This window comes from Urocampus carinirostris, chromosome 15, assembly GCF_059441175.1.
Source record: "Urocampus carinirostris isolate Australia breed hairy pipefish chromosome 15, RoL_Ucar_1.0, whole genome shotgun sequence".
Classification (NCBI taxonomy): domain Eukaryota; kingdom Metazoa; phylum Chordata; class Actinopteri; order Syngnathiformes; family Syngnathidae; genus Urocampus; species Urocampus carinirostris.
Genome location: NC_142363.1, coordinates 12,053,926 through 12,107,809, shown reverse-complemented (window position 1 = coordinate 12,107,809; position 53,884 = coordinate 12,053,926). Strand labels below are relative to the sequence as shown.

The following is a 53,884-nucleotide window of genomic DNA, read 5'->3' as shown; positions in this document are numbered from 1 at the left end:
TGCATAAAGGCAATTAAATATCAAAAAGTACATAGAACTCTGCTCTTACCTTTAAATATTCATATAAGGGGTCAGTGTTAAGTGTGCCGTCAAACCTAGTTGAGCCATGTAGTAAGAAGTTAATCAACTGAGAGTCAAGTAGTTCAACTCACCTTAGACCGCTCCCTGAGTAATGTAGCTTGTATGTGTTTTATTGGTTGATATTAAATTATATTAGGTATTCTAATATTTTCCCTCGTCCTAAATTTTTATTTTCTTTGCATATTCACATTTATGCACTTGTATTTATCTTGGGGTTTTCTCCCCAGTTACTTTAAATTCTGAATTATTATTTTACCTCCTTTTTAAAATCACTTTTGTTTCTTCATTAATGAATGTTTATTCTTAAAATTAGTATTTTGGTCCTCTACTCTCTGGAGTCCTTCCATATTTAATAGATTATTTGAGTTTTATGTCTATTTTCATGAAGCATTAAAGGAAAAAGGCAGGGCTGTAGTCCTTCATACACAAGTTGTTTGCAAAAAATATCATACTCTCTTTACCTACTCATGGAAAAGTAAGAAGGTCCCACCTTTGGGCACTCATTCAATTAAGGCCAATTCAGAGGTCGACTTTGTAAATCAGTTTATAGCCCCTAAAATTGACTGCTAATTGCATCACAAAGCTTAGTTGAGTTGCTGGAGTACAGACGGAAGCTAATTGTTTATGCCAGATTATGTGGCAGTGGCATGCAAAGGTGGGCTGACGGTTTTTAAGACTGCATTTCTCCCACACATGTTCCCACCCATCTGGTTCATAACAGACAGTCCTTATGCGCTCAAACTGTACCTTTCTCCCTGCAATGCCCACCATTTGTCTCTCTGCCATACACAAGTGTGGATTACACAGCATTGGTGTGTGTGTGTTCATACCAGGAAAAAATGGCTGCTACAAAGAGAGAAGGATCCAAATTGGCGAGGCGTTGAGTGTGGTTGAGAATGTGTGCCGTGCCTTAGAGTGAGCACAGGGTCAAACTGTTAATATTCCCACGGGCCAGTTCATAGACTGGAGGTGGTGAAGTAAACAAGCACGTCTTTCCTGTTTTACTTAATTGTGAGACGCTGATGGTAATTCAGAAAGGCAATCGGCAACCACCTGTATTCCATCATGCAAAAGAATTCAAAAGAAAAAATACAATGTTGATTACCCGCAGCAGGTTCTGAAACTGCATTCATGTTTTCACAGTATTCTCTGGAGTGCACAATCAATTGCGTTACACTGAGAGAAGCCATTGATTGTAATCATTATAGTATGGGAGGTGGAACAGAGCAATTGCTGACATGCTGCCATTCTGTTTATGAGAGATTACTGTCAAAGATTTGCAATTTAAACCGAGTACTGTATTTAACATTTCTGGAGCCCCAAGATGACTGATGATTAGTGACATGTAATGAAAACAACTGATGTAAAAATAAACAATTTGGCAAATTCCATGCTTTGTTTTTTTCTAATGGTCACATTCTTTGGGAGGATTATTTATGGCATTAACTCATTATATTTTTAAACATACAATTTGTTTTGTTTTTCAATTACTTACAGATGCAAATGGGTGCACTGATACCAATATGATAAATCTAATACTGAATAGTATTAAGATTCATCACTCATTACTCACAGTACTCGACCTTGACCAGCGTCTGACCTGCAGCATGTCAACCCCTGCATTTACCAGCTGGCAGTGACGGGAGGCAGCGTCGTGGCCGTCATAGACTTTATGGACTGGTTTGCAGGCTGGGGGCGTCGTTGATGTCATGCACTTTCCGGACATTTTCAACATCTTACCTAATGTTTACTATTATGTGTACAGTAATGCTAATTGTAATTCACCCTGGTCAATCCTGGAAGGGGGATTACCACATGTGAGGTCCTTTCTCAAGGTTTCTCTTTTCTCCTCACACTGAGGTTTTTGAGTTGTTCCTTGCCCGCATGCTGGTTTAAAATCAGGTAATTGTGTAATTTTGTAATTGTAATCCTGTGCAGTCCTTTGAGACATTTTGTGATTAAGGGCTATATAAATAAATGTGACTTGACTACTCAAAAAAAAAAAAAAACCTACACACAGAAGCTAATTGATCAGTCTAACGTGTACCCTATTTACAAACCCACATCGTATCTGCTAGTGAGTTACGGATATCTTTAAATGTTTTTTTTCCCCTTCCCGTGTAGAAACCCAATTAACCTCGAAATGCACCAGGGCATGTCCCACCTCTGTGTGGGATTACTTATACATTAGGGAACGGAGAGAATCTTGACAGCTTTCAAAAATGCCAAACCTCTCTTAGGGAAAATGTTTGGCCTTTGTATTGTACTTTTAACAATATGCTAATTCATACAAAAAAATAATAACACTTTGAAATACCGTTTTTGTACAATACTGAGATTAAATGTAAGTGTAAGTACAAAAGTGGTCAGCATCCACCAGGCCACAGACCAGCACTGGGCCATGGGTTGTTGGGTACTGGGCCGCAAAGAAAGAAAGAAAAGTTACCTCCCTTTTTTTACTTATACTGTCTATAGGATAGAGCACTTTTTTTGTACCCTAAAGCCTGGGTGTGCGTTTTACATGGGTTTTTATACTACCATATTTGAGAAATAATGGATCAGTTGAAAAATATTGTCGACCGCTTGTGCACATTAGATGCAACGGGAATTGCAGCCGTGAGAGCGACGAATTCTAACCACTTGGAATGGAGGTGATATAGGAAAATGCATTTGATTTTATCTCATTATTTTTTACGGTACCAGAAACAAATGTTGACTCCTAGCGATCTAGTAATTTCACTGTGGATTTAGGCTAATTAATCTTATAATTATTATGACTGTTATTGTTAAAATTACTAATGATATTATTGGCCCTGGCACAAGACTTTGTCAGACATTAAACTGGTCCGTGGTACAAAAAAGGTTGGGGACCACTGCCAGATTTGTGCTTGGTGAGGGGCCCCCGAGCAGTATGTTACTTTTGAAAACCCATAATTCCCAATTTACAAATGATATTAAGTTAAATATGTCCAGAAGACCGGGCAGCACGCTTTTTTTTAATATATAACATATTTAATGTAGGCAGCACGGTGACGCAGTGGTTAGCCCGTGTGCGACACAGTTTTGAGGTCATTAAATTGAACCTCCTGTGTGGAGTTTGCATGTTCTCCCCGTGCTTGCGTGGGTTTCCTCCGGGCACTTTGGCTTCCTCCCACATTCCAAAAACATGCATGTCGGGTTAATTGGCCGGTTTAAATTGTCCCTAGGTGTGAATGAGCGAGTAAGTTGTCTGTCCTTGTGTGCCCTGCGATTGGCTGGCAACCAGTTCCGGGTGTTACCTGCCCACAGCCCGAAGATAGCTGGGATGGGCTCCAGCACCCCTGCGACCCTACTGAGGATAAGCGGTGCAGATAATTGATGGATGTCCAGAACACCAGTTAGTGAAGTTATTAACAAAGTGCACTGGTGAGGCTGTTTGCATAGTTTGTTAAAGGTATACTATATATTTGAGACAATAAGGTATTTTTAGATAATTGTTTCTACTTTCTGTTGTGCAATAGCCTTTTTAGTTCAATGCTTTGATTCTATTTTAGTACAGAGTTGGAGTGTGAATACTTTAGCCACCTATGATTAATGGATGACCTTATAATGCGAATAATGTGTCATTCAGAGCGTTGCGCAAATATGTGTGACATGATTTTATTTTGTTGTTTGGTGTGCTCATTTTAATGTGCCAAAAGAAAATAAGATGACTAACAATTGTGGGTTTAGTTGCGTGTGATTTTTTTTAATTTTCTTATCTCGACAGCTGTTTTCCGCCCTCTAGCGGTCTTACACCGCGGAACGCCTCGCAATCACTTTTCGGATCCCGTCGTTATAGATGGTTGTCTCGTATTAGGAAGTCTTGTACTCGTGTTAGATTTTCAATACAAATCCTTTACGGGACTTAAAAATGTGTTTCAAGTGGATGTAGAAACTTTTAGAAGACTCGTCGAGGTGGTGCGACGTAGTGGAGACGCGCTGGAGCAAACAAGTGGAGAAGAGTTAACCTACAAACGGATTTGGGGATTAGTTTCTCCGCTTTCGAGGGTTTGTGTCCATTTCAGTTATGATTCATCTGTTTAATGATATTATGTTGTTATGTCAATATTTTTCATTACCTCGCACAGAATAGTTTTGTTTAATATGATAAAAATGTGTGTTTCTGCTCCGGTATTGGATCATTGCTTACAATTGAGTTTTGACATTCTTTAAATGAGGAGTATGTTCAAATTCTAGCTGGGGGGACTTTTGGGCGCCTTTACTCTTTTTGTTTCTCCTTATATGTTTGACGTAACAAATGAAATAATATGTAATTGTATTGATATTGTGTTTATAATTTTATTATATGCTTTATAGATAATTTACACAGTGACGTGTAAACTATTCGTCTCTGGTGAGGCACAGTCAAAAACTTCTCATTCATAACTTGATTGCCAGTATAAGAAATACATTAAATATCTCATCTCATTAGCTGCACCGCTTATCCTCAGTCGGGTTGCGGGGGTGCTGGAGCCCATCCCAGCAATCATCGGGCAGTGGGCAGGGGACACCCTAAACTGGTTGCCAGCCAATCGCAGGGCACACAGGGACAGACAACTCATTCACACCTGGGGACAATCTGGACCGGCCAATCCACCTGTAATGCATGTCTTTGGAATGTGGGAGGAAACCGGAGTGCCCGGAGGAAACCCACGCAAGCACGGGGAGAATATGCAAACTCCGCACAGGAAGTCCGGTAGCTGGATTTGAACCCACAACAAGAGGTTCCCAACACCTTAGAACTGTGCCTGCACACGCCCAGCACAATTCATACACAAGGCAACTCAAAATGCCTTAGAGAAATGGCAAAAAGAAAAACACACAATTACAGTTAAAACATAAATAAATAAATAAATAAATGGAACATATTTAAAATGCTAACAATTATCTGATATAGCAGATAAAAGCTGTTTTTGTCCATTCTAAGTATTATTTTCTAACTTTACTAAAATATTTTTCAAGGTGAGTAGAAAAATAGTAAAATATAGTGAACCCTTTTTTATCACAGGGTTATGTTCAATAAAACAACCCGTGATAGGCAGAATCAGTGAAGTAGATTTATTTTTATACAACTATTATACGACCAAAATACACATTATTCTCTACTGGTATAAGCATTCGTTTAACAAATATAAATATAAAATATAAACATGTATTTATTTTTTACCAAGAGATTAGGGACTCTTAATAGCCATACTAGCTTAGTATTTTTTTTTTTTTATATGTTTTTCAAGAGAGAGCCCGACCATATAGTTTAGGTCAAAATTCAGCAAAGTTGCCTAACCCGCTCTCCAGACAAAAGCCAAATTTTCAGTGCATTTTATTTCACTGTTTGACTTAGATGATTTGATCAAATATATGAAATGCGAATAATGTCAAAGCCTGTGTCTTGTATCAACAAATATACCACTTGTCTACCTCCTGCAGTTAATTGAGATCGTTGAGGCTCATTTCGACCTCCATTTTTTTCCCTTAAATAATGGTTTTAAAACAAGATGCAAGCAGAGTTCTTTTTTTTAATGCCACTAAAAAACTGCAAACGAAAAGTTCATGGATGTATTTATTTCCCTTCAGCGCTATGATATATGAAAGTTAAAAGGACAGTGTGTATTATTTGCCCACTAGATGTCGCTGTATTCTGTTGTGCCACCAAAAACAAGTGCTAAAAGTACAATGGAGGAAGACAAAATACGGGTACTCAAAGTGACCAAAACACCTTATTACTTTTGAAAAGAGGAGAAATGAGAAAAAAAAGAGAGAAATAAAAAGCCCCTCAAATGATAACAATTTAAATACAAGAAATAAGACAAAAGGTAAAACTCAAGGAAAACAAGAAAAGATAAAAAGGAAAAGAAAAAGGAGAGAAAATTTCCTTTTTTTTTCTTTTATTCCTTTCTTTCTCTTTTTTCTTTTTCTCCATTTTCATTATTTTTGATTTCTTTTATTTTTATTCCTGTTTTCCTTTTTTGTCTCTTTCCATTTTTACCCTATTTGTTGTTCCATTTAAAAACATTCTTCTTTTTGTCATTCGTTGTGAAAGGCTGAGTAAAAAAATAGAAGAAAAAAAGGTGCATTTTGTTCACTTTCAGTCTCCGTATATCATATTCTTGGGGCTCATTTTTGGTTGCTCTATGCATTACGGTGACATCTAGTGGGCAAATATAAACAAAAGAAGAAAAGTGGATTTATTTTTATCAGCACTGTTTTTTTGGAAAACCCATTTTTGGCCCAACCTCACCCGGACCCTAAATTCAGCGGCCCCTCGATCTACATTGTAAAAGGTGAACCACATTAAAGCAAGGGACTATTGTATTTAAAGGAGCTGTACAGAATTTGTTACTCTCTGCCGCCATCTCCTGGCATATGTCATCATTTCAGCCTCAGTAAGCTCCTCATGATGCGCGTGCAAGTACATGCATTTCTTAGATGCCCTTAAGTGAACTCTTAAAATGGTTTTAGTTTAGCATTTAGATTCTACTAGAAGCGGGCCTTAACTTATTTTCAGCATTTTCTTGCTAAACTAACTAAAAAAAACGGTGGGGGACAAGCATGGCATCGTTCTCCAGCACTCCCTCATCCCCCATTCACGGAACCTAATGTGTTTCCCTTTGAACAGCTCTGCTAAAAGTAAGATAAAAGCAGATAGGTACAGTGTAAATAAAGTTTGAGTGTTTTTCAAACTCAGTTTGGCATTGTTTACACATACTTAAAATATTCTACTTTCAACTTTAAATGACGCACCCCAACTTTGAAATGAGCAAAATTGTTTAGTTATTATAGGTTTTTATTTTTTTATTCAAATTAAAAAAAGGAAAATCTTTGAGCTGTTCAGAAGTATTTAGCTGAACACATATTTCACAAGGCGTACATTCCCCAAAAAGATTGACAGCCACCGCTCTAATCTCACTCTTGCCTTTATTACATTGCTGTCATATGTCAAGTTTAGAAAGTGAAATCGCTGTTCTACTTTTCCAGTTTACCCAGAGTGCCGAATAGGCAGGACCCCATACGTCATTTGCAGTTAATGCACCACATGTTCAGGTCGGCCCGACTGCCATCTTGATCTGGGCAGGCGTGCACCGGCGGGGCCCAGTCGCTGGCAAATTGACCTGAAGATGGGAAGCTTCTCTAGCAAGGACAGCCATGCACTCGCTGGTAAGCAGGGTTGGGGAGCTTACTTTATATATTCCAATACAGTTACTAGTTAACTGTTGAAAAATATAATAAGTACTTACTTTCAATTACTTTTGGATATCCTCCATTACTAAGTATGCTAATAAAAGAATGAATAAACCTATTATAAATACAATTAGAACATTATGTTTAAGATGAATTAACAATGTAACCTTGAAAAAGAATGGGAGGAATTTAAGTGCTCACATTTTACCCAAGTAGTATAGTTTACTAAGCAAAAACAAAACTTCAAATGGCAGATAAGATATCACCTGTTTTAGTTCATATTAAGAGCACATTAAGAACCCAATATTGTTTTAAACACACCAAGTGTTCACTTTTTAAATGTCCAACAAACTCAGGGATGTCTTGTGTTTTACTTGTTTGAATATTCATATTTTCTAGGCTGTCTATCATCTCAGATTGACTGATGTCCTCCTTAGTCAGATTCAAATGTTTTTGGCTAGACTTTTTTTTTTTTTTTTTTGGCATGGATGCAACCTTTATCCGACCTGTTAAAGTTCATTTGAACGGCACATCTCTGCATTTTTCACACCAGACCCAGGCCACTTTCATATGTGGTCCAATATCCAATACACATTTGAATTTTTGGAATGTGACTGCTGCGTGAACGGTCGAACGGTGAACCTCACCTTGATGCCTCCACCGCAACAACACAAATCAATGATTTAACAATTGTATTTAACATTTTATATACGTACGTATGCACACACACACACACACGCACACACATTATAATACCTATTATGACAAAGCTTTGTATTGTTGCTAACAATAGTAGTAGGTGTAAGGATTCCCATGGGAAAGAAGTACTACTTACATATGCCAAAGTGGTCTACTTGTCATTCATCTAAAAGTATATTAATTTAGTGATGATGGTAATAGGGCAACTATTGTACTCTTTTATTTTTCTGTCAACATATAATAGAGAATATTTCCATATAATGTGTAATTATTTCACATAGCATTTTCTCTCATCATTTTGATGCATAACAATTTTAAGGCATACCTAGACCTGAGACTGAACTGAGGCACAGATAATGACAATGTAAGTCACACTTATTTTTAATTAAAAAAATATCATAAATAGTGGTGCATGTGTGTAAGCCTCATGTTTAATTGTCTCACTTATGATTGAAATTAGAGAAATGCTAGCGCAAATTGTATGGCTGCCTGGAACGTAAGCCAAAATGGCCGACCCATGAGCCGGATGGTGTAAATGTAAATCTGTCGCTACATTTGTCTATGCTGCAATATGCGCTAACTCTTATTGAATTACAATAGACACAATTCATCTATCGGCACATTATGTATTTATCAATTATATATACTTGTACTTCAATAAAATGGTAATCCTACAAAATTGGTCTTCATTCATATCGGCTCGCTACAACGGGTCAGGTGTATCGACATTTCGTTCTGTGTACATTGTTACAAAGAATGACAATACAAAGGAAATTATTATTATTATTATTATTATTATTATAGCGCTTTTCAAGTCACTGAAGACCTCCCAAAGCGCTTTACAATGTGCTTCACACTTATGCGTTCACACACACACTCATACACAGATAGCGGCGTCAACCATGCAAGGCCTTTAATCACCTCCTTATTTTTAACAATAGTCTCGATAGAGACTGTTGTTAAAAATAGGGAGGCCATGCAACTTAGCAACTGCAGTGATGTATGTGCCATTTTATGTTTTACTAATAATGACACGTTCATAGAGTCATCTTTATTGTTACTGATTATACCTGTAGTTTGATTAAGCATTTTCTACTGTAGATATAAAACAATGCGATTACCCTAAAACTCAAACTATAGAACGCACCTGATAATAAGTTCTACCTAGTACATTCTCATCTCATCTCATTAGCTGCACCGCTTATCCTCAGTAGGGTCGCGGGGGTGCTGGAGCCCATCCCAGCAATCGTCGGGCAGTGGGCAGGGGACACCCTGGACTAGTTGCCAGCCAGTCGCAGGGCACCTAGTACATTTGAAAGGAAAGAATATTTTGTACATATATAAGCCGCACTTGACTAAGCCACATGTGCACACATTAAAACATGAGATATTTACAGAGGAAGACGGTAAACAGAAATAATATATACGGTACCTTAACCCCTTTCAAAGGCCCACCAAAAATATGTGTCTGTACTATGTCACCAGTTACTAAAATACATTATGACACATATCATTGGAAAGCTTAAACTCTTGGGATTTCAAAATATACTCATCAGAGAAACATCATGATAAGTTTGAAACAAGATATCCGAAAACTATGAAGCTGGCGTAACTCACCGATATGTCCCCTTGCCGTCTTTAACTTCTTTAAAAGTCAACAAAAATGGCTTTGTCACATCAAAGACGATCCATAGAATCCAACCGTATAAAATATTTATTCCAAAACACATGATAATGCCGACAGAGGCAAAAAATTCATCCTAAAAAAAAATTCTGCTTCGTTGGACAATGCTTCTTGTAATCCGTTTGTTTCGCCACATTATTTCCGTTTACAGATAAACAGATTCAAAAAATGATTCCCAATATGATAGTTACCGCTCCCCTTTCAATTGACACCTTTTCCATGATGAAGGTCTGTTCATGCTAGTCTTATACATGCACAAAGCGCAAAGTTACATCAAAGTTGCGTTTTCCTCGACACATATATTTCACGTATCTCACTCTTACGTTTACTGCTCAGGCGCCTCAGTGGGCTGTTAAATGCATAAATTAGCCGCATCATTGCATAAGCCGCCGTGTCGAAAGCTTGGGAAAAAAGGTTAAGGCATATAGTCCGAATTTTACGGTATATTTTTTGTATCCTAATTACATTATGCCAATACATATATATCTTCAGTTACTTTGTAAGCCACTGTCTTTGTATTCAACATGTGCTAAAGTTGGAGAAAATATACAATGTTGGCCGTCGAGGAAGTGTGAGGTTAACTGAGGGGAAGCGAGTGTGCATGCGGAGGCGGGAATCTTGGCATCCCTCCTTGGTATTGCTCAGTGAACGGTCATTCTCCTGGCGTCCCTATGTGATACGTTCAGGGTAGCTGTGATGAATCGGCAGAATTCCCCGGCTTAGCACAAGGTCGGCGGATTAATCATGAGGGCTTAATGCTATCTGACATCCACGCTCACATACACATTCATTCAGTCAAATATGCATGGATAGACAAGCACTTTATATTCTGAAATTAGTAAATAAAAAGCGAATAGGGAGGCTTGAGAAAGTTATTAAAACATGGAAAATGTGAAGAAATAGTACATAATTTTTGCATAAAATCCCTATATATTTTTTAGGTATATTCCAATTATTTTCCAAGATAATGCATTTTGAAGACAGCCTGTCTGTGAGATAATCTGAGTAACATTGGCACTCCTCGCAAGCCAGTCACCATATTGGTCCACGTGTTAATCCACCGACAAGGTTACGAGGGTTTCAAGTGAAGTTTTGGTAGTTTTTGTGGAGAATGCCAAAATGTTGTTTTGCAAGGGGAAGCAGTAAAGGCCAAAAAAAAAACATGCAGTGGACAGCCAGGCTAACCGGTAACCAACAACAAAAAATGCCCAAAGCAACAATTACGAAGCCTGGCAGGAATTGATCAAAGGACATGGCAAAACCGGCGCTATCGCTAGGCTAGCTGGCTAAACAACACGCTGTGTGAAGCCAATAAGCGCCAACCGGGAGCAAACAAACAGGAATACCTCGGCAGCCCCGATGCCAAAGGGGAGCTATCGGGGCAAAATTATTCCAACTGTGAAAGACAAACGAAAAGCCACAATCGCCCTCACTAGAACCAATGTCTGTTTTTCTCAAGTCCCGCGACCCGTGGAATATTTTGGAGCATATTTTCATAATTGTGGGACACTACACGTTCTGCAAAAAAAAATCTTTGGGAAACCTTTGATGCTAACTGACATCCACGCTCATACACACTATAATTCAGTCAAACTTCCACCCATGTGAATGGATGGACGAGCACATTAAGTTCTGGAATGAAGATATAAAAGGAGAAGGGGGGTGGGGGGTGGTTTGGGCTTGAGAACGTTATTAAACAATCCTCCCATTCTTTGGCGATGAGGTAGTGTTCACGTCATTTATAAAAGGAATCCTTCATTTTTCTCAAGGAAAGATGGTGTTCAATGAAACTGTGGGGCATCAACAGTTTTCAAAACTATTCTGACGTCTGTCTGTCTGTCTGTATGTTTGTCTTGTCTGTCTGTCCCACAATCTTGCGGTAAGTTAACGTTACCACAGCATTGTTAGCACAAAATCTCGCTGTTCAAGAATCCCAGTTGGCAAGGTCAGCTCACTAAATGCTGTTTTCGGTGACAACATTCCAGAGGAGTCACCTTTGATATGTTTTTGTCCTATCATTCTGCCATGACATCATTACCCAATGATGCAGGCGCTCACTTAGTCATTGTCATTTTTTAATTCACTCAGTTGAACTTGTTTTCAAACGACAGTACCTTGTTTAAAAGCAGAGTTTTTTTTGATGGGCCTTCTCAAATGGAATCCTGCTATATGGAAAAATAAAGAATCAGTATTCATGAAATAAATACATACAAATATATGCCATATAAATACATGAACACATAAATACAACATGTAATATCTAAATTTATGACATAAATGCTATTTAAACAATTGTTTATACATTAGTAAAAAAATATCAACTCCAACAATTTGAAGAAATGAAACAATATTTTTCCATTAATGTACAGGTGTCAAACTCACGGCCCAGACACAAAATCTGACCTACCATATTATTTGATGTGGCCTGCTAACATTATCTCTTTAACAGTTTAGAGATTTAGAAAACAATACCTTAATAAACCATTTGGCTGCAATTTAAATAATGGACAAACAATGAATATTTTTTCCTCATCATGTTATATATTCCTTTAAAGATTTTTTTAGGAACTATTACTAACAAGTTTTGTTAACGTTACCGTCCAATATTCTGCAAATAATGAACGACAGCTCCTAACAATCTGCACCAATTTCAACTCTTGATTTGCTGCCCTCAATTTCACCATTCAGCAAATTTTCAAACTGTTTTAGAGACTATTTTCCCCAGCCTAACCAATTACGAACGGCCATGCACAGGAAGTGACCAGACTATGGAGCTGTATAAAAACTTCTCTTGGCCAGGTCTCCGACACCTATAAAAGAAAGGCTCAAAGCTCTAAACTTCCTCTTCTCTATCCTGCTGCCTTCACACGTGCTCGGAGGGGGGGAGGCCGCACCAGCCCAGGCTACCTCTGAACAATGGCGACCAACAAGGCCGAAAGCTACAGTCTTGTCTCCCCAGCCAGGAAACGTGGCAAAATAAAGCCACGGTTCTCCTTTTACCTATTCCTCGGCTGTGGGATGCGACCAAATGGATAGAGAGGTTTTCTTGAAGAAAGGGGGGTTTTCGACATGCGACCAATAAACCCCACCGGAATTATTTATTAAGCAATCAATTTTTCGCATTTTCAAATTGTAAAAGTAATCAATTTGATTTGATTCAAAGCCTAGACCAAGATGAGTCCATCCATAAAAAGGCTACAGCCATAATACCACTTAGTCAAACATATTTATTTGGTTTGAAATTGTTACTACTTCTCCACAGAATTTTGCAAACAGATGCTTGTATGCTTTTTGATTGTAAAAATATGTTGGCAGGTTACTAAATTTATGGTTCTTTCCACCAGGAAACCACTTGGATAATTTCCAAACACCTCCCACATCACCACTAAATGACAACCTAAAATTTGCATCCCAGGTGCTCCCCACGACATCGCCTAAATCTCCCAATGCAAATTCATCTTCACCTCCATCCTTGATTCATGCATCATCGAGCGTTAAGCGATCACAGCCAAATTCAACCATCCCTCCACCTGAATGGCGACCTCCTCCGCCACGGCTAGACTCAAACACTTCTGCATCCATTACAGAAGTTAGTCCAGTGTCTGACCAGCCGGGAACTGCATCACTAGTGAATGGGAACGCAACCTTGAGCAGAATTGGGGGAGCTTCTTCCACGCCGCAAACTGTGGTTGAACAGAGCAAGTGTTTCGCTGTCAGCCCCACAAATGGCCCATCAACTTCAAGTAGCTCTTCTGGGCTAAAGCAGAGGGAAAGGGACTGCAGCTTGAGTCCGGTTTTGTTGTCGGGTCCTGAGTCTGGAGATGTCCACTCCAAGGAACTTGAGCGAGTACTGGATGAGTGTCAGAAAACATTAGACACCTCTGTAACACCTCAAGAAGGCCCCACAGCCACAGGCGTCATAGGTGAGACCTGCAAAGCATTTGTTTAGCGATTACAATCGCTTGTTCCACCACAAGCTCATTATTTTTCTTGAACTGAGAAGGCCAAACCACTTTTGACCTTTTTCTTTAGTTTCATATTCATGTGACATTATCTGACATTTCTACTCAATCAGAAATGCTGAAGCTTCTCCTGGCAGAAGTGAAGAATCTGAAAAGTGTGATGCAGGTGAGATAGCGTTTGATTATCCATCAATCTGTACTCTATATCGTAACATTGTTGTTGTTTTTTTCTTTTTCATAAGACGTCGGGTACTATTTGGCCTTCTCGTGTTTCTCATGATCTCCAGCCCTATTTACAGGACAGTCTGAGACAATTAGAATACAGTGATAAAGATATTTTTTCCTGCAATGCAGTTGAAAAAAACTAAATCTCATACATTCTGGATCCATTACAATTCAACTGAAATACGAGCCTTTCATTGTTGTAATATCACTGATTATGTCAAAAACTCAAATGTCTCAAAATTATAAAATATCATAAAACAAATTTTTTTTTAATGGCTTGCGGTACCTCAATTAATTTGTAACTAATCCAGGATTTATGACATTTTAAAAATTGTATTACAGAAAATAAATGTCATTATCGCAATATTCTTATTTTCTAAATTTTCTATGTAGTCTAAATGGAAAATGTTTTTTTATATTTACTAAAAGATTTACTAAGGGTTTTGCTTTTTTTCGATAATTAATTTGTCTTTCCAGTTTCCAAGCATGAAATAATTTGTTCAAAAACAGTTTGTGTCAACAACAATTACACCTAATGGATGTACATATAAAATAACAAATAAAGAGCATACTATATTTTCAAGCGTATAGATTGCTCCTGAATGGCACTTGGCCAAAAGTGCATTATTAGTTAAAAAATATATGTATAAGTTGCAAAGCAGTTCAAGTTGCATTTCTTTTATGTAACATGTACATCCAAAAAAAGACTGATACATATTGTTGCAATGTTTTCATTCTGTCATTGAACGTGCATAGGGCTAAAAATGCTAGTAGATGAAACACTGGTGCAAGGGACAAAATGGCAGACAAGGCATAGGCCTCCGGAAATCCTAGGTCGAGTACTTCATACTTTGAAAACTCTGATTATGTATTCCAGGCTGGAAAGATTTCACTGTCTTTTTAAATAGTGGATTTGGCCCATAAACAAGCTAAAGTGCTCAGTTTTTTTGTGATGATTTATGCTAGAGATAACATTAAAACACGCCCTGTTATGCTATCACAATATAGGTTGTGGAAATGCCCCCTCTTACTATCCCGAGGCTAGAAGTCTGGTAACAGTGGTCTTCCATTTTTTCTTTTGAAGACCCTGAGGGGAAAATATGAAATACTCAATGTCTCACAAGATATGCATTTACACGTAGATAAGTCAACACAGATGTGCTGCAATGGTTGAGAAGAACCCAACGCAAAAAAACTTTTGTCATGATTACTATAATTTCATCACATTAGGAAAGCATTTCCACCAGCAGTCCTTTGTTTGCCTAAATGTTTCCCGCTTCTCTGAAGATATTGTCATCTGGGGATATTTCCTGTTTCCAATTCTTGCCCCTCCCTTAGGACAGCAGCTTGGGGTTTGAAGTTTCCCGCAGGTTACAACAGATGAAATATGACTCAATAAGAGTCCTCCCTCATTGGCTTTCTCATCTGCAATTGCTATGCTATGTATGACATATTTCTTAACTCACGCAGTTAGAGTTTCACCCCAAAACATTAAGGATTGTTAAATACTCTTTAAACATGTGAATTTGTAAAACAAAAAATACCTAGGCACTACCTTTGCTTATGTATCTCAACAATCTTCCCTATCTTACGTTTCCCTTGTCTTTATTAGATGTTTATCCTGTAGTCAGGACCGGCCCAAGTCTTCATGGGGCCCTAAGCGAAATTAGATTTGGGGCCCTCTATTACTTGTTAATTTGCATACCTACTAGAATTCATTCCATATTCTACTCCACTATTTGGAATCAGAGGTTGCATGCGACATGTTATCCTTTTTTTAAATAGATTAGATCAAATTGGTTTTGAAACGACCAGAATTACAGCAAAAGGGTATATTTGTCAGGACCAGAACAGAGACAGGAACCACCGTACGTTTCTCTCAGTTTTACTGTGAAGAAGGCAAAGGATTGCGCACACTATCTGGTGATCGCTGGTTGCGGGGAGCAGGTTGCTCTGAACGCGGAAGTGGTATTTCCGTGGCGAGCGATGGCGGTGTCTGGAGCGAAAAACCAGGTCAGTAGCAGGGACTGGGGAGCAAAACACGTGGTCGATATCAGAAAATGGGTCGAAGCCGGGAAACAGACAGGAGACAAAACAGGAGTGAGTCAGCATCGCAAAGCTTGCCTAGCGTAAACTGAGGTTCGCAGACAGACTAACAACAGGTGACAGAAAGACGAGCGTTTAAATAGTGACAGGGAGCCATTCAACTTCTTTAAATATCCCCGAAACTGCCTCGTTACATTAAGGACAATCCATAGCATCCAACCTTGTAAATATTTACTTCAAAACGCACGCCTAAAACTTTTCTGCTTAGTTGGACGTTGCTTCTTTTAATACGTTCTTTTTGCCACATTTTTTGTGTTTACAGATAAACAGATGGGTAAAATGACTCCCAATATGGTAGTTAGCCTCCAATTTTTGTTGACACCTTTTCCATTAACAGACCTCATGCTAACTTGCATTTCCCTTGACACATCTATTCCAACTTAGAAAAAATGCATAAATTAGCCGCATGATTCCATAGGCTGGAGGGTTAAGAGCTTATGACAAAAGTTGTGGCTTATATTCACGGATTTACGGTAATTCAGTTCTTCAATTGACCTTTCAAATTTCATCACACACGCTTATTTTTCTTCTTGGAAATCTCCATTACGTTTCACGTCTCCTTTAGGTATTTTGTACTTTCCCACACCCTAAAAGAGGCTTGCAAATCTAATCTCTGCATGGGCCAGCACAGACCACGGGGAAATAAGAAAAAAAAGCAGTGAGAGGTAGCTGCGTATTAAAAGTTGAAGCAATCCAGCACTGTGTTTACACGGGCCCTGGCTGGGCCAATAGAACTTGCAAAGCCTGACTTTATGAACCCACTCTGTCTGCTCTGCTGTCCTGGAAGCATAACGAACCCCCGAACCCCCCACCTCCCTATTTTTTTTCTTCTTTTTTTGTGGGGAGTTGGTGGAAGGAAGAGGGGAGTAGGAGCGCGTAGGTGGAGGTTCACGATCAGCCATCCAGGAAACAAAACTGGTTTTGTTTTGTTGGATGTAGTACGTGTAGGGAGGGAGTGAGGGCTGATGCGCTTGATCACACTGGCCATTTGTTTTTGTGTCTGTTGCACACGTGAGGCACAGCAAAAGCATGAATGCACACAGCGGGACTTACCAAAGTTTGGATGATTTCAAATTTGAGATGACTTTTCCCACTGTTATGCCTCTCTTCTACTGTTCTATTAGAGAGTTGACCGCTTAGTTTACATCGCACCGGAGCTCGAAAAGGTGCCATCTTTTTTTTGCAGGCATTTCTTCAGACTTACCCTATTCTTCCTTCATCTGTTGTTCATCTTCATTTTTGCGCTTGATATAAAATTCCCTTTTTATTGAGTTTTATATGATCTCTGGCGTGCTTACCACTTGTGAAGTGTACAATTCAATCTTGGTTGGAGCCTCTGGTGGAGCATAAATGGAAAACTTGTATTTGCAAATGCAAATAGCGAGAGCTCAACTGTTCAGCTGCGATAGGCTTTAGCATTGTGTTATTATGTTGCTTTCCGGCACATCACAGTATGCCAGTCAGTGGTCTTCATAAAAGGTATTTTAGGAAAGGGAACATCATTTTCGTCCAGCTTTATTGTTGTAACCATACATTTTATTTGTTAAGTTTATTAGCTGATTTTAAATATTATAAAATATCTGGGAAAGTTTCAGCAATACTGCATGAAAATGTGAAGAAAAATACCTTTTGGATTTTGAATGCATGTAATAATTTAGTGAAAAATATAACTGTTGTTTTTTTATTGATATAACATTGTTATTTTATTACTTATTATTTAAGAACTATGTTGGGTAATTTTGAAATATTTTAACATTTTTAGTGAACAAAAACTATTGAAATGAGAACATCTATTTAATTTATTTTAAGAATCTTTTCAAAAACTATTTTGAGAAATTTTGTGTTTTAAGAATTATTCCAAAACTGTTCTCAGGAGTTTAATAATTACTTTTTGACATTTTTCAGAAGTATAATAATTATTTGGGGAAATTTATTAAGTGAAATAGGAAACATTTACTCAACAAACGCAAAGTAATCATGATTTACCTCTGCTACAGTGGGTAAAGAAAGTATTTATTATTTTATATATATATATATATATATATATATATATATATATATATATATATATATATATATATATATATATATATACTCTCTTTCTCATTGCAGCCATTTCCCCTTAAAAATGATTTTATTTCTGATTAACCTCAGCAACCCATCTTGCCAGGAAAAAGAAGAAATTGCGACATTTTTTGAGACCTCATTTAAAAAGAAAATCTGCTGTAACACACAGTCATAAATATTCTAATCCTATACCCAGTAATGAGTAGAGCCAAGGGTCTTCTTGAGAAATATATTATTCACACCTGGATTTTGGGATTCCTCGGTTTTGTATGATTGGATGTTGAATTCTGTTATACAGCCATTTTAGGTCTTGCCCGAGATGCCCAATCGGGTACAGGTCAGGTCTCTGTTTGGGCCATTTTAATAAAGTCACAAAGTTGTTCTGAAGCCACTCTTTTTTATTTTCAGTTATGTGCTTAGGGTCGTTGTCCTGTTGTAAAGTCCTTAACACTTTAGAGGAGCTTTTCCTCCAGGATGTCTTTGTACCTGGCCACCTTCACCTTTCTTGGAATTGCAACTACACCCACTGCCTGCCCCTGCAGCTGGAAACTACCCCCACTACATGATGCGATTATCTTATCTATCTCTCATAGTCTGAGAGTCCTCCATGTTGTTTTTTGGCATACCCTTCATGTATCTTGCACAGTTGACAGGCTTCTCCTGCAGAGATAGTTAACTTGATGGAACTTTCTCACATCTCCCTACTGCATACATTATCTGGACCTCAGCCACAACGGTCTTTGGTTTCTTCTTCACATTTCTCACCAAGGCTTTTCTTCCATGATTGCTCAATCTGGCTGGACAACCAGGTCTAGGAAAGTTTTGGATGTACTAAACTTCTTCCATTTGAGGATTATGGAGGTCTCTGTACTCTTAGGAGCCACAAATGCTGCAGACATTTTTTTGCAACTCTGGCCAGACCTGTGCCTTACTACAAGTCTGGCTCCTCGCTCCTTTTGGAGTTCTTTAAACCTTAATATTCAAATTTGCTCAGACATGCATAGTGAGCTGTAAGGTCTTATATAGAGAGTATGTGCCTTACCTATTCAAGTCCAATCAGCTTAGTTAAACACAGCTGTACTCCAATGTAGGAACAGAACAATCTCAAAGAGGAAATGAAAAGTATGTGAGTTAAATATAAATGTTACTGCACTGAGTCTGAATATTTATGACCGTGTGATTTTTTTTTGATACATTTGCAAAAAAATACATTTTTATTACCCCTTTTTTCTGTCAAGATGGGATGCTGGGTGTGCATTAATGAGAAATAAGATGACCTTTTACATTTTGGTGACAATTATATCATTTCAAGGGGTCTAAATACTTTCAGTACCTAATAGATTTTACATAATTTGGCTCATTTTGTTGTATTATCTTAGAAACATTTTAATAAATGAATTATCTTAACCAACAAAAATTGGAATTTTTTTTTATTGTGTAATCATTTGTTTTCTTGGACACTTTTCAAAACAAGACTTGGGAATTGGTTCCAGGTGACTGCTGTTAAGCATTTGCAGGAATTCTCTCCCTCAAACTGACATTTATGTCGAGGTTACCAAGGTTGTTTGGAATGAGAAAATATTGAGGTTGTCTAGACTTAAAGGAGTCAGGAGTAATGTTGAGTATGAACATTGCGCTGAATTATGCAGTGTGGGCTACACTGCATCAATTTGGGCTCCTTCCACTTTGATGTCCATGTGTTTTCAAGGTTAGTTTCAGGTGCAAGGAAGGGCTTTGATGATTTTTGATCATTTCTAAGTTTCGCAACTCAGAGTGAGAAGATATTCCACTGTTAAGATGTTTCTCCAAGTATGTGTCAAAAATGAGAGGCTGGGTGGAGAAAAAGACTCGGTTCAGATGGATTGAACAAAAACTTTTTCTGGAAAGCACCAGAAACTCCCATGCCGAACTAGCTGTGAACATGTGCACTTCTGAGTAAACCACATCTGGTGTTGCTGTGGGTCACAGTTCAGCTCTTCAGGGAATGTTTGTGTGAGTCCTGACAATCCACACCCTTATCAGAGGAGCGCCCCTTCCTGTTTCCTTAAACAGACTTGCTTCAATTGATGTGCTCATGCTCAGATAACTACCGGTACATGAAGTCAAAAGCTTTAAAACCTCTTTTCTATACACTAATATTCAAAAGTTTGGGTCACTCAAACAATTTTTTGTTTTCCATGAAAAAGTCACATGTTTATCAAACGACTGTGTTTTTTTTTGTCCGTATTAATTTCTTCCATTTGTTGGCCAGTCTTAGATTTGACTTTTTCTATGCCATTCTGCCTACAAGGCTAGTGTCTAGGAGTCAGCTCTTGTCTGTAGATGTTGACACTGGTGTTTTGTTGCTGCTACTTATGAAGCTGCTATTTGAGGACCTGTAAAGCGTCTATTTGTCCAATACTTGGTTGTGCAGCGGTGTCTCCCACTTCTATTTCTACTCTGTGCAGTTCTTTGAACGGAGTAGTACACGTTTCTATAGGAAATCCTCAGTTTCCTTGCAATTTCTCGCAGATACTGGCCTTCATTTCTTAAAACAAGAATAGACTGTCGAGATTCACTCAAACGTCATCTTTTTCTGGCTTTTCTAAAAGTTTAATCACACCCACAAATGTGATTCTCCACATACCCGACTAGCTCAGTTTTACAGCTTCTCCACCTAGTGTAACTGTTTTCAGTTTTGCTGACATTATTGCACAGTGGTTTTGTAGTCATCCAATAGGCTTCTGTCACAATTAGTAAACACACTGTACTATTAGAATTTTGGAGTGCTACTTGCTGGAAATGGGCCTCTGTACACCTAGATATTGCATCAAAACCCAGACGTTTGCAGCTAAAATAGTCTTTTTTGCAATATGTGGGGTGTATTTCTGATTATTTTCATATTATCCTTATTTCAAAAATGAGGACATTCCCAAGCAACCCCAAACCTTTGAACGGTATTCTATGTATATTTGATAAATAACTGGGTCACAATATGTCTGATATGTTTAGTTACCCTACCTAGGTAGGGTGCCAAATAGCACAAAACCAATCAGTCAGATAAGCAGTTAATGCAGTTCGGTGGGGAGGCTAACGAATAGAAAATGTGTGTGTGTGTGTGTGTGTGTGTGTGTGTGTGTGTGTGTGTGTGTGTGTGTGTGTAGGAGGGGAAAAATGTGTGATGTGTTGTACAGTATAATGGGGTCCAGCTGTGGTCTTGAGTCACTGGTCAGACCGGGGAGCGTCAACTTGGCCCAGTTATTACTTCCTCCTCCGCATCTCTTCTCCATCCCCTGTTCATCTAACTTCTCACCTTTCTCACCTCTGCTCCTTCACCGAACTTCAGAACCTACGGGGTGATATTACCTCTCAGTCCATCTCTTGCTTCGATTAAATATGTACCTCACTTCATTTATTTTTCTTTTTGGCTCTGTGTTTGTATTAGGGCTGCAGTGTTATCATGATATGAAAAAAAAGTATTTGTAGGCGAACACCTAGGGATAGCTCTCAACGTTTTACCACGTAATCATATCAGAACTGTTTCTGTATAATTGTTATCAAACGTGAACACCTCAACCCAGGGAAAACCCCTAGATTTATTAAAAACACATGTCCAGTGTTATTAGCCTTCGTTATAATCGTGGGTTTTATGTGCATAGTTTTTTATCTGTTGGAAAGATACGCCCCCATATTTGCTTGCCAGGGCTCGCCACAATTTATCACTGAACTCACAAGGCTTCCTCCTAACCACATCCAAATATTAGTCAAAACAATAACACAAGTGGTTGATTCTTGACTTTCTGTGTAGTTTCCCAACATTGGGTATGAAATTTAAACGAGACATTTTTTAAATATGTTTGTAAAAACATACTGAAACAATTGTGTGCCTACATAGTTAGTTAACACATTATAGTTGCTTTAACACTTTAATTTAAGGTAAATAAGAATGTTTTTGCTTCAACCTGTCATCTCTTTTTTCTTAGTTTCTTAGTTGATTTGTTCATTTTAAAATGTGATGTTTGTTGCAACACGATTGAAAAGAACAAATAAACGAGTAATTAATTGCTCAAAAAACGTATGTTGGCAGACAATTCTACCTAGTTTAGGTATAAGTGTAGTTCTTCATATTTTAAGAAATATTTTTTTCGGCTAATGTAAGTGAATGTCTACCCAAAATTGTCGAAAACTGTCAAATTTTTCGCCCGCAAAATAAGCAAATTTGCTACCAGTCAACAATTGAATTATATTTGTTTATGTATTTCAGAATTAGTTATTTTATTATATTACAGAAACAAAATAAAATGTATTTTAGTTTTGAGATTAAATATAAGTACGTATGTTGGCCTGGAAAATGGATGGGCGCCACCAGCATGTACTTGCCCCCTATTGCCCTAGTGGTTAAGGGATCCAACGAATCAACCAAGTATACTTAGAATTAGTATACAGTGGAACCTCGGTTCTCGACCATAATCCGCTCCAGAACCCTGTTCGAAAACCGATTCGTTCGATCACCGAAAATCGTTTTTCCCATTAAAAGTAATGTAAAATCGTTTTAATCCGTTCCAACACCCTGAATGCTTACAATGAACGTAAACATGAAGCTAACCCAGGCTAATCGTACGTTCGCGTTAGCGAAATCTTCCGTACGAAAGATTACGCAAACATGAACGTGTACAACTAAAAAAAATCAGGTCGTTTACACGTCAATTAGCACCCGGGTCTCCACAAAAAGTGGTGAGCGGTTAAAGGATAAAGAAAAGAATAATGAATAGGATTTCTTACCTTTGTGAAGGTCTGCAGAAGCCATGCTATATTCCCTCGAAAGAAGGGAAACTCGCACACCTTTTTCATATTTCGCTATTATTTCTTTCTTAAATGCAATAGTTGTACGCACTACCCTTCTTTTTTCACCTGTAGCAACTTTGCTGCTTGCACCGACCTTCTTCGGAGGCATAATTAGGGGCTAAAACACTCCCTTCACCGACATCTAAAGCAAAAGCAAAAAGAAGTGCGCGCGCACGTCATAACAGTTCTTCACGAGGGGTGGGGGCAATCTACACCCATACGCCGCTCAGCATCGCACCCTAGCGTACCAGCGTTCGAACTTCGTTTTTTTTTGAACGAAAAGCGAAGCAAGAATTTCTCGAAATTTTTGGTCGAGAACCGATTTGTTCGAACTGAGAGGCGTTCGAAAACCGAGGTTACACTGTAATTTTAATTTTAAGTAATGTTTTACTACTCTTGTTAGAGGTCATTTACCATCAGCTTCATCAGATAATTTTGCAAATTTTAGAAATTATTATTTTCTCATTTTGCTTGAGGAACAATTTAAATACGTCTTGAGACAAGATAATCTGTTATACTTTAATTTTGATAATTTTCAGCTAATTGGGGAAGAATATATTTTTTATAGTGTGGTTTGTATCACATTGTCACAATTGCCTAGTGACATCTGAATCAGTTTAGGTCCATTATCTTAAAATAGACCTTTCAATTAAAAATGGAATTTTCAGACTTTTCCCCGAGTTTTCTTACACGCAACATAAGTAAAGGGAGAAAATACTACCCCTCCACGGGTTCACATCTTTATTTAAACTCAGAACTTCAAAACCTTAGAAAAGATGTTTGGAATTTGATCACCCTTTGGTTGCGATCAATCATTTTCGAAGTTAAACAAAAACAATTCTGATTCATTTTTCCTGGAATCGTGAGTAAGAATAGTGTGCTGAGGAGATAAGGTCTTGAGCCTTGTCATTTGTACCACTGGTTGTGTAGCGGTAAAGTTTCAAAACTCACGGGCACGACAATATTTCTCAGTTTAGACCAGCGTTCTTTATAGATAAACCATAAAACCTTGTACGGTAACGCATATCCACATTTACTGCATCCATTTCCAATATTTTATGCCATATTCTGCGGTTTGTAAGGCGCACTTTCAAATTTAAAAAAATCCCTCGTTGGTGTGATCTTACAGAGCGAGCAAACAGAATGGCTGCAATTCCAAGCTGACCTTCAGGTGGCGGTGGCAGTTGCCGACCGTCTCCGTGCTGAGGCTGAAGAGGAACTGATTGCACTCCGTACGGCACATAAAGATTTGGAAAGGGAACTGGTCACTGCCCTGCACAAGCAGAAGGAGGCCGACTTGCAGGTTGTCACTTTGAGAGGGGAACTGGAGGCATGCCGCCGGAAGTTGGCCGCTCGGACTCAGACTCCAGACAAAACTAATGGCCAAGAAGAAGAAAAAACTGTACAGCTGAAAAATACTGAAAGCAGCGGAGAGAGCCACTGTGGAAAGGGGACAGAGGTGAACCGGATGCCAGATGAAGGATTGAAAAGTGTTGTCAGGGAGGACTCTTTAACTGTTACTAGACGATACCTGAGGAACGTAACCAATGAGGAAAGAAGGAGGGAGGAGATCCGATCGGGAGATGTGCGGAGGACAGCAACCACTGAAAGGTCAAGGTGAGAAAAATAGTGTCAAGGTAGGACATTTTTAGTTTACTGCATTCAGACTTTTAAATGGTTTGACTTCTTATAAATGTAATGTTAACTACCAGTTGCCTTAACATGTACTATGACTATGCTTATTACAATGGCAATACTGATAACAACAATTAGCAACTTTTTCATTACTCAGTCACTGAACCCAAATATTTTACTTGTCCCTTGCACTGACCAGTTCAGAATGCATTCGACAAAATTAACTAAGATCAGCAGCAGCAATTCGCAACTTTGAACAGGACACTGAGCATTGAAAATGTATGGGTGGATGAATGGTCATTTGCCTTGATTGTACTACAAGGAACCATCTGAGTTATTAAATGCATTGCAATTAACTATTTGCTGCCCAGACAGTATTTAGCTAAGTGGTTCTTAATCCTAGGTTTGAATGAAGCATAGGGGTTCATTGAGTCAATCTCAGAAGTCCGGCAGGGGCTCTGCCGCAAAAGTGGTCGGACGAATATTTTTGATATAACTTTGCAAAATTTCCCCTTGACAACAGTTTGAGTAAGATCAAAAATGTGTCTGGAATTAGTGAGATTTTTGTACTCATTTAACTGAAACCAGCTACTGCCATTCACTTGCATAAGCCTGCAAAGTCTTTTGACGGATACTTCACTGCACGAGCCTCTTATCCAAAATGGGTGACACAGCCACTCCATTTGATAACGAGGCAGCAGAAGTCAATGATAAATACCTTGACAAAATCATTGAAATTCAGCCAAACCAGGTTAAAAAGCATATCTTGGAATTTTCTAGACCATTTGTCACAACACATCTTCGCAAGCAACCTTTTTGCGGATGCTGAACATAAAAACATTGAAAAGTAACAGCCCTTGCTTTGAAAACGACGTGAAAGTAGCACTTGCCAAGGTGAATCCAGGCATACCTGAACTGTTGGCTCAGAAGCAACAGCAGAAAGCACACTGGTTGCAGTTCGATAATTTATTGTGAGTTCACGGCTATGGTGGTTTTGTTCTACATGATTAAGATTAGGCACCAATAGAAAAACTCTATGTCTTGAATATAAAAAAAAGGCATATTTTACTTTACACGCACCTGGTGGGATTCAGTAGCTCCAACAAGGTTAAGCACAACTGATCTAGCTACTGAACTTAAATTAGAAAAATGAGCATCTGCTGGAAAATATGAAAATTTGCTAGATATAATGAGAATCTGCTGAAAAAAATGAACATCTGCTGGGTGTCAAAAGTACAGATAGATACGTTAGGTGGGATTTTACTATTAGTTTAGCCTAGATGATCAGAATGCTTAACTGAATAAATAACATTTATTAAAAAAAAAAAAAATATATATATATATATATATATATATATATATATATATATATATATATATATATATATATATATAAGTTAAAAAACATGTCAACGATATATTTTTAAAATTGCATAAATAAGTAAACGTAATATAGTCAAATAAACAATAAAGAGTAATATTCTCAAAAATCAAAATTGTGACAAATGTGGAAATGAAAAAATGCATTTGCATGTTGGGAATATAACAAAACAAATGTAAATACATTAATAAATACAATTGAGATGTTTTAGTGTTTTTAATAGCGGAATTATATTTATATATTAATATCTATTTCCAAACATAAATCCATTATTATATACTATATTTGTTATCTTTATGTATTTATTTATTTCCTTATTTGCATGTTTGTTTTTTTATTAAATTTTGATTTCAAATTAGCGTTTTTTTAATTGTTGATTCTATTATATGCATTATGGTTGGTTGGTTGGATCCCTAAACCACCATATGGGCACCATTTTCTGTGGTGTGTTTTGGGCAAGTGCAGCCTGGTGGCTCCCAACCCTCTCCAGGGCAAAATGCTTTTTTACTTTGATTTCATTAATTTGTTTTATTTTTTATTTTAGTAACTAGGCTAAGGTATCATAAATGCAACAGCTTCTTTCACACTGCACTTAGCACACTAAAATGCTCAATCAACCAATCAATTCACTGCATAGGCGCTGGCAGTAAGCACACCCGAACTGAAAAATGCTCAACTCTGGTCCATTGTTCTGTGACGACATCTTGGCTTGTACAAGACCGATTGCGGTGGAGTGATAATAGTAAACAGGAAGATAATTGGCTTTGTGAGGTAAGAACCCAGCAATGACAAAAATTTGAGTCAGAGGGGTCCCTGTGTTCCAATTTTTGAGAAACAGATGACATACCTTGATCCAAATAAAGAAAACTCCTGCTCAGCCTGAAAAACAACTTACAGTTCTTTAAATGGGATTGTGACTTACGGGTGAACCTTAATTCCAGAGTTCCTGCCCATTAATTAGAATCACATAAATGCTTTCCCTCTTTTTGTTATTTTTCAACTTCTTTCCACTCCCCATTATCAACCCAAATAGAAGCTTAAGGACCACTTCCATCCATCCATCCATTATATGCGCCACTTATCCTCAGTAGGGTCGCAGGTGTGCTGGAGCCCATCCCAGCCATCTTTGGGCAGTGGGCAGGGGACACCCAGAACTGGTTGCCAGCCAGTCGCAGGGCACATGTTGACAGACAACACACTCGCTCATTCACAATTTGGACTGGCTAACCTGACATGCATGTTTTTGGAACGTGAGAGGAAACCAGAGTGCCCGGAGTGAACCCACGCAAGCACGGGGAGAACATGCAAACTCCACACAGGAAGGTTCAATCTCATGACCTCAGAACTTTGCTGCTGACGCACTAACCACTCATCCACCGTGCTGCCCTAAGGACCACTTAAAAACCACAAATTGGCCATAAATTTGAAAGTGCACCTTATAACTCAGTGCGCCTTATATATCGTAGGATATGGTGGATAAAATTGGATATGCATACTGTAATAATAAGGGTGTGTTATTTTCACCAAACATTGTATGCAACGGTGCTAGAAACACTGATTTGCATTTTGTTCAGCATTTTGATAAGTTAAACTTTCTCTCCACTTCTTCACCAATAAATGTTCGAGAATGGAGAAAGCAGAAGTATTTTAATAAAATACAATACAAGCTCTTTTCTATACGTATATATTCAAATAAGCAATGTTATCAACGCACAGGTGATGAAGTAGAGATCAAATTGCAGACAAATCGCACTGCAAATCAGTGTTTCTAGGACCGTGGGTAAAAATTGTGTGATATTGAGATAAAATCCAATACCTTTTCTTTTATCATCTGTATCACCGGTGGTCTAATGGTAAATGTCAGAGCTCTCACCACTTCATCCTTGTTACAATTATCGTTTTTTTCAATGTTATGCGATTTTGGTCAGTGACACTTGTCAACTGAGCAATCATTGCACTAATATATACATAAGTGTACAAAGAGCCAAATGTTTATACACAAATACCGGTAAACACGGTACCTCTTACTGTAGTCGCAACATTATGTGCCTTATGTGTGAAAAATATGATAATCTACTACTTTTGGGGGATGCGCCTTATAATCCAGTGCGCTTAGAAGTGCTTGAAATACAATGTACTTAAAATATGATACTTAACAACAGGGGTCAGGAACCTTTTTGACCCAAAGAGCCATAAAAAAGAAAATATCTTAATTTTTATTTATTTATTTTTTTATCTATGTTTTGATTTTACACCATATATTTCAAGAAAAAGCTCAACAAAATTGCCAAATTTGCACTCCAGACAAAATATAATTCTTAAGCACATTTTATTTTACTGTGTGATGTTTGGTGATTTGATAAAATATTTAAAATAAGAATAATGCCAGAGCTTGTGTCCCATATCAATATAAATGTATCACATGAAATTTATCTTCCTCCTACAGTTACTTAAATTTGCTCTCAGTGCTTTGCTAGAGCTTCTGGGTGTTTAAATATCGTGTGGCTTTTCATCATACCGTGTCTCAAAAATTGATATAGATTGTTTAAATAGCTTCCATATAAAGTATTATTTAGAGATATACAGTCTTCTGGTGTGACGCCTTGACTGTAAACCACAGTCAAAATTGTGTTATATTCATACTGGATCCAAGCCTTACCTGAGTCAGTCTTGTCTTGGCTTCACCCGTGCATCAATAGGGTTTGTATGTATCAACACCTCACATATTTGTGCAAGCTCTGTTTTATCTCCAAGCCATATGTACTTATGAAAAAAAGCCAGATATTGCTCGCGAGCTATAGGTCCCTGACCCCTGCTTTAGAACCTTCAGTTGTTGCTGTTTGTTTTTGTCGTTGGAGTTTATACTGTTCCAGCATCAAAAAACGTAAACCTGAGTCCACTGAGCACCATGTAATTCAAACATTTCCTCTAATGTGTTATATGACCACAGAAGCCTGTCCAGATTCCCAGCATATTCTGACCCAATTGCGTCAGAGAACGGAACTTCCCCGCCGATGGTTTCCACTACACCTGAATCAGCAAACAAAGTGAGATGACTTCCTTTTAGAGTTGTGGAAAGTATTACCATCCATGTTTCTTTTTTTCAGAATGTGCATCTGTTGCGACTTAAAGGACAAAGAAGTTTGGACCAACAAGAGAGCAGGTCAAACACTGATACTGGTGTGTGTGTGTATTTATTTATTTTAAAGAATAGTTAGTCTCAATGAATGAGTTAAATGACTACTAGGAGATAGCCAATACAAGTGTTTACCGATACTAGTATTGGCTACTATCACATGTATGATACCTTAAAAAAAGTTAGTATAGGCACATTTACGGATAACCTGGTTTCGGTACTAATCCTTTCTTTGTTTTCACTCAATTAAGTTATATTTCATTGTAGGTAAACGCGAAGAAATGCTTAACAAGTTAAATTCAACTCTCTCGGACGTACCACAAATCAGGTGAATTTAACTACTAGCCGATGCTCATTTGTGTTATGATGGAAGCAGAAGCATTCAAAAGTGCAATTTTCGGCATACAGGGAATGACATAAAAACTCTAAACATTTGTGTTGTTAAGATCTCAGGATGGTTTCAACCTGCTCCTGCGTCGCCATGGAGGCTCCAAGAGGAATTCACTTTTACGCTGGTGTCAGAGCCAAACCCAAGGCTACAAAGTAAACTAGTATTCTTGCCTTTTTTATTGCGTGAAATGAAAATGTTTTGCCCCCATCCCCTAAAATTCGCTATGACGATGAATAAAAGGGTATTTAAACTTAAGTCAAAATCTGCAGTGGTACAACCACTATATGCAATCCCTCCCAATGAGGATGCCCATGCCAATCACTGGAATGCATATGTAAATGCCTTTAGTTATATGATGAACACCTATGATTAATATGTTGATACGTGTGCGTTTTTATCAACATATTAAAGGTCATGGGGTTTTTGAATGCCATTTTACAATATCGTGTATGTTAACTGGTGTGTTACTTTTTTTTTCTTTTAACAGAATATTGAAATTACCAATTTTAGCAGCTGCTGGGTTGATGGCCTCGCATTTTGTGCTGTTTACCACAGCTACCTTCCTTCACATATTGCTTACAGCAGACTTAGTCCAGACAACAAGGTAAACTTTAATACCATAACATCGGATTATATAGCGTACTTTCAAATTTGGGGTGTTTATGTGTGCCTTATAGTTTGGAAAAAAGGTCATTTAATGTACTCATCACTTTTTTTTTTCTTTTTTTTTCAGAGGGAGAACCTCAGCCTAGCTTTCAAAACAGGCGAAACGGTTGGAATTGCTCCATCTTTGGTAAGACACTCAAACCAGAATAGGCAATGAGCTTCCCACCAGGTGAAGCCTGACGCCTGACTTTGTCCAAATTTGGGCTTAAAGCAGTTGCCACTTCTGTATGACAAACACTCACCCGCTTCAAGACTGATGACCTGCTCAATGATCTGTTTAACAGACCGTTGAGGACATGCTGCGTGCCGAAGGTCCAGACTGGCAACGGGTCCTGAGCTATGTGGAGAACATGTATCGCCACTTTGAGATGTGACGCAGGTATACATTATCATTGTTATCATAGTTTGAGTTGTATCCCAAGAGCAGGTTAACTGTAACAGCTGTAGACGCTGGCTTTGTGACTGTTTTTTTTTCTCTTTTTTACTAACAACCTTAAATCGTTTAACCTCAGTCAAGATTAAAAAAAAGGCATGATACAGGCAAGAGGTTTTCTGAAAATGTGCAGTGTGATGTAATATTGTGTTTGCCTTGTGCAAACGTAATGTTCTTTTTCATGCCTTCTTATACACTGGAAAACAAATTACTGTATTTTCATGACCATAAGGTGCATCATACTAAAAGGCCAAGTCTCAGTTATGTGCACCTTTGCAGTATTTAACACACATAAGACACACCTGTTAATAGGACGTGTGTCATATATACGATCCACATCACCCTTTAATGTTATCTGGGTGTCCTCTACCATGCCCATCTATTTAAAAATTGAGCAATAGTAATACTACGTTTGCTTCTCAACAGCAACACACACACACAAGCAGGCAAGTGGGATAAAGATAAAGATAGAGCGGGAGCAACACTGAGATTGTTTTTGATTTGATTAAGTATCATTGACAAAATACTAACATTTTCTGATCATCAACAGGCATAGGTATGATAAAACACATGGATAAGACAAGCAAAAGAAACAGAGTGGAAACAAAACAATGGATGTCGTTGTCAGTCAATTTAATTGAAGTCCTAATCTTGCGTTTCTAAAATGTCCATCAAACAGGCAAAAGTCAATTACTTTACTTTTAGAATGATTTTTTTTTTTGCCATGCGGCTCCTCGGCTTTTGTGAAAGTTTGAACATCAGTGCCATCAGACACGTTAGCCCAAAAATCTACAATCAGCTGGAACTGATAGCAAACTCAGGGTTCATTTGCTTTACTTGTTTTTTCACATCAGCGATGAGGCGCCATTAACGAGATGCCTTTGGTGATTAGAGTCATAGTCAGATGACAGAGGCGGTCATCTGTCCCCCGCACACCAGACGCCATTTTCAGAGATGTTTCAAGTTTTGTTGATCACATGTTTTTGATTAAAAGACTGTTCAAGATGGTAACATCGTCTCCATGGAGTATTTTGCAAATGTTTAATTTACAAAAAAGGCTGATGACCATGAGGAATAATGCATGCTAAGAGAAGACAGCATGCCAGCCGTGCACGGGGCTTGAAATAGGCACACATAGAGGCATGATTCAATCAGGGTGTCTGAAATAAACCAATATGTGCTGCATATCGCACATAGTTGTTCTTCCACTTACAATAAATGCCCACTCTTTCCCCTTTAACATTCCCATGGTGTCCTCTACTACGTTTGTCTTTCAACAACTACACACACACACAGAGAGCACACTGCACTATAGGTCACGCTACTTCTGTAGAAAATCTAATACTTTTGTGTGCGCTTTACAGTTGTATTATTCCTTAAATATACATTTGTGTTTATAATATGGGGGAAACAAAAACAAGAAAGAATTAATATCAATTGCTATTTTTCCCGACAGACTGTTTCATGCATTTTTATAAATTACTATATTATCATTCGATTAATGTTTTTTTATTCTGTTTTTAGATTGTTCAAAAATAATAAAGACAAAAAGTGTTAGCCATTCAAGAGATTTCTGACACATTTTCCAAAACCGAAAAAATTTTTTTTACTTGATACCTATTGTTAAGAACTAAGGGCCCGGTCACACAGCCGTTTGCGTCTGTATCGCGGGTAAAATTTTGCGGGGTTTTTTTTTTGCCCGTGGTTGCCCGCGATGGAAAATGTGCAAAATTGGCCAACCCGCTGTTCATCGGTGGTATGCCCGTAAAACAGACGCCGCGTCATTTTCTCGTGTGGACCACGGGTATAAAAGCTGCCGAGCCGGTGTTGTGCCGAGAAACGCATCCCTGCCGAGATTTGCATCCCCTGGCTACTTGACCTGGTTTTATCTCACTTTTGTATCACTTTTCAGGAATGTAATAGCGGACATACAACCAAAACCACTTTGTCTTGCATTTGTTGGGAATGTAATACAACTTAAACCGTTCCGTCTTTGTATTTGTTGTGAATGTAATCGAACGGTAATGCACACCGTATATAAATCACTTTTGAGCAGGTAACATGTTTATTTTGCCCTTTTCTATTCAAATCGCTCGTATTGAAACTGTTATGCACTCTACCATAAAGCTTATTTCAGCATAATAAGCTTTATGGTAGAGTGCATAACAGTTCTCAAAAGTGATTTATATACGGTGTGCATTATCGTTCGATTACATTCACAACAAATACAAAGACAGAATGGTTTAAATTGTATACATTCACAACAAATGCAAGTCGAAGTGGTTTTGGTTATATCTTCGCCAGCACATTCTCGAAAAATGATATACAAGTGAGATAAAACGAAGTACAAGTGGTTATAGTAATCTCGGCAGGGATGCATTTCTCGGCACAACACCGGCGTTGGATAATGGATGGATTGATGGATGATTACCTTGATTTCAAATAAGAATGTGATATTTAAAAGAATGAAACAAATAAATGGGGGACTCACACTACTCCGACTATACTGGTATGTGCAGTAGAAACAACTTAATGTTACAACAAAAGTTTACTCTTTTAGGAATCTCCCACTTATGCCCTGTTTGAAATATCAGTTGTAAATATTGACTGTCGTTATGGTCATCCATGGGGCTTTTTTTTTGTTTTAGGAGACGTTAAATCTCCCTGGTTCAACTCCAAGGCGGTCATTAAAATGTAAAAGTGGCTCCAATCAACGTTGAACAGTTTTAAATACGTAGGGATGTGCATTATAAATAAGGCAAAATGACTTTTCGTTTTAAATCCATCACTAATACTGACGCAACACATACCTTTCTCAGACTCGTTGAAAGTGGACTTTGTACTAGCCATTATACACACACATGCTAAATATTTGACAAACTGTCGTTGTAAAATGTTAATATTTAACTCGTGTTAATACAAACAAAATACACTGTCGATGTGACATAAAAGTCAAGCTAAAACTTTGTGGTTTATCTCATCTTTGTGTTGCAAGAAAACGCTTGCCCTCGAACGGGCAAAGACCGAGATATGGCGAGATAATTCTTGTCATTTGTTTTCTTCTTCCACGTGAAGGAAGAAGATGCTCAAAACAAGAGGATGAAAGTGTACATGCCTTAAAATAGGAGATGCAAGGGTTGTATTAAAACATCAAGTTGAGGAACAAAAATCTTGTCATTCTTTATTGTGTGCTTGTGACGGTGTTCTACGATAATAAACGCTAACATTGTTTAAAAAAATAATATACATAATAATAATAATAATAAAAAAGGTGTTACTTGATTTAACGTTCTCTCCACTACCACATATAAAAGTGAAGCTTTTGGATTAATTTCACTGGGCGAAGTTGAAAAAAACTTGGTTTAATGAGGGATTTGTCAGGATTTTACTGCCCCCGTGTGGTAAGTGTTCGTCATTACAAATAAATCCCTAAACTTCAATTTTTTTTGTGGACCGCTCCCTTATGAAGAAAGAAAACTGTGTAAATAAATACCAACATTTTGAGCCTGACAAAGTAATTGATTTATGTATTATTCTGGGTTTACAGTTCTTTCTCTTGAAAATAAATTATTTAAAATAAACCTGGATTTGATGCTTAAATGTTCGTTTTTCTTTTTTAACAAAAGAAATATAAATCATTGATTGATGCTGAAAAATACTTTTTTGTTACGGGTTGGGAGGAAGGGCTGCCAGTTTGGTACACTTAGAAATAAATAACTTCTTACCAGGATGGTATTATGTTACTTTAATGTTATTATCAGGTTGTAATTTTCAAACAAACTCACTAAACCATTCAAACCATTAAAACATCTCCCTTGTATAGTGACACTGAGTGACTTGCTTAATTTATGAGTTAGTTTTAAAAATAATTTTGGATGAATTTGATCGTGTATTCAAAGGGTAACTGTGTAATATTTGACTACTAGATGTCGCTATATTGTGTAGTTCAACTAAGACGTCTGCGACAAACCTTAAGGAATAAGACAATTTACCTTTTTGGGTGGTCAGTTCAATTGTTTTCTGTTTTTCTGAGAGCATCATCCACACTGTTTCTTTAACATACATTGTAAAAGGATTTATATTGGTAACCTTGTGAGTTATGGTAGTCAGTTCCGCTCAAAATTGTTCCTAAGTGACATGAAAAGCATGCCAATTTGAGATTAAATCCTGTTTATTTGCTTGCTCCAGTGACCTTAAGGGTATCCCAGGGCATTATTTGTTCTGACAGGACCTGAGGCGATGCATGCTGGGATGCCCTCGCTGATCGCCGTCCTGGTGTTTCTGAACTTCCTGTCACCGTAAGGATTAAAGCTGAAATATCACATTACGCCACTTAAGTCAACCAAAAGGAGGACCTCAGTTATCTTATTTTTGGGAAAAGCTTCGGTGGCTTGCGAAACTATTTGGCCCCCTTAAACTTTGTGACCTTTTGCCACATTTCAGACTTCACACATCAATATATAAAACTGTAATTTCTTGTGAAGCATGAACAATAGGTTGGACACAATAATGAACTTTATTGGATATTTTAAACTTTTGTAACAAAAAAAAAAAAAAAAAGTGGGTGTGCAAAATTATTCAGCCCCTTTACTTTCAGTGCAGCAAACTCTGTCCAGAAGTTCAGCGAGGATCTCTGAATGATTTAATGCTGATCTAAATGAATAACGATGATAAATGGAATCCACCTGTGTGTAATCAAGTCTTGGTATGAATCCACCTGCACTGTGATAGTCTCAGAGGTCTGTTTAAAGCGCAGAGAGAATCATGAAGAACGAGGAACACACCAGGCAGGTCCGTGATACTGTTGTGGAGACGTTTAAAGCTGGATTTGGATACAAAAAGATCTCCCCCAGGCTTTAAACATCCCAAGGAGCACTGTACAAGGAATAATATTGAAATGGAAGGCGTATCAGACCATTGCAAATCTACCAAGATCGGAACGTCCCCCTAAACCTTCAGCTCATACAAGGAGAAAACTGATCAGAGATGCAGCCAAGAGGCCCATGATCACTCTGGATGAACAGCAGAGGTCTCCAGCCACAAGCCACTTGGGAGACAACAAAGATGTGGAAGAAGGTGCTCTGGTCAGAGGAGACCAAAATCAAACTTTTTGGCAACAATGCAAGAGGTTATGTTTGGCGTAAAAGCAGCACAGCTCATCACACTCAACACACCATCCCCAAAGTCAAACATGGTGATGGCAGCATCATGGTTTGGGCCTTCTTTCTTCAGCAGGGACAGGGAAGATGGTTAAAATTGATGGGAAAATGGATGGAGCCAAATACAGGACCATTCTGGAAGAAAACCTGATGGAGTCCGCAAAAGACCTGAGACAGGGACGGAGATTTGTCTTCCAACAAGACAACGATCCAAAACATAAAGCAAAAGCTACAACGGAATGGTTCACCAAAAAACATTAAGGTGTTGGAATGGCCAAGTCAAAGTCCAGACCTCAATCCAATTGAGAATCTGTGGAAAGAACTAAAAACTGCTGTTCACAAATGCTTTCCATCCAACCTCACTGAGCTCGAGCTGTTTTGCAAGGAGGAATGGGCAAAAATATCAGTTTCTCGATGTGCAAAACTGACATACCCCAAGCGACTTGCAGTTGTAATCACAGCAAAAGGTGGCGCTACAAAGTATTAACTCAATGGGGCTGAATAATTTTGCACACCCATATTTTAGTGTTTAATTTGTTAAAAAAAAGTTTAAAATATCAAATAAAGTGTGTTCCTCTTCGTGATTGTGTCCCACTTATTGTGAATGCTTCACAAGAAATTACAGTTTTATATCTTGATGTTTGAAGTCTGAAATGTGGCAAAAAGTCACATAGTTTCGCAAGCCACTGCAGCTCCTATTTTTTGAGTCCCGTTAGTTATATAAGGAATTGAGCATCATGGACTCTTAACATTCGTACCTGTCAACCCGTGTGCTTGTTTTAAGTTTTACTGCTAAAACAAGCATTTTAAGCTTTGTTCATGAAGTAAATATCTATTGGTCAACGTTTTAGTAAAACATATTAAAATAAAAAGAACATGACACATGTGTTGTGATACCCCTAAATAAATGTCAGATTTCAATAGAACATTTCATTTATGAATAATTATTTTGAGATTCAATTTCACATTTTTCAAAATTGAAATTGAGGGTTATACTGGCGGAGTCCACAACAAAAACAGGGGAAATAAAACAATATTGGGGTTGGGGGTGTTACCTGAAAACTAACACAAGAGGAGGCTTGAAAATCACAATTTTAATTTTCGCCTCTTCATTCAAAATAAAATCTTGGACAGAAGAGTAGTGTGCAGAACAACTGAATCTAGATAAAGGCCATTATGTTTGTATCTGTAATGCGTGGCCGGGCTTTCTACTTGGTTGTTGGGGCCGTGGTTTGTTTAAAAAGTGCCAGGGAGCCACAAGGGAGTGCCAAAGAGCTCCATGCAGCTCCAGCGCCGCTTGTACACAAAAGCAGATGTTTATCGATTTTCTCGGTATTTATTCTCAACAACATTGTTTCTGCAGTTTCGGAGCCTAAGAGCAACATACAAACACACTCAACAAACACACACAAATCGGGATTTCTAAAAACTTTTAGAATACAGTACAAAAATACTCCAACCTCTCCACTCTTATCTTCATATGATCAACATGCTGAGCTGTGTATAAATCGCACGACTCAATGCATTTACAGAAATGCGTTGCTCACACTTCTAATAATCAATAATATATATTTTACTATTCCATTTCTAAGAATTGTGACAAATGTATTGTAATTGTAACATGTGAAATGCGCAGAAAAATTAACATTCGTCTCTGTTACAGTGACGTTTCATATGTCGTTGGTATCACTGGTAAGAGTTCTGTGTTTTCACTGCTGTTACCTGGGCTCAAAACCCATTACAACAAAAAAAGTGCACCCAGGATTTGAATTAAGTTTTCGGGGAAAAAGAATAATTGTCAAAATGCTCTCTGTCATTGTTCACGAGGCCGTACCAAATGGGAGGCAGGCTGTAGTTTGGGGGCCACTGATGTAAGGGACTGACCTAAGAGGGTCACTATGCTTAAGCATTCAGATTGCAATTGACCTATGGCTAAACCCCACTCTCAAACGCGATGAGCTAATCACAGTGGGCATAGCCAAGCCGATACACTCGGACATTCTCTGCCGGCAAATGCAATGCAGCTCGTCAGTTTTCGTTCATTTTATGTGTGTGTTCTTTCTTACACTTTAAACTTCAAAATTGTCAGAATGTCACGAAGCGGAGCGGGAAACAGTAAAAAAGGACCCATTCGCGTAGGCGTACTCACAATTTATTGGGGGAAGGATGAGGAGGGTGCGCACACTCGATCTGGGGTTCGATGGTCGCGGTGTGGATTAGAAATCCATACAAACGACAAGTTGTCAAAACAAACAAACGGATCAGACCAAAAACAAAATAGGATCAAATACAGGCAGATTCACAGAACTAGGGATTTAACAGGTTTTAACAGAAGTCTCACGGAGTTTAACCAGGTTTAACAAACTTTCCAGCCACGTACAGTACAAAGGAGCGCGCTTAAGTACTCCAAGAGCAATCAGTCCAATGCGTCTCAGCCGGTGTCAAGGGGCGGGGCCAGCTGGGCGCCATGACAACCGTGCAGGACATGACACAGACGTTGTGTTTGAGTACAAGCCACATTTAAATCAAGTTGACCACAGCACCAACTCAAAGTGGCTAATGTTAATAAGTATGTCTACTTTTGTTCAGAAGTAAGTCAACATAGTATTTTAAGCAACATATTGTCACTTTGCTGGAGAGAAATATAAATATTTACCGTTAACATCTCTAATGTTAGGCTGACGTTAGCTAAAAGTTAGCTTGACGTCAACGTGACCGACATTTAGGGCTTTGGTTTAAATATCTTGTTTTCTGTTTAGCATAAGCATGTTAATTCAAAGTGATAAGCATAAAAAGTGTGGTATTCATTTAGTAGATTGTTTAAATTATTAGAACACATGGATAAACATAGCCACAATGTATGCTGTCAGGTACTTGTTTTGTCAAAGAAATGTACTCTTTCATTTTTGTTCAATTTGACTTATGGGAATGTTCAATACCACTTTTTCCCAGGAATAGTCTGTTAAACAGACAAAAAATAGCATGGAGACCGCACAATTGAATATAATCATCTTTGAACAATTACTGTATTTTCCAGACTTAAAGGCACACCGGATAATAAAGTGCAAAGCTTGAAATGAGTCTTTTGTTATATTGTCCATATATAAGGCGCACTGGACTATACAGCACATGGTATTAAAATGCAGTTAGGGATAGGGTTGCGCTAAAAATGAGTACTGTACTATAATTGTGCGTTGATTGGTCAGTCAAACTATGTATATCGCTAATCACAATTGCAAAAATAATCATGGCGGGGGAGAACACCACTAGACTGGGGGTCAGCAACAAGCACCTTTGGAGCTGGATGAGGCATTGGAACTCTCCAGTGGCCCTTCTTGGAAAAATTTTAAAATTGGAAACATATATGGTCTCTTTAGAAGACAAACATGACACAAACATTGTAAATGTTTTCCTATGAGTATATATATATATATATATATATATATATATATATATATATATATATATATATATATATATATATGTCATGATTACTCATTGCCCTCAACTGTGCCCGCTTGCTTGGCGCCAGCTTCTGCTTGTTGCCTGATTAATTCCCTTCCTCTTTATACTCAGTACGCCAGTCTCTCCCTGTCAGTACGTCAGCGAACCTCTCCATACGCAAGGCAAGCACATTGACTTTGGCTCCCGTCTGTCCCGTTTTCACTCGTAAACCACTCGTCTGTTCCTGATAAATGGAATCCACCTGTGTGTAATCAAGTCTTGGTATAAATGCACCTGCTCTGGCTACGACACATTTTTGATCAACGACAACGCTCTGATCTCCCGCTCTGGCTAACGACTTGTTTTGTCCGTTTGACCATGCTACGATCTCCCGCTCCAGGAGATCCACTTCCGCATTCTTATCACACTCCAATCCCGTCAGTGGCTTGCTTCCCTCGTCCAGCGAGCACCGGATGGCTGGCATTTGTTTTCCTCTATATCTACGCATCTGGGTCCTCCTCCTGTTCTGGCTCTGACCATTTATATCTATATTTTTATTTATTTATATATATATATATATATATATATATATACATATATATATATATATATATATATATATTCGGAGCAGTGTCTGGAACGATCCATTTCCCCCAAATGCATGTTCAACCTGTGCTGGCTTCATCATCCTTAAATAGGTGCCACCCGATTCACACCTTTTTTTTTTTTTCTTCCTCAAAATTGATGAAGTCAAAGTTTAGTTGCCACACTGCTATTTGTCGGAACACACCCCTTTTGACCTATTTGCCCAATTGCACAGCCTTTGGACCATGAATGTTTTACTGGATGTTAACTCTGACAAGACAGAAATGTTAATTATTGGTCCATCTAAATGCCGTGACTTGTTCTCAAAAACGGCTCTGAACATTGACAAATGTAATATCACCCAGAGTGACTCAGTAAAAAAAATAGGTCATGTAGGTTTTAGATCGGGGGATGGTGTAGTAATAGTCTGTGGTTTGCAATAATCTGTGGTCTGTGCAGCCCTTTGAGACTCTTTGCTGGAATGCGGAAGTGGCACTTAAGTGTCGAGCGAAGGCAAAGTCGAGAGTGACGAAAAAAAAACAGGTCGATGTCCGGGAGTCACAAAAGCTTACCTAGTGTGTAGCGTAGGTTCGCAGACGATCTGACAAATGTTGACAGGAAGGCGGGGGTTTAAAAAAGAGGAAGCAGCTAATTCCACAATCGTTTCCTTCTTCGATTCGATCGTTGTTTTCACAGTTTTCCACTTTTACCATGATTATAATGAGAAAAAGGAAATAAAAACAAAAAAAAACGCAATAAAGATGAAATGTGGTCTCAAACCTGCTGATTGACTGAACAGAAGATGGGATCGAGCACAGGATTATCGCTATCTACTGTTAAGAAGTGTAATATCAGCCCTTTGAGACTCTTTGTGATAAGAGGCTATACAAATAAAAATGACTTGACTTGACTAATTGACAATTTTTTTCCTTCTTTTTATCATATGTTGCTCATGAAAAGACCCGTGAGCCACTTTTGTGTCCCGACCCACCAGTTGAGAAAAACTGGTGGATGAATGTTTTAAAAAAATCTATTCTATTTTCATTATTTTGGTCCTCTCATGTCTACATTCAATAATCAGCTTGGAATTCCAGATCTGTCAACAAGATGTGTCTTTTGGTTGAATCTCTTCCTGCCATGTCCCAATTTCCCAAACAAAAGTTCCGATCTAAATTGAAGGGATGCTTTTAACTTATTGAACTCCAAATGATCGATGACCTGCCAAAACACTGCGGATTTAAGTGAAAACTGCAGCTGTGCACAAGACAATGTATTACTTTGTTAATACCACCCCCCCTAAAGAAGGCTAAATGCAAATGTAGCATGATGGCCTCCCGTCGATCACCATCTGGAACGCATATTTCAAATTTGGTGTTTTGTTTGTGTTAGTGTTGCCACACGATTCCACTCAAAAGACGTTGGTTAAAAGGTTAATCTTTTCAACCTGTCCTCTATCTCCGAGCTGTCCCACCATCCTTCTTGTCTGTGATCAATTAAACGCTAGTGGAAATCCGTGATTGCAATGCGACTTTTCGGAAAAATTATGTCGTTTCCGTAGCGCGTTCGTGTCTTGTGTAACCGCTGGCGCCAATATCAACGCGCCAAAGAGTTTTGTCATAAAAATGTATAAATTATGTCTTACATGTTGCTTAAAACCTTCCATATTAAGCCAACTTCATTCTTAAACCACAGTTCAATTAGTTTTATGAGCTGTAAGGTTTTTACAGAATTACTTTTTGTTTGCCAAAAATCATGCGGGTTTTAAATTCAACCAAGTAAACGACATCACTTGTAAATTTTTTCGAAGAAAGTACCCGCCTTATAAGTACTTGTCAGGACCAGAACGTAAACAGGACCCACTCGAGTAACGTTTCTCACAAGTTTTATTAGAAGAAAGGGAAAGGGTTGCGCCCACCATCCGGGGATTGCTGGATGCGGAAAGCAGGTCGCTCCGAACGCGTAAGTGGGACTTCCGTGGCGAGCGATGGCGGTGTCAGGGGCGCAAAACTGGTCGGTGGCCGGGACTGGGAGAGCAAGACGTGGTCGGGGTCGGAAACGGATCGTTATTCGGACGGGAGAGCAGACGTGAATGAGATAAAAACAGGTCGTAGCGGGAGACAAACAGCACAGGTGTGAGTCAGGGTCGAAAAAGGGCTTGCCGTGTAAAAATAGAGATTCGCAGGTGGACCGACAAAAGGGGACTGACAGGACAGAGTTTAAATACTGACAGGGAGCCAATCCGTCAACAAGCTGCAGCTGGCGCCACACGGGCGGGGCCAATTGGGTGCCATGGCAACCGTGACAGTACTTGGTAGATATGGATGGGCACACATAACCTGTGTTTATATAGCACCAATAACGTATTTGAGGGAATCGGTACTCGCAAGTGTTTTCTCTGCTTTTGTGTTTGTATGATCAGGAACTGAAGGCACATATGGCAGACACAAAGTTACCATCTCAGTTTATTTACATAAAGACATAATTATTTCACGCTTTTTTTCATTAATGCTGAGATGATGGTTATGGAGTCACGTGTCACACAGCTACATCTAGCGATCACCTCATCTGGTGGCCTGACAACTTGAGTCAGCTAGGAGTCGAAAATATACAGGAATGCCCCATATTCTATTTAGATTTATACTGGAGAGCACAAAAACAAGCACACACACAAAAACACATTGTGCAAAACCCACACAAAATACATAAAAGGATCAGTGATGCTATGATATATGGTCTCGTATCAAATACACTCCAAAAAAGAAAAAAAAACAAACGCAAAAACACAACATCAATAATGATTAAAAAACAAAAACAAATAATATAAGGTAAATAAAATGTAAAGATAAAAACACATTGTAAGTCAAAAAGTCAAATTTGACATGTTCGATTCCATTTTTTAGACTAATACAACTCTAGAATAGTCATGTAAACAACTGGTATCAGTCAGGGTAAACAAAATGGAATCAAACATCCTAAGGGGCTGCTGGGAGCAAGCTAATGCCAATGCTAATGCAATTTTTACATGACAGAATAATCAATCTAAGGGACATATTTTGCCGTAGAAAATGTTCGAATTGGGAATAAAAACATATCGATGATAAAGTTACTTCCATCTTGAGGAGGAAAACGCAAGTGTTCCTCTTGTCAGTGTCACGTCCAGAACAAAGGGTAGACACAATCGCGTAACGTTTCTCACAAGTTTATTGAGCTACAGAGAGGAAGGGCAGCGCCCGCGATCCAGTGCTGGCGAGACGCGGGAAGCAATTCGCTCTCGCAATCGGATCGTGATCCGTATACAGAAGTGGATCTTCCGTAGCGGGAGATGGCGGTGTCAGGGACGGAAAAACAAGTCGATAGCCGGGACAGGAGAGCAAAAATATGGCCGGGATCAAAAACGGGTTGTCAGCTGGGACGGGAGAGCAGACATAGTCGGGTTCAAAAACGGGTCATAGCTGGAGACAAACGAGGAGATCAGGAACAAGTGGAAAAACGGGTGCAAAAACGGGACAGGCGGGAGTCAGGGTCAAACAGGGTTTTGCAGACGGACTGACAACCGGAGAGTGACAGGACTGGGCTTAAAAAAGGACAGGGAACAAATCAGGTAGCCCGCAGCGGCTAGCGTCAAATGAGCGGGCACAGGTGGAATTAATGAGTAATCATGACAGTCAGTAACAAAAAAGAACAATGGAACAAGGGATTCACTGGCATCATCGGTTAGGGAAAGTCAGTTGCTTCTTGGTTCAACCAGCTTTTGGTGCATTTTAATACATGAATGGATCATTCTTTGTTTCCTTTTTCCTGTATTTGAACTTATTCCACTTTTTTACATTTCATGATACTTTGATGCCACTGAAAACTGAAAAAGTTCAATGACTACTGAAGTGTTGAGTACTCCAATACCGGATTGGGTCTGTCAAAGAAGTAGTATTGAACATAGAATGTATTTGGTATTGTGACCACTCAAGAGTAGTATGGGTCTGGGAAAAAAGTCCATGTTTCCAATGTTGAACCCACAAGTCGTTTGCTGAGTCAGTGTTTTTTAAAAGTATCTGTTACAAAATGCAAACAAAGATGACAAACCAGATCATTAAGAATGTTTTATTGCCTTCGAAAATGCAAATGACACATGTTCACAAACACTATTTACGATCTTATCCCTGTAATAAAATAATGACGGTGCGTCTGTGTGGACTATGACATCTAATTTGGGGTCAACATGGGCGACCCCTGCTCTCAATTAACCATCTGCGGATTATGAGTGCGTGTGTCCCCAGTTCCTGATTCGTGCTCCACATCATGTCTCAAGAACCCAGAAGAATTAAGGACGACCAGTAAAATACGTGGAACAAACAGGAAAGTGTGACTCATAGCCGAAGAGTAATCAAGCATCACCAAAACACTCCACTCCGTCCAGATCACAGACACACTTTTGTGTATCAAGTCTTCCTATTTCTTAGTGAAATAGCCAATGTCAAACCATTTTGAGTCCAACTACCCTTTTTTGGGGGAAATTATGACATATGATGTCCTTTTGATGGTTTTGATGAGTTATTATCAAAGAAGAAGCATAAAAAACATTCTATGAAGGGCATCAAACTAACAAAAAAGCAAATATGTAGCTAAAGTCCCTCCTGAACATTTTCAGAGGTTGGAAGTAAAAAAAAAAAATGATATGATAACATTGTATCACCACAGAGGAGTGGCCTCAAAATACCTCAAGTGTAGATAAAGTTATTTCTGACGCCTTGTTTCAAAATGGGGACGCACGGCGGCGCAGTGATTAGCGCATGTGAGGCACAGTTCTGAGGTCATGAGATCGAACCTTCCTGTGTGGAGTTTGCAAGTTCTCCGCGTGCTTGCGTGGGTTTCCTCCCGGCACTCCGGTTTCCTCACACATTCCAGAAACATGTGTTTCAGGTTAATTGTCCAAATTGTCCCTAGGTGTGAATGAGTGAGTGACTTGTCTGTCTCTGTGTGCCCTACGACTAACTGGCAACCAGTTCAAGGGTGTCCCCTGCCCACTGCCTGAAGATAGCTGGGATGGGCTCCAGCACCCCCGCAACCCTACTGAGGATAAGAAAATTGATGGATGGAGGTTTCAAAATGGCAATCATCTCCAATCCGCTGGAAACTCAAAGTTAAACAGATGGTGTTCTACATGCTCCCAAGGAGAGTATGAGTCTCTTCTTTTTTTATTTCTGTCATTTCATTTATCTTTTTCTCCTTTTTGTAGTCAATGTTTGAAATTTAAGTTATGAGTATTTTTTGAGGCCCCAGTGCTTGAGACTGTTCACTGCAACCCTCAGCTCGTCCCAGTTAGAACATGCGTTATCTACATACCTGTCAACCTGTACGGTTTTGCTGTACAAAGTACCTTTTTTATGCATTTTAAGACAAGTACGACATACAAGGAAATCCGTACCGAAAAACGCAAATTTGTAAATGATGGGTACCATTCGGTATACACCGACTATCACGAAACGGCAAATCAATCAAGTCAAACGAGTTCGCCGCTGTAGCCTCTATCTCGGTATCGTTTTTTTTCGTTGCAAACAAAGTGAGCGGTTTGATGCTAATGTGGACATGCGTCTGCCGCCTGGGGATTTCCCATCATGCATCATTCCAGAAAAACAAAAAAAGGTGTACGATTATTTTGTATTTTGTACGGGAAAATACAACAGTTTTTACGGGCCTGGAGCCGTGGAGGTTGACAGGTGAGTATCTACCATACAGACCTCATCCCGCGCTTGTGTTTTTTTTGTCTCATTGCTTATGTATCAATAGTATTTTCCAGGTCACTCACTTCTCCAACACCACTTCTCCAACACACCTCCGTTAGCAACCGCTGACTTCCTCCCTTGTAACTGTTTATGAAAAACTCGTATTTTATTTTGTTAATATCATCATATTTATCTTATTACTTTGTTTCTATGGTGAATTACTGTTTTAATCTTCAGCGAAAGGTTTTTAATAGCTTTTAGGGTTAACTTGGATGTGTTTTGGAGGACTAAAAAAGATTATTTGTTTTTCAATTATTTGTTATGAGGAAAAGTAGTTCAAGTTGGTTTTAGATACAAGCTCGAACATATAATCACGTATGGTGAGGGGGCCGCTGTATATGATATATAGGGTGAATGTTTTATAAGGAACACTTGGGAAGCCAAGTATTTTTCTTTCTTTTTTCTTGGATCAGACATTGATGGAAAGAACATTAAGCAGGATAGGTTTGCCCACAAAAATAGAGTAAAATATCATATATCTTTGGATGTTTGTGTTTGGCTAACTACCAAGTAATTAATCTTTTTCTTCCTCTCCTAGTAGCCTTTCCTATATTCCCCGCTAAAATCTGGCTAGACAAAAACCTACGCAGTGAAAAACACTAGATGGCAGGCTTGGCATCAAAATAGAAAATCTTCAGCGCTTTGTGTCTGTGTTGCCATACTCTAGTGTTCACAGAGAAACCTAATAAAGAGGCTCCATTCTGAGGGAAAAAACACATTGATATAATTGTATGATAATTGTCTTCAGAGGCAAGCCAATTTCATTCTTAAACCACAGTTCAATTTGTTTATTCCAACATCTGATGAACCTTACTGTCAAACGTAACACCAGAAAAAGGTAATTAGGGACCACAGGCCCAAGAGCAGATTATGTAACTGATGAAAGAAACTATTAATTTATTCATATCAATCAATCAACATGTACTTGTATGCCACTTTTCAGGAAAATAGTTGCAAGTGCTGTAAATTACAAATTCTTAGTAATACCTCAGAGTGCTTCATTATAGAATAACCATATTAATTATATATTTGATTTATCTGTGCCTTTATTTGAAGGAGATGGTTTTGGGTTGGTAGGAGCCAATTTTTCACCCCCTTCTAGATATCAACCTAGTAATAACATAATCGTAACTACATAGTTATAACAAGACAGCAGTTATTATTACAGAAATGCATGTAAACTGATATCCTTTCATGATAATCAGTAACAAATAAGTACCGATAGCTCTCAGCTTGTAAAAGGTTGGTGATCCCTGATCTACCTGCATCCCTCATTTTGTCTATATTGTTTCACATGTACATTTCTGAAAAAAAAAAAACGTGCAGCATCACAGGTAGATAGCTATGAACTGGGGTTATAATTTGTATTGCATACAAAGAGTGACTAATATAGCCGCGGTTGTGATCATAGGCAGAATCTCTCTTGCACAATATGTAAATTGTCTATTATTAAAGGGACAGTTTATACCATTTAACCATTAGATGTCGTCGTCGTCGTCGTCGAGTCACTCAAGGCGCCTAAGGTAATCCATAGTAGCGCCAGACTCGCTCGTGGGAGGCTCCGTAGTTCTCCGAAGGAGAGGGGGCTGCGACTGTCTTGTGCCGCCAGGCCTGACGGGGTGCGACCCAAGCAAACCAAGCAGACGAAGCCTCTAAAGTCCTTACTACGTTCGGACAGGCCGGTGCATGATTTATGGAAGCCCCGTGGGCAGGTAGTACAGGTGATTGGGGTGTGGTTGCAGCGAATGGTTCGAGAGCACCACTGGCATTTGGACTGGGCGCCAGGGTTGCTCTCGAAGTCGCCCGCCCTAAGAATAACAGAGAGAGGAGAGTAGACGAGAGAGAAAGAGAGGGACAGATAGAAAGAGAGAAATACAGACAGAGTAAAATACAAAAAGGGGGAAAAGAGAGTGAGAGAGGTGGGGAGAGAGTAGAAAAGAGAGGGATAGAGAAAATGAGAGACAAGAGTGTAAAGGGGGAAGAGAGAAAAGGAGAGACAAAGAAAGAGAGAGGACCAAGAAAGAAAGAGAGAGCGAGTCTGAGTGGACTGAGTTGGATTCGTAAGGCTCCCCCGGGAGAGAGCCCTTCGCTGGACACCGCGGGAAGGTTCCTAGTCTTTGTCCTGCACCATTAGATGTTGTTGTATTGTGCAGTGCAACTGAAAATGAGCGTGCATAAAATAGGGAGACTAAAAGTGACCTACACCATTATTTTTAAGGTTTTTTTTGTTGGGGCGATACCCGTAGCAGCACGAAAGCTGAAAAGCATGTTCAGTCCCTTGAGGTCAGGCTCACATTATGTAAAATGTATAAAAAAAATATTACAAAATATGTGTTTATATGATAGTTAATTGATATTTGCTTATTATTTTAAATGTGTTGTTTATTTTATTGAAGTCTGTCATGAACCAGAACAGTATCAGGACCCAAATGCGTGATGGTTGTCACACAAGCCTTTTATTTTACGGGAAATGGGGAGTCATGCAAGTTAGGCAGCAGTCTGGCGTGGAATGGAAACCAGAGGCCGAAGAGATTGATACCAATTGCCCGAGCAGATATCGGACAGATGGGGTCGATACCGAAAAGGACGGGACGGACAGGATTGATATCAAAACAGGATATCGAAAATAAACAGGAGAAACTAGACGGGAACGAAACTGGAAGCCATTATTAAACAGGACAAAATAAACGGGAACAATACCGGACAGGAAATACCAACAGGAAACAGGACAGAGTCAAAACCCATGTCTTGCAGGGCAGAGGTTCGTTGACGGACTGACAAAGGAAGAGTGAGAGCACTGAGCTTAAATAGACGGAAAGCCAATCGGTCAACGAGACGCAGCTGGTGCCACACGGGCGGGACCAATTAGGCGCCACGGCAACCGTGACAAAGTCAAGTCATATTTATTTGTACAGCCCTTAATCACAGTCTCAAATGGCTTTACAGAGCACAACAACAACAAAGTAACTAGTAAAATATAACATCAGCTATATAAAATACTTTTGGAGATAAGGAAATATGTTAAGCAAAATATGGAAAAATTAAATGTGTACCTTGGTTTACACCGAATCCAAATGCCAAATATGCTTATCTAAATGATAATAATATTGTAATTGAATTCATTACTTTTTAACCAATAGGAGGTACTAGCTAATACACAATGTCCTTTTAAAGTAGACTTCTGGTTGTAATATTTCGTACATACAAACTGTTATCATCAGTTCAATCTCCAGCACACAATTTTTAAATCATCTACTCATAAAGGGACGGAATTCATTATTTAAATACACAATGTTGCTAGATTGTGTAGTGCGACCAAATCAAGGAATAAAAACTACTCAAAGCTTTTGCAAGCTTTTTCTATTCTTTGGGTACTTGTAGCAGCAAAATGGCATATTTCAGCTCCCATCTAGGTGAGGCTCACGTTATGTCCAATAAATACAAATCTCTTGACATATGACCATTTGTATGATAATTCTTGTATTTTTGCTCATTATTCAAAATCATTGTTATTTTATCTGTAACCACTTGGAGGCGCTAAATAATGCAAAATTTCCCTTCAAAGTAGACTTTCGAACACAAAAGTGCAGCATTACATGTAGACAGCTATGACTATGGTTTGTAATCATTATTGGATACTGTGATCATTAGTTGAAGGCCGGGTACACAATCTTTAAATAATCTAATATTGAGACTCCGGCACTACTATTTCCTCTTGGTTCTGGAAGATGGAATGGATAAATAGCATTTCCATTTGTTTAGAATGTGGTCACACAAGAAACGCAACAACTCATCTCATGGTTCCACTTTGTGGCAAGTGAAAGAAAAACCCTTTCTAAGTAGGAATTTCAGTCAAAACTGCATTACATTAAGCAAATAAACGACAATTTTGACACAACTCTTGTACTACGTCTTACTATACGACACGCGTGCTTAATATTGCGGCTGTCAAGATATAATCCTACATATGCGCTGCCCCGGGATTGTGAACGTTTGTGATAACAAAGCAGGCGGGCGGGTCAAGTCAAATAAACCTCGCTCGCCGCAAGTCTTGTTTGTGGGTCACGTTTTCATAACAGTTCTTCAGTCAGGATCAGCATGATGTCATGCGGTTACTATGTCACGGGCATAGTCGGCCCTGCCCAATGTGGCGCCCAGAGTATGTGTGTTTTTTTTTATTTTTACTATTATTATGCCCTCTTCATTGGCTGTATAAATTCAACTGCCTTTCTTTTATTATTGCATTTAATGTGAGAATTTAGAAAGTTAATCCCTCCTGTAGTTCCACAGACAAGTGTTTTTTTTCACTAGTGTGCCATGATTCTTGTCTAGTGTGCTGCAAAAAACTGCCCAATTTTATAGGCTTCCTGTTACATTCATCCAATATTATAAGTGGCAACAGACCACTATTTTTCCTTTTATACAATAATTATGTGATTATGAAATAGTAGAGTATATTGAATAATTTATTTTATTTAATGAAGCTGTTTAAAGGGACTGTCCGTAGTATTGCGGTATTATATCGTGCAACTGAAAAAGAGTGCTGAAAAGTGCCATTGTCAAGACCAGAACAGAAGTAGGACCCACATGCGTAACGTTACTCACAAGTTTAGTGAAATATAGGGGAAAGGCAGCCCCAGTGATCCGGTGCTCGCTGGACGTGGGAAGCAAGCCGTTCACGTGATCGGAGCGTGTTCCAAATGCGCAAGTGAATCTTCCGGTGCGGGAGAGTGTAGCGTATTTAGACCGAAAAACAGGTCGTTAGCCGGGACGGGAGATCAGAACTCGGTCGGGGTCAAAAAACGGGTCGTAGCAGGAGACAAATGGGGAAATTAGGAACGGACGAGTGGGAAACGGGTGACAGTGGTCAGAGTCAAAAATGCTTGCCTTGTGAAAACAGAGGTTTGCTGATGGACTGACCACAGGCGAGTGAAAGCAAATAGGAGGGGGGACCAATTAGGTAACCAGCAGCATCTGGCGCCAAATGAGCGGACACAGGTGAGTGTAATAAGTAATCATGACAACCGTAAAGGGAAGAATAGAAACTACTGAGACTTAATTTGCACCAATTTTACTGTAATTTTTTTCAAGGTTTTTATTTTTTGTGGTACCTTTGGCAGCAAGATGGCGGATAACAATGTTAACTTCCTGGTGAGACTCATTTTATATACGAAATTAATTTAAATCTATTGACCCATGAGTATTTAAAAAAATGCACGTTTATATGATATTTTTGTAATTGATCAAATTTTCTTACCACTGGGAGGCGCTAAAGATTATACAGCTAAAATTAAAATAATCAAAACATAATCAAATAAAGCAAAAAGCATTTCACACAATTTTGCTGATGTTAAAAATAATTTCTTAATCATGTACAGTAATAATAAACTGGTTCTTCTAACAGATTATTTTTTTTATTTTTTTTTCAACAAAAACAAGATAAAATGTCATAAAAGGTGGAAAAATGTTAAAAATATAGGACATTCCAAAATGACAGCAAAATTACTAACCAAACTGATGAAACCATTTATACTTAATTTCATAAAAAAAACTTAAGTCAATTAAGGCATTGTGATCATTCTTAGGGGCATTATCAAGCGTTCCCTAGTGTTAAGAAAAAACTTAATTCATAAAGATAAAAAATAAATAACAATGTTGTTTTGATCAATAAGCGGATACAAACTAACATATCAAAGTGCATTTTTTGAAATACTGGTAGGCGGAAATATTTGCAGTTATCTTACACAACATGAGCATCGTCGAGAGATAGCTGGTATACTTGTTCACCATCTTGCTGCTGCGGGTTGCCCCAAAAAAAACAAAAAGCTCGTGATAAAAAATTGAAAAAAATTGGTTGTTTGGTCACTTAAAGTCTCCGTAGTTTGTATTCCTACTTGTGCTTTTTAGAACTCGTTTTCTGATCCATGACACAATACAAGCTACAAATAATACACATTGTCCCTTTAGGATGAAAAAAAAAACCACAATATAAAAGTGGTGCAGAGAATAAATTCTTAAACATTTTTGCTGTGGCTTGAGATTTTTTTTAAAATAAAAAGCGTGTGCCTTTGCGCAAAAAGGTTGAGAAACACTGTTATAGACAGCGTTATACGTCAAAGTTTGCGCTGTGTTGTTGTTTTCTTAGTACGTACGCTTACTAGTACACAAATCGAATATTTATTTTCGAGCAAGGGTTGTCGATAGAACTTAGAGGAAGTGCTACAAATGAAAAGACAGCTTTTCAGTGAGTCAAGGTTGCATGCGACTTAGGCGAGAGGTGATCACAGAGCGTCAATCAGCATCTGGTGAAGATTCTGGACTGGACAAGAGTCTGTAAATCAAACCTCAACACTGCTGAAGAAGGAGGAAGATCGGAACAAGGTCCAACTGGGAGGGGGTAGGAATTTGTTCCTCGTTGTTTCCTTTCCTAATACGATAAACAGATGATATTGTCTTTGGGCAGACTGTGACAGCCTGCAAAAGAGACTGTTTGTTCACAAAAGCGAAAGACGGACAACCGGCTCACCAGAATGGATATTCGTTTTGGGATTCGTTACATAACCCAAAGATGAATTGCTGCACTCAAATACAAAAAATAATCAAAGTAGTGTAATAAACGTTATATATTCTCTATGTTTAATGTCTTGATATTGTATGAAAATGTAAATGAATCTACCGTATTTATCTGGGCACACTCGTGTGTAATGCGCACACCTGATTTTTCGTTAAAAATCAGTTTAAAAACTTGTTCTCAGCTCAAAGTAAGCATTTTTATTAATACATATATATATATATATATATATATATATATATATATATATATATATATATATGATTAAAATAATTTAAAATCGTCATTTTGATATCTTTCAAAATCGGACTCATCATCGGATACACCAAGGAGTTGTTTTCCTCGTTGTGCTTTTTTGGATTTATTTAAATTATTCTGGATGACTTTCTGTTTTCTACATCCATGAACATTTGGATCTGGTACAAGTAGAATTAGTCTGATAAGGAGATAAAATCTAATGACTTTTGTATGTCATCCATATCACTAATGGTCAGGTTTTGGCGCTATCACTGCCACGACCTGGGTTTGATTCCCGTTGCATCGAGGACGAGGACAGCAGAGAAAATAATCGGGACTACACTTCCCTCCATTCAGGACATTGGCCAGAAGCACTGCCTATCCCATGCTAAAAACATTACCGGGGACCCCTCTCACCCCCATCATGGACTGTTCAATCACTGCACAAATACGGTAACATACTTCCGTAAAACTTTGTGTGTAACGCGTGCCCAAAATGTAAGTTATTTTTGAGGTCAGTAAAGGCCTCTAGTACAATTAAATATGGTACATCTTATGCATCATTTGGTTGGCAAAGCAAGAAAGCAATAAATAGCATAGAAAATAAAAGTAATTGGCTTCCCTTACCTTATCCATGAAGTCTTTAGTGACTGAGGGCACCGTGTCCTGACGTGTCTGAGACAAGTATTTGCTTCTCAATAGTCCGATGTCAGAATGTTAAGGGGTTGATAAAGTTTGACTAACCTATCTGACATACCCTTTAGTGCAGCACCACCTAAGGGTGCCATTACGTACGGCAACCCCAGCCTCTACTGTAGCTCTTTATTGCGCCTTATGTATGAAAAATATATGACAAAAGACTATTTTCTTGGGGGTCCTTATGATCCAGTGAGCCTCATAGTATAGAAAATACGGTAGCTCTTTGTTGTTTTTTAAGAGGAAAAACTAGCATAGTGGGGCAGTATGGCAGCGCAGTGGTTAGCGCGTGTCCAGCACAGTTCTAAGGTCTTGGGAACCACCTGTGTGGGTTCAAATCCAGCTACCGGACTTCCTGTGCGGAGTTTGTATGTTCTCCCTGTGCTTGCGTGGGTTTCCTCCGGGCACTCCGGTTTCCTCCCACATTCTAAAGACATGCATTTCAGGTGGATTGGCTGGTCCAAATTGTCACTAGGTGTGAATGAGCGAGCGAGTTGTCCGTCCTTGTCTGCCCTGCGATTGGCTGGCAACCAGTTCAGGGTGTCCCCTGCCCACTGCCCGATGATTGCTGGGATGGGCTCCAGCACCCACGCGACCCTACTGAGGATAAGCGGTGCAGCTAATGAGATGAACTAGCATAGCAAAAAAAGTTTCATTGTCTTAACTTAACTCATAAATTAAGTCTATGTGCCTCTCCTATTGAATAAAAACATCAATAGGTTCCTCCTTTCATATGGAAAGGAGGAAAAATAATGGCTAGCTTGACTTGCTGTTAGCTTGGTTCTACTATCACTAATTGTTGCTAATACTATCACTAATTATTTTGTTTGTGGCAGAGGTGTTTGCCAAATAAGATTCCTTGGTCTCACTCACACCCTCTGCCATGGGGCATGAGAATTGTGTCCCTCGCTCTGCATCTGCA

At 38.6% G+C, this 53,884-nt stretch overlaps 1 protein-coding gene across 4 annotated transcripts; it reads left to right on the top strand.

Moving 5' to 3' along the window:
- Positions 1-3,874: 3,874 nt before the first annotated feature.
- On the top strand, positions 3,875-34,928 carry LOC148351565 (cytospin-A). 4 transcript variants are annotated; one of them, XM_088354766.1, is made up of 13 exons: positions 3,875-4,110; positions 7,078-7,257; positions 13,009-13,587; positions 13,740-13,792; positions 23,978-24,465; positions 28,815-28,911; positions 28,972-29,044; positions 29,268-29,328; positions 29,447-29,543; positions 29,879-29,995; positions 30,125-30,184; positions 30,342-30,436; positions 34,719-34,928. In XM_088354766.1, exons 2-12 carry the CDS (start codon positions 7,218-7,220, stop codon positions 30,429-30,431), a joined length of 1,755 nt encoding a protein of 584 aa, XP_088210892.1. In that variant the 5' UTR covers positions 3,875-4,110; positions 7,078-7,217; the 3' UTR covers positions 30,432-30,436; positions 34,719-34,928. The 4 variants fall into 4 exon arrangements, with proteins under 4 accessions (XP_088210892.1, XP_088210891.1, XP_088210890.1 ...); XM_088354765.1 differs by lacking the exon at positions 34,719-34,928 and adding an exon at positions 33,566-33,669; XM_088354764.1 differs by lacking the exon at positions 34,719-34,928 and adding an exon at positions 31,345-31,501.
- The last annotated feature ends 18,956 nt before the right edge of the window (positions 34,929-53,884 follow it).

Bases quoted from the DNA above. Each gene is read 5' to 3' on its own strand.
- LOC148351565 (XM_088354766.1), top strand. From the start codon at position 7,218: ATGGGAAGCTTCTCTAGCAAGGACAGCCATGCACTCGCTG. The intron at 13,588-13,739 runs GTGAGACCTGCA...CTACTCAATCAG, and splicing joins CACAGCCACAGGCGTCATAG to AAATGCTGAAGCTTCTCCTG. The intron at 29,045-29,267 runs GTGTGTGTGTGT...ATTTCATTGTAG, and splicing joins CAGGTCAAACACTGATACTG to GTAAACGCGAAGAAATGCTT.